This window comes from Seriola dumerili, unplaced genomic scaffold, assembly GCF_002260705.1.
Source record: "Seriola dumerili isolate Sdu_G_001 unplaced genomic scaffold, Sdu_1.0 BDQW01000160.1, whole genome shotgun sequence".
Lineage (NCBI taxonomy): Eukaryota > Metazoa > Chordata > Actinopteri > Carangiformes > Carangidae > Seriola > Seriola dumerili.
In genome coordinates, this window is record NW_019174415.1 from 577,525 (window position 1) to 648,295 (window position 70,771).

General features: G+C 40.6%; 4 protein-coding genes and 1 long non-coding RNA gene across 13 annotated transcripts; 3 read left to right on the forward strand and 2 right to left on the reverse strand.

The window, feature by feature from the left end:
- Positions 1-225: 225 nt before the first annotated feature.
- Positions 226-4,532, reverse strand: LOC111226457 (ADP-ribosylation factor-like protein 3). Of its 2 annotated transcripts, none has more exons than XM_022751623.1 (6): positions 4,271-4,532; positions 3,140-3,304; positions 1,867-1,983; positions 1,311-1,361; positions 949-1,134; positions 226-716 (listed from the first exon to the last, which is right to left on the reverse strand). In XM_022751623.1, the coding sequence occupies exons 1-6, from the start codon at positions 4,286-4,288 to the stop codon at positions 669-671; spliced, it is 585 nt and encodes a 194-aa protein (XP_022607344.1). In that variant the 5' UTR covers positions 4,289-4,532; the 3' UTR covers positions 226-668. The 2 variants fall into 2 exon arrangements, with proteins under 2 accessions (XP_022607344.1, XP_022607343.1); XM_022751622.1 differs by lacking the exon at positions 4,271-4,532 and adding an exon at positions 3,660-3,781.
- Positions 4,533-5,252: 720 nt separating this feature from the next.
- On the reverse strand, positions 5,253-9,775 carry LOC111226469. Of its 4 annotated transcripts, XM_022751643.1 has the most exons (9): positions 9,647-9,726; positions 7,962-8,211; positions 7,744-7,798; positions 7,572-7,637; positions 7,352-7,390; positions 7,026-7,064; positions 6,649-6,903; positions 6,293-6,391; positions 5,253-5,412 (listed from the first exon to the last, which is right to left on the reverse strand). In XM_022751643.1, exons 3-9 carry the CDS (start codon positions 7,793-7,795, stop codon positions 5,330-5,332), a joined length of 633 nt encoding a protein of 210 aa, XP_022607364.1. In that variant the 5' UTR covers positions 7,796-7,798; positions 7,962-8,211; positions 9,647-9,726; the 3' UTR covers positions 5,253-5,329. The 4 variants fall into 4 exon arrangements, 1 of the variants encoding a protein (XP_022607364.1); XR_002665306.1 differs by lacking the exon at positions 7,744-7,798; XR_002665308.1 differs by lacking the exons at positions 7,744-7,798; positions 7,962-8,211 and having other exon boundaries at positions 9,704-9,775.
- On the forward strand, positions 9,619-20,698 carry rgs14 (regulator of G protein signaling 14). 5 transcript variants are annotated; one of them, XM_022751641.1, is made up of 15 exons: positions 9,619-9,673; positions 13,583-13,604; positions 13,772-13,923; positions 14,060-14,152; positions 14,851-14,994; positions 15,088-15,264; positions 15,374-15,455; positions 15,570-15,673; positions 15,883-16,095; positions 16,382-16,458; positions 16,826-16,952; positions 17,413-17,494; positions 18,349-18,401; positions 18,804-18,903; positions 19,597-20,698. In XM_022751641.1, the coding sequence occupies exons 3-15, from the start codon at positions 13,780-13,782 to the stop codon at positions 19,878-19,880; spliced, it is 1,680 nt and encodes a 559-aa protein (XP_022607362.1). In that variant the 5' UTR covers positions 9,619-9,673; positions 13,583-13,604; positions 13,772-13,779; the 3' UTR covers positions 19,881-20,698. The 5 variants fall into 5 exon arrangements, with proteins under 5 accessions (XP_022607362.1, XP_022607359.1, XP_022607360.1 ...); XM_022751638.1 differs by lacking the exon at positions 9,619-9,673 and adding an exon at positions 9,738-9,907; XM_022751639.1 differs by lacking the exon at positions 9,619-9,673 and adding an exon at positions 9,738-9,907 and having other exon boundaries at positions 18,804-18,882.
- Positions 20,699-21,514: 816 nt separating this feature from the next.
- On the forward strand, positions 21,515-27,265 carry LOC111226488. The gene is made up of 5 exons (XR_002665309.1): positions 21,515-21,646; positions 26,333-26,438; positions 26,512-26,589; positions 26,688-26,741; positions 26,859-27,265. It is a non-coding gene; the product is annotated as an uncharacterized LOC111226488 (long non-coding RNA).
- Positions 27,266-30,010: 2,745 nt separating this feature from the next.
- LOC111226477 (sodium-dependent phosphate transport protein 2A-like) lies at positions 30,011-42,639 on the forward strand. Its single transcript, XM_022751652.1, has 13 exons — positions 30,011-30,074; positions 31,283-31,356; positions 31,452-31,604; positions 32,068-32,214; positions 32,522-32,665; positions 34,267-34,378; positions 34,898-35,093; positions 35,872-35,967; positions 36,151-36,217; positions 36,365-36,532; positions 36,741-36,857; positions 40,889-41,013; positions 41,402-42,639. Exons 1-13 carry the CDS (start codon positions 30,022-30,024, stop codon positions 41,993-41,995), a joined length of 2,046 nt encoding a protein of 681 aa, XP_022607373.1. The 5' UTR covers positions 30,011-30,021; the 3' UTR covers positions 41,996-42,639.
- The last annotated feature ends 28,132 nt before the right edge of the window (positions 42,640-70,771 follow it).

Consider the following 70,771-nt stretch of genomic DNA (forward strand, 5'->3'; position numbering starts at 1 on the left):
GGAAATAAAGCAAGATGATGGCTGAGCAGCGGCGGATCAGCTTGTTATTGTTATCCATGTCACTCATGGAAGGGCTGGTATTTACAGACATTTTCATGCATTTTTCGGTCTTTCAATGACAGTTTTCAAAACTATTATTCGACCATATATATATGTCTGCCCTTATTGCTTGCACGTGTATGTATGCATTCCCTGAGAATGTGATTACAAGAAAGCACAACAGCAGAATTTACTAATTATTTTACTGTCAAAAATCTCAAAACACATACTTTACACTCACACTGAACTGGTGTCTATGTGACTGACAAACTACAACAGTTCTACATGGCTACACACTCAGCTTGGTTTTCTTAGTGTTTAAGAAAGGACACAGATTCACCAGACAAGGATCCTTGGGATAAGAGGAACAAAAACATACATTTTTGGGGTAGAACAATGATTAATAATTCACTTATTATAGCTAAAATGTTACAATTCAATGAGCTACATTTGCAAAATTTTCATAAAAATGACACAATTTGTAAAAACAAAATTATCGTTCAAATCTGTGAGGGGAGCAGGATCTGTCATAGGTGAGGTGTGTTGATATTTAATCAAGTGGAATCTTTTTTTCAATCCCTTATGAGATGGTGGTTGTCAATTTGACTCTGGTCAGTGTAGTGACCGGTTCACTTCTTCTTGTTCACAATGTTGTTGCAAATCCAGTTCATGCCATCCTGGAGAAATTAAAAAAAAAAAAAAAAAAAAACTGTCTAAATTTGATATAAAATCAAGTTCAAACTGTTCAAACAAAACAAGTCAAAGACGTTGCTGATATAAACAAAGTCTCCATTTAAACACTTCAGACTGATCAGTACAATATTGTGCAGCAGGAAGGAAGAGAGCACTTTTGTAAGGTTAATTATGTTCCATCTGAAGGAAAAATCAATAAATCAACTTGGGTCTGACCTGAACTCCCTCTCCAGACACAGCTGAGCAGGCCTGAATCTGCCACTCACGGTCCCGGTATGTATGCAGGTTGAGTCCCTCAGCGATCTCACTGGCCGGTGACGCTGTGGCCAGATCCTGCTTGTTGGCAAAGATGAGCACTGGAACGCCTTTTAGATTCTCCTCGTCGATCAGCTCGGACAGCTCCTGCTCATACACACCAAAAAAGGTAATTGAAAAAAGTTTTTCAAAAAAAAAACAAAAAAAACCCAAAAAAAACAATGACTTTCATATATATCAATATATTTAATTCACTTAAATTTTTGGTATGGTTTTTGTCAGAATGTATTTGCATGCAGAAATGAGAACTGTATGAAGCTCACCAGTCCTGTCTCTTCAAACCGCTTCTTGTCTGCACTGTCAATAACATAAATCTGAAAGAGCAAATACAAAACAGTGAGATCATAATCCTATTAATTACAAGCAAACAAAAAAAAATCATATCTCAAGTATTTCATCTACATGCAGTGACTCTCTTGTTATAAAGCTGCCCCAGTGCAGTCCAGCAAGTCAGTTTTACTTGAGAATAAAACATACAGTTGTCACATCCTTTCAAAAAGCTCCCTTAAAATTACAGTTTTAGTATGGTTATAGTGCTCAACTTTATGTCATGTATGTATTTATGTGGTCTCCTGCCATGAGTAATTAAACTTCATGTATCAGCCCTTTATATTGTAAATAGTGTGACAATGTATTGTTTTATTATGCTTCAGTGACATGGCTTTTTATTGCCTCCATCATGTTTGTATTGTAGTGTATTTTCAGTAACTAGCAACAACATTGAGGAAGATAATGGAGATCCAAATAAAGGATGAACCAATGTCTCAGGGGACAGTTAAGTTTGAAATGACTTGAATGAAGTTTACAGTGGTCACTCACCAACAGGTCTGTGTTTTCCAGGTACTTTTTCCAGAAGGGCCTGATCTTCCTCTGTCCTCCAATGTCCCAAACGTTGAGTTTCATACCATGAGAGGCAACACTCTTTATGTTGAAGCCCTGAAGTGAAACACAAAGTGGGAGTCACTGTACTGCACTTCAGTGGCTTCAGCTGAACACAGTGCCAGCATGCAGCACCTGGAAAGCCTCGCAAGTGGTTATAAAGGAATTCATCAAGCGGCAATGGACTGGACCACAGGTGTGTGTATTTAATTAAGCACTGTTTGGTTACACTGTATTGCAATCTCATTACGTATCAGCGAGAGTGCAACACATGCTCTAGGTGTTTATAAGGAAATGGTCACTTTGTTAATCCGTAGTTGTTTTTCATAACGCAGCTCCTTTCTGTTTCAGTCGGTGAGGTTGTATAACAAGTTTATCCCAAAGGCCAGCTGAGGAGCAAATCTGAGGATAAGACTGGAAGGATCAAGTGCAGTGTATGTGTTTATGTGTCAAGTCTGATTTAGCTTTGTGGTGACTATTCACATGTCGTACTGAACTGCATCCTCTCTGACTGGTGTCTGACGAGCTGTCACAACCTTCCAGGAGCTGGCAGTACATCAGCTCTATGTCTTGTCTGTTTCAGACTAATGCAGTGGTATTAGATAATCATATTAGAGATTAGATCACATCTGAAGGGGGTGATAAAAAAAGGAACTCGCTGGGATCTTCTCAGAAATTGTCTTGAGAGCATGCAAATCAGGAAGGTCATTTAAGGCCACGGTTTATATCCTGATGGAAGGTTATTTAACATTTGGTATAACAGGATGATCTGACACCCTAACATTATTATTTTACTTATTAATGGTTAAAGCATGTGTACTGTAAGACCGATCGTTTCACAGAGTGTCAGAAAAGCAAAGGTCATCTGAATCTCATTACTTTGAGCGAGAGCGTGCGCTGTTCTCACAAGATTAGATGCAATCCCCCTGTCCCTTTCCAATGCTGGGTTATAGTACTATGAAAATACAAAATGTTGAGGGAAGATTTCTGGCAAATGAACCTCATTTATCTAAAAATACTCTTAATGATGAGCATCAGGTTATTATGTTATGAAGTGGCTCAGCTGTTCTTGGTAAGATGAATGAATGGAACCAAAAAACATCATCTTGAAGCGTCTCAGTCAATTTTGTGACATTTCTTGCTTAATGCCATGCTGTATCCTTAAGGTGATGATGTGTGGGTGTGAGCGTGTGAATGTATAACTTCTTCTCACCTGTGTGGGTGTGATGGTGTTCACGTCCTCAGAGGCGAGGCTCTTCAGCAGGGTGGTCTTGCCGGCGTTGTCCAGCCCCAGAAGCACTATCCTGACCTCCTGCTCTGTGGATCCCTTCAGTTTCTCAATGACAGAGAGCAAGCCCTGCATAGAGGTAGAGGAGGTCTGGTAGAGAATAGGGGAAAGAAAGCGCCATGAAGGCCATTCGTGTAGCATCCTTCAGTACTTGTAGAATGTACTTGTCTTCTGTGGAAATCAAGAAGCGTCATGACAGGTCATTTCTCATCGGATGTTTCAATTTTGTAATGTTTGGGTTTAGAATATGAAAATATGGGAGCGGTTCAGTAATATTAAAAATGTAACTACAGTGTTGATCAGAAGGACACCGTGCATTTGGAAAACCACAATATTACAATGACAATACAAAAAGAGCAAGATCTTTCCTTAAGGGTGCAATGTTTCTTATTATATCCAAAGGTAAATAAAGAGACACCTGAAAACTGATGAAAATCCCACTGACCTCCTTCCAGTTTGAGGTCAAAGCTCCCCTTACGCACGGCACGGTCGAGAGCACATGCGTGCCCATCTTGCTCCACCCACCCACCGACCAATATCCAGTCCTAATATCTGGAGCTACTGTATAGCTCCCACCCCCCATTCTGTAAGAAATAATCTGTTGCTTCATTTGGAAAAGCATCAGTGTTGATTAGAGCTTTATTCATATAATTATTCACCTTTTTATTGTGATTAATCTGACGCAAGGTTGCACAACAGCAGACTGCTGACATAAGACGCACTGAAGGTTTAAATATTTGATTCAAGGTGATAGTACCACAGTGTATGTGTGGTTAACTGTAAATCAAAGGTAATTAAAGGTTCCATTTGGATGTATAATCACAGTTTTTAAATTGTATCAACACAGTTTGACAAGTCAATGAATTTAGATTATCCAACCGTCCTGTCTGAGAGCTGCATCTACACAGAAATTCTGTAAAACACTTGATGATTCATACTTGATGGTTCATACTATCAAAGTCCTGACCACCCGTGAGAAATTCTTCTGTGTCAAACAAATACCAAAGGTTCACATTTGGTTTTATAAGTCCTGTGGCTCCAGATCAGGTCACTTACCTTTTGAGCTTCTCCCATGGTGGCGTGTTTCCCGTGGCTTGGCTGGAGGCTGCAGCTACATTCTTCAGTGAAGCTCACACAGGTGTGTTAGCTATCCAGGTCACCCAGGCTAGCTGTCCAGAAGAGGTACCAGCAGCCTTTTTCTTTTCCCTCTTCCTCCTCAGTAAACTTGGGTGGGTTAAGTGCTATGTGTGTATGTGATAGTAATGTCTACCTGGGCGTCAATTGCACAGTCGCCGTAGAGTTAGCAAGCAGGAAGAGGGGGAGGGTGGACAGGACTGGGATTAGGAGGCCAGAATTAGCCCTAGTCATCCATGCAAAGGCCACCCCATCCACCCTCCCCCCTTCCTCTGTCCAACCCTCCATCTCCACTTTGCAGTGGCTTTACCTGGATTATCCCTTAGCCACCTGCTATAGGAGGAAACTGAATAAACAGTCCTTCCTGACACACTCTCAAACACTCAGATATTATGGGCAGAAAAAAAAAAGGTTTAGCCATTTTGCCATATGGCTGGCGGAGGGAAAATGCTGCTAATACGGGAAAACAAAGACACTCAGGGCACCATGAAGACTGACAGTCTGCACAGATCTTAACACATAAACATCAAAGGATTATATCATGTTGTTAAACCAGGGAACTTTGTATTTCTGTGTTCATAAATCATCTCTCAAATCCCACACCCAGTCCAAAGCATTATCATCCCATATATCCATTACATGCCAGCCGCCATAAAGCTGCTCTGTGTAGTGTGCGTTCCTGTGAGTAGAGCATTCAGCGGGATTAGTTTGAGCACGCCTGTCCTGTGTCTGGATTAAAACATTTCTAGGCTCTTTTCCTCAACTGAACAGGCTTTCTGGTCAGTGGGCGTGGTTAACATGCTGTGTTACACAATTGATCCACCCTCGTCTAGAAATGGCCCCTACGTAAACTCGTAACCTCACCTGATCACACACACTGAGGCAAGGATTAAAGAGGTTTTATTTCTATATCATATACTACCACAGCAGTTTGTGAAACAATATCAGTATTGATACATTTTGAGAGTGACAGTTTCTTATTTAGGACTCCCTTGGCGTGAATGGTACTGGGCCGCCAGCCCTCCCATCCAGTGCCCTTTGCGCCATCCTTGCTTTGGTTTTAGCTGCAGGGAGAGACAAAAGGGGGCGTCACACTTGGTAATGTTCCTAAAGAGAATTCATGACCCTAACCCTAACCCAATATTCTAGGATTAGCAGTGTACAAACATTTACTGGACAGTTCAAAAATTTGGGAACTGCAGATAAATGAGACAACACTCTCGCGTCTGTACACTAAATAACTAGCTGGAGCCAGCAGCCTATTAGCTTAGCTTAGCACAAAGATAGATAACAAGGGGAAGCAGCTCCCCCGGCTCTTTCCAAACGTAACAAAATCCGCCCCTAAAGTTCACTTATTATCACATTTTATCTTGTTTTACAGATGTCATGTTCTTGATTATTTCTTGGATGGGCGTAGTGACAGCTAAGATAACTGACTTCTGGCTCCAACAAGTAATGAGAGTGGTATTGAAATTCTTACGTAGCTCAACTTTTGTCAAGAAAGCAAAGTGTGTTTTTCAAAATGTCAGACTGTTACTTACTTAATTATTTCTAATCCTAGAATTTTAAATTTGACTTATATATAGTCTACACAGAGCAAGACTTGCTGTTGTACTAAGATGAACTAACTGACTACATCCTTATATTTAATTCATATATCTCTCCATTAAATTTAGGACTACAGTCATAACAATCTTCTCATCTAGGTCTTTGCAAGAGAGTGAAAAAATATATCTCCCAAGATTATTATTATTCTATCAAATTATTACTTTGAAGTGTTAGAAATATATAATTGTACCAAGGAGAAATATAGACCTATCATCTATATCATCATCATGCATTTAAGATGATTTATTTGAGAATGAAGAAGGCACTCAAACTTTTTTCATTCTCTATTAGGCCACTATTGTTCAACAGCACAGACAGCCTGAACTGAGCTCTTACCGTTGTCTCTTTTCAGCTTGAACTTCATTACCAGACCCATAATCAGGACCAAGACCAAAGCTGCGATGCCACAGATCACCAGGGTGAACACATTGTTGTCTGTATGAGGACACACACAGAGTTACAGAAGCAGAAACACAGACAGCTAGGACACAGGCTGCCATGGGTCAATGAGGTGTTCAAGTATTTCATTATTCCTATGTTAAAAACCATGAAAGGTTCCTGTTTTTTTATTATATTACTTAGAACTTGTAAAATGCACTAAATTCAGGCGTGTGGTTAATGGCTTAAATTTACAATCTACATTTTAAAGATAAAGGTAACTGTGTTAAGTAAGCAGGGAGATATCTTCTTACTTTTTACACTGACTTCGTCTGGAGAAGACTCGTAATTGCCACATGAACTATTCACATAGCAGATGTACTGGCCTTCACTAGAAAGCACGTGATCAAGAACCAGGTTGCTCATGTTTTTGCTTTTCTTGATTTCCTCCCCGTCTTTCGTCCACCCAATTGTCAGATTCAAATTGGGAACGTTATGGACACAAGTTAGAGTGATGTCATCACCCTCTTCGGCTTCGGATCCAGTGCTGTTGATAGAAACCTGAAAGGCTGATAGGCAGAATAAATATTTAAGCAGAGGAAAACAACAGTGACACTGTTAAGTAATCACCCACAAGGCACTTTATGTGTTTCAGTGCACTGTCACAGACAGGGATATTGGTACAGGTTACCTTTTTTGCAGTTTGATGAATTATTTGCATAAAATGTCTCTGCATACATAAAGAGAATAGTCAACATGGAAAGAAATGAACACAGACATCAATTAGAACATGAATGTACCTACTCTTATCAACTTATTTTACTCAACAAAAACTTCAGTAATACACAAACTACGGAGAATGATCAAATTTATGAGAATTTAGTCATGCTTGTTTTGTTTGAGTCAACCTCATTCTGCTACCACACCCCACTGTCAATTACTACATCTACTGTACGGAGTGTAGAATTCACTGGATTTATCTTGAAGCAAACAAATGAGAAGAAAGACGCTACCAACCATTAATGCACTTAGTATCTAGGCAGAGCTGGCAAGAATCTATAGGGAAAACAGAGATGGAGAGTATGCCATTACATACATTTTCCTTTTGCATCTTGCCTCGCAATTACTTAATGGCAGGCAGTGCTCAGGTACATTAGCTGCTACATAACATTTACAGATGCAGTCTATAAATAGAGTAAGAAAAGGTTTTGTTTGATTTTTAAATTTTTTTTTTTACCTGCAGTCTCTTCTGCCGTGTTACATCTCAGACAATGAACAGAGACACAGTTGGAGGCAACGCCAACTAAAATAATAGAATGAAGAGGTAATATACAGATTTAATGTACAGAGCTTAACAGGTATATATATTCATAGAAAAAATATACACAAACACATTATAGGCTCCTTACCAATGATGAGGTGACCAAGCAAAATATAAAGGGATATCTCTCTCATAATCATTCTCTGTTAGAGAAGATTTGGGTTTAGAATAAGCTTAAGAATTGAATGAGACAAATATTTTAAAAGTAAGAGCCAACAGCATTTAAACAAATTAGGAGTAGTGACTGATTATATATCACTATAAAACAAAAAAATAATATCGTCATGTTTTTCTTTTTCATTTTACCTGTGGTGGTGGTGTTGTGTCCTCACACAGAGCTGAATAATGACCTGCTCTGCTGTGCCTCACCTAATGGTCTTTGCATTGGAAAAGGTACGGCCGAACTGATCGTAAACACTGATATGGATGCAAATAAAGTTTTTTCTGGAAGTTCGTGGCGCAAACAGTACTGCTGTTTGTGTGTTTGTTGGTGAGAGAGTTGGCAACGATAACAGTCGGGCTGTTGCTGATGTTTCCCGCGTGTTGTTGAGTGACACTGAGGTTAAAAATGATAGGATTTTTACTCTTGTTACAGATAAAAAGAGAAATAGACAGACACAAGTGAGGCAGAGGGAGAAGCAAAAAGACGGACAGGTGTCCTGAAGTATAGCCTGATATCAGAAAAACAGAGGTTTACTTATGCAAACTATCCACAGCCTTTGCACTTATTATATAGTGTGAAATATTAAGGGTAACTTTGCTCAGAATTGTTTGACTGACTGACTTTGAAGAACTGAAGCTAGGGAATACATTATCATCTTTTACAGAAGTTATGCTTGGCCTTTGTACACAGTATATATTCACACAGTGGCCAGTAGAGAGTGCTGCTGATCAGCCATCCTTTTTCTCAGCTTTTATCGATTTAATTTATAAAGTTCTATTGAGCCAAACCTTCATGTGTTTAGACTTTGGGAATCAAGCAACCGGCACAGACACGAGATGAACATGCAAAGTCCATACAGAAATAAAGCAAACTGTTTTTTCTGGATTCAAATGGGCTGTCAGCCACCTTACCACTCTTTCATCAAACTGACTTGTCATGAAAATCAGGCCAAGGTTGTCCCCTCATTGATTTGTGTTTCCTGGTATCTTAACTTCAACCAAGCCGTAACTTCATTCCAACCAGTTATTCAAGCAGTGCCTAACCCTAACCTGGCCGAAACTCTTACCCCAACAATGGACAGCATGTGACAGCACTATTCATAAGCTCTGAGCTATTCTATCTGCCTGTAAACACACCGTTGTTCTTACGGGATTCATATTTATTGACCCTAGTGATTCACATTGTGGGAAATTAAAACACAAACACTGAACGTTTCACTCAGGAAAGTTCTCTCTCAACTTTACAGAAGTGTCATTTAGGACAGGATGGTGTCAGAGACCTACACGTGTAACAGTATCACACAATGCTAAAATTGCTGCAGAACAAAGTGCTGCTATTTGGATGTTAATTTAGGCAACAGGTTGACACTTCTTCTTCTGACACCACTCTATTTTTGTTTTCATTTTCTGTGTCGAACAGTCTGTCCATACAGGCCCGTTGACTGTTAGTCAGGCTGATTTCTTTGCACTTACATTTTGTCTGTACATTGTGTCATTTTAACATTGAATTGGGAGGGTTCACAGTGTCAAGGGTGAAATAAATTAAATAAGTCCACAAGTATTTGTAGCCTATACTTCTTTGCTTGTCAAGAATGATATTGGTCTGACCTCTTGAAAGTTCAAAAACAATGTTGCCATTATGCCTTTGCTGAATATGCTCAGCCACTTTGCATAATAGCTCTGATATCCAGGCAAAAGCAGACAGGAAAGTTGCTGACACTTGACACCTCAAACTGACAGTGTATTAGCTGTGAAACCAACATTTTCTCCAAGGGGGGGTGAAAAAAAGAAAAGAAAAGCGCACCCTTAATTAAAAAGTCGTGCTTCACCTGGCTCGTTGGGTCGTGCGCAGTCAGGTAAGATCAAAGCTGGTAATTAACTCTGACCTGAAGGCTTTCAAGCTCTTTGCTGGAGTTTTTTTTTTCCGCAGCTCTCTCGGCTTGACCCGCAGCGTGTTTTCCGGGAAGATGGTCACTTTCACAGGACTTTATCACAGGTTCTACCGCCTGGCAAAATTTGCAGCACAAAAGCAAAGCAGGAAATATGACAAACGGTGCACCATAACCGGTGGCATCACGCTGCATAATAAGGTATGACAATCGTTTCACAAGAGCTAATCGGAGAGTGCATGCCTAGTTCACAGTGTTTGGCAATTTACCAGTTTAAGGGGAAGGCTACTTAAAGTTGTCAGCCTTGATTTTTGGAAACATATGTTTTAATTTGGAATCGATCTACAGTCATTTATTCTACAGAATAATGCTCATATACTGATGAACACCATGAAAGTCTGCTCACAAGTTTTGTTTTGAAATGATCCTGAAAAGTGTAGAATGAGATATTGAATTTATGTTTTGAAAAAGAAAGCAAATATTATGTAAAGTTGAAAGCACTCGTACATCAGAAGTTTAGTGATGTTTGGAGGATTTGACTTAATCCTGGTTTTCATTAAACCAAAGGATTATTAAATGAATCCAAAGGAAACATGGTCTTTTTTTTGTACTTTTCTGTCTAAATTTCATAGATGTAGCCTTAGATGTAGCTCTGTAGCTGCAAATTTGCCACCTAGAGTGTAAAATGGCATGAAGCTGTGTCAAGTGACTTTTATAGTGACTGAACATCAAAAGCAGAATGAGTACATCTGTCCTGTCTGTGTTCCCACATCACAGCATTTCTCAAGATGTAGGTTGAGAACAGTTTGATCATAGTAGGCCTATACTTCCTCTTTTGTGGCTTGTTGCTATGGCAAGACTTCCCTTCCAGGCAGGAAGTGACAAGAAAACCCAAGTGATGAATTTTTGTGTGTGTGTCTGTGTGTCTGTGTGTGTATGTGAATGTGTGTCTGTGTGTGTATGAAGAGTGTGCATCATTTTTGGGTGGAGCACTTTACTGTGTCCCCTGACAGTGTGCACATCGTATAAGGCTTCAGCTTGTAGTCTGGTGTCTGGGCCACCATGGCGAAGAACTGCAATGCTCTAGGGATTCCTGTTGGCCACATGGTGAGTTGGCACCAGCCTTCTTAGGTTTTGGTTTGGTTCTGCAGCCGTCCATGGATCCAGTGGTTTGTTAATCAGTTTATGATGTGTAAAGGAGAAAGTTTTATCAGCCCTTACATAGTGGAAGTACAAGATTGGGAATGTGCTAATGTTTAAGAGGAATGAGTTGGAGTTGAGTGTGTTGAACACTTGTAAGTTGTTGCCATGTAATGATTTGTAATGAGCAGGAATCTCTTTGAAGTTTTGGACTACTTTCTCAGTCTGCTTTTTTTTTTTTTTTTCTTTTTTTAACCATGCTGATACTATTGAGCTGACATCCAGGTCGGAGTACTGAGAGTACAGCAGTGCAGTTTTCTTGTGGTGGCTTGTATTATCCGTCTCCACTCCTCAGCTGTGCCAGAACCAATCAGGCTGTGTGTTGGTTGCTATTGAAAACAGACTGGGCTTGCTTGAGTCAGAAGCGGAAATGGAGCCATGCCTGTTTGCCAATCTGTCATGTGTAGGCTGAGCTGGCTTTTGGTCTACTCTGTGCGAGACCATTATGTTTCTTGAATTAGTTTAACCCTGCTAAAGGTGTGAAAGTGTATGTAAAGATGTATTTTGCAGAGGCAGAGAAGGGATGGATGTTGCTCTGGTTTTAAAAGACTCTGCTTTGCATTTTGTGTGATTAGAAATGTTCCTATAATTGGTGCTGCATCAAACTCTTCCCTCACAAAAAATATGTTTAAATATCTTCACTCTCCTTCAAAGGATTCACAGAGAATCCTAATACTTAGATATTATTTTCTGCTGCAGTGAATGAGAACGAAAGGTGCACAAGTAAGATGATGATGAAAGTTGGGGTTTCATTATGGAGAACTGTGTATGAAGTGTGTGTCGGTGTGTGAGTTTTAGCAGTTGAGAAAAAAAAAAAAAAGTATAGTGGTGGAGTCACAGCAGGGCTAACACCTGCAGAAACAGCCAGCCCATGTCAACCTGATCAAAGTTCACAAAGAGCAGTTGTCTTTGAACTGTTGCCTAAAATTCACACATATACAATGTGTCTTTTCAGTGTGTCTTGCAATTTGCTTAAGAAAAAACTTGTGTCGTTGTTGCGTAGTTATTTCTGTTAAGAAGTTAGGGTCTTGGCCTCTCATCCTATATTGAGCTGAAACGACTGTCAAATTGTCTCTCCCATGAAATCTGTCACTTTTAAAAACCAGAGCTAGTTTTAGCCTCTCAGTATTTACTTGGATTTTTTTGTGTCACATGAGCGGATGCTGAGACAAACGTTTTCTCACTCACAATATTTTTCGGTATGACGCAGCAGTTGACACTTCTGATGTGGGTTGTTCCAGAAATTAGGTGAAGATAAAGTGGACTTTCTGTGAAAATTTTGACTTCAGTTGACCTTCAGAGGTGACTCATATTTAAGGTATTTCAGAGAACTGACAGAGCCAGAATGATCGGGCAAATTCAAATCCGCTTTACACAAGCTGCACGGGCATGAATGAGACAGGCAGGATGTCCAGCACTGATCAGTTCACAATGAAGAAGTTGTTAATATGAGGTATGGAGAATGAAAATGAAAGAAAGATTTAAAGAAGAATAGATATGATTAAACAAGTTATTGGTAATTTTTCATTATGAGCACCCGGATTGTGTCAAATGGCACTGGGAATATAATGACCGTTAGTGGTGACGATGTCACTTTCAAGTTTACTTTTATAAACTTTTACACCATTTATTCTCCGACCAGGACAAACCTACACAGACAAACACAGTTTTAGAATTGGAACCCACATGTCTGTGGACTGTGGGAGGAAACCAGAGCACCCAGAGGAAACCCAGAGGGGCAAACAAACTCCAGAAAGGCCTTTGTATTAAAACCAAGGGCCTTTGTTCTGTGAGCCAGTCTTCACCTCTTTAAATACAATTTCAGTGTTACATGACTCTTGAGCAGGACCTTTACTGTGTGTGTGTGTGTGTGTGTGTGTGTGTGTGTGTGTGTGTGTGTGTGTGTGTGTGTGTGTGTGTGTGTGTGTGTCTGAGCATCCAGGATTTCACTCAGTTACTTAAAACAGATTCAGTTAACCTGCTGATCTTATTTTCTAAAATACCCTCAGTGCGGTTTGATCAATATGCAATTGTCAGCACAGGCGTGTGAGCAAAGAGGTTGCAGAATTCAGTTCATAACTGTGAACGTGCTTGAATAGAAACGAAAAGAACCTTTTACAAGATGTGGATGTGGATTCTGTGAGCTCTGAAAGCTGAATGAGAGCTATTGTCATCAGTGTCACAACCACTTCCTCTGAAACAGCCTTGGCTGATTGCACTTTTACATCGAGGAGAAAAAACAAAAAGCAAAAAAAAAAAACCATGCAGTTTGTTTTCACATTTCACTTCCTAAATGTATGTATGCCTATGTGCCCTGAATACACGTGTCTAACGGGATATAATTTCAAATACATTGTACAGCTTTGAGTGTAATATTTTGTTGTACTAATTATTTTTCACACTCTTAGTTCTGTGGTTTAGTTGTGCAGTTTACCATCTTAGGCAATGAGAATGAATTTACATACAGTTACTTTGTTTTTATGATTTTCTGTTTAAGACAAGTGACTGTTGAACTGATAGCTGATTTTATTAAGTACGATAGGAATTTACCCAGAAATACTGTATACAGCTCGTCCATAATGACCTCAGTGAGGTGTATTTCATCTTGTCAGATGATTTGTTTAATTTTAGTCTGTTTACTGCTGTTGTAAAGTTATCTGCTCTCTCTTTCCACAGATCCAGGCAGTGTCAGATGGAGGTAAGCGTGAACAGTCAACGTACACTCTGACAATCCTGTACATGTCACATTTCTACAATGTGAACATGTCTGAGCACGACGGAAGAAAATATCTGATTCAGTCTCATTCTCGGTCATGATTTTCTGTGCTGATAAATGGGTGTGTTTGTGTCTGGATGTGTTTGTAGAGTTGAACATGTCTGCACGGGGCTGTGGAGGCAGCAGCTCCAGCCTTCCAGGGACTCCAGGTGGAGAGGCTGGCCCCGCCAACAGCGTACTGAGCTGGGCCGTTTCATTTGAGAAGCTGTTGGAGGACCCCTCTGGGGTCTGTTACTTTACGGTGAGTCACACTCTACACACATACTAGCGTTATGCTGTAATTTTCAACAAGTTAGAGAATAATTGAAGTGTTGATGTTTTCTAATGATCCTCGTGTGTGTGTGTGTGTGTGTGTATGTGTGTGTGTTTCTCAACAGGCCTTCTTGAAGTCTGAGGTGAGTGCGGAGAACATTTTATTCTGGCAAGCTTGTGAAAAGTTCAGGAGGATTCCAGCCACCTCATTGGACGAGGTATGATGGCACCATTTTACCTCTTTACATGGTGACTTAGCTTAATGTGATTCATTATGCTGTTGTGTGTTTAGAAATACTCTCATTGTAATTTCCCTTAAATGTGTTTTTTTTCACTGTAGACAAGAAGTTGAATGTGGGAGGTCAACTCGGTAGCTATGTTGCTATAATTGTATCTGTGTAGTGATCTGATTCAGTGATGTGTGTGTGTGTGTGTGTTTTTTTAAGTCAGTTAACAAGCTTTATATAGTAAACAAAAACATTTCCTGTTGACTTCAGCGATGTATGATGTTTTTGGTTTTTTTTTTTAGATATTTGCACTCTGCTACACTAATCTTTCATATAAAAGTGGCCAGCTGGGAAACTTTAACAGCTAACATCATGAATAGACTTTTAGCGACTTATTGATTGTATGACTGGCAGTGTGGATGCTTGGAAACGGTCGATTTGATTCTTGGTACAGGAAGTGCCCAACACTCAAGGAGAGAACACGGAGCCAGTGAAAAGATAAACGCACTGAGTGGCTTTGAAGGTTGCCATTGAAAGCTAAACACTCAAAAGAAAACTGGTACAATGTGTCAGTTGGGATTTATTCCTGTTGATGTGTCACTGGCTCAAAAACAATGAATAGGAAACAAGGTTGAGGTAATAAGTAATCATCAGGGTGATTCAGTCTGAGGAAGGTGTTGCTTTTCCAGCTAAAAGCAGTGGCTCGCTCCATCTACAACACCTACCTGTCTGACAGCGCTCCCTACTCAGTCAACATCGATGACACCGCCAAGACAGAGGAGAAGGACCTGGAGCAGCCAACACCTGACATGTTTAACAAGGCTCAAGCACAGGTCTGTTTAGAGTCCTGACTCTCATATTAACTCAGTAACACAGTGTTGGCGCCATGGCTGACTTTGTGTACCGTTGCTCCTGCTTTGCATCAGATATTCAAGCTGATGAAGATGGACAGCTACAGGCGGTTTGTGCGCTCTCCTCTTTACCAGAATTGCACCTTGGCAAGTGTAGAAGGAAAACTTCTGCCTCAGCTCTCTAATGAGCCGGTTCGCATGGGATCCTGGGAGGACGTGGCCAGCAGCAGCCCCTCGCTCAGTGACAGGAAGGTATATAGCCTAGGAGAAAATATACTGACGGACAGGGAGGGGAAAATGTGAAGGATTCTTGTTTTGATTGTGCTGTGTTGGCTTTATTTCATTTCACTGTCTCAAACAGAACAAGAAGTCAGACTCTAACAGTTTGCCAGGTGGCAAGAGTGCCTCAGAGAAACTGCGACAGAAAAGAGGATCCTGGGGAGGTAGTGCCTGTCAGATGGCAGATCTTGTGCTTCCGTGTTAATGTACTTACTGTGACTTTATTTGACACTTCCTCCCTGGCTCTCTTCTTGTTCTTCTCTTTCCATCGATAACAGAAGATACACCTAACACCCAGAGTGTAGTCTCCCGCAAAGAGTCCCATATGTCGGTGAAGTCGACCAGCAGTGTGGAGCTTGGCTCCCTCTACAGGCAGATGGAGGTCAGTGTGTTTGTGGCAAAAAGGGTTTGTACTGTAGCTGCAGCCGGTTGATCAGAAATCAATTATTGTTCAATGACAATGAAGCACACATGAATGACTAAATGTAGTCTATGAATTCAGAGGAGAATCTGACATAAAATGAATAAAATAATTTTGTAGTATATTTTTTACTCTTAAATCCTTTGCTCTCTTCTCCATCTGTGGTGCAGAATGGCAAATCAATTCCCCGGTCTCCAGATCAGGGAGGTGGGAGCAGGATAGAGGTGGAGGGGGGTTACTGCTGTGTCTACCTACCTGACGGCAGTGCCTCTCTGGCCCCTACACGCAATGGCCAACCCATCAAAGACATGCTGGCTAGCCTGTGTGAAAAGAGAGGCTTCCCGCTGAAAGATATCATTATCTACCTTCACGGGAAGGACAAGGTGAGCGCTTGGCTGCTGTGTGTCCTCCCACCAGCCACAGCTTTACATCAAGTAGCTCTTCAAACCGTTCTACTGTATGGCACTGCAAAGTTGTTTTGCAACAGGCAGTATGAGAAAGAAGACTGCCATGTTCCTGTTCCAACATCCTCTCACTGCCTCATCCTACTCCCTCTCTTCACGTCTGAAACCTTGCGAAACCTATTTGAAAGTGTCCCCATTTGAAGCTCACATCTCTGAAAATCGCTTTAATTTCTCTCTGTCTGATACACTGTTGCTCTCTCTACAGCAGCCCTTATCGCTGGACCAGGACTGCTCCGTACTGAGAGATCAGCAGGTCTCTCTAGAGCTCAGGGTGACGTTTGCGTGAGTCAACTGTCACTTCCTTTGGTTCCTTTTTTTTTTTTTTTTTTTCTGTCTTTGACACCCTAGCAGGTTTTCACACCTCCGTCCCCACTACAGAATGTCGCTCTTCACCATATTAGAGGAAAGTCCTTGTGTTACCACCAGTAATAGTCTGGTTTTCTGGGTAGAAATCATTTTAGTCATCATTTGCACTGACTGTGTAATTACACAAGTTGCTATATTAAAATCACACTTGGATTTCCTGTTCAGATACCATTGTGTGGGAAATTTCTCTGTGACTACAGGCTTTGCATGACTAGATTTAAGTGATGCTATTTTGCTGTTCCACTTGGTTCAGGGGAGTTATTGAATTTCATGTGTGTTTCAGGCTGGAGATTGCCTTCACTGGTAAGACTGTGGGGATCATGGTGAAGTCTAGTAAGACGCTGCAGGACGCCCTCTCTGCTGTGATGCAGAAGCACCACCTCAAGCTGCAAGAGGCCCTGGTCACCATGGTGAGTGAGTGTATGCATGTATGAATGAGACGGTAGCCTGAGCTTGAGTAGTTACTCAGATAATGACTTTCTGGCTAGTCAAATAAATTCACTTTAATGATAAGCTGCCTTGTCTGGCATTTTTAAATATATTCATTTTTTAAAATTCTGCCCATCTCTCCTGTCAGTCTCATCTGCCTCTCCTGCCTCCAGCAGCCGTTGCTAGGCAGCAGTTTACGCGTCAGTGTGCATGTTAATATTAATATCAAATCTGTAATTTTAATGTGGTTACTGAAACCTGAAGGTGTTACACTATTTTGTTAGTGGAATAAGAAATGAGATTACACCGTCTTACTAATGTGTTAATGTGTTTTCCCTGTGTTATGCACCAAGATCTGTGGGGTCTTGATAGTTCATCATTGTGTGTCAGCATCTGCCCGACTGGAATGATTCATGTTTTTCATCTGCCTGTTTGTTTAAGGTTGGAAGTGACGAGCCTGTGAACATGAGCGGCACCGTGTTCAGATTGGCCAATAAGACGCTACGACTTGACAAAACCAAAGGTGAATGCACTGACCCAGTGTTTTTACTTTAATGTGAACCAGAAAGAATTCAGTTGATGTCACTTTTACATAATTTAATCATGACTGCACTGCTCCCCCAAAAGCACAATCAGCCACAAGATAAAAAGAAACCTACTTGGCCAACAAGTGAATGAACTGAGTTGAATAAAATCTGATAAAGGCACACACTACGTTTCTATGCACTGTTAGTTGTAGATGATGTGGGTGACATATTAGTGATGCTTTCTGTGATCTCTTCTGAATTCTGCCTGACCCCTGCCTGCGCCTTCTTTTTCATTTAACTGATTCTTTAGTCGGTTTTAGAAAGTGTTTCTGCATTTCTTGGCTCTCGCTCACTTTTAGCTGGCGGGGAAGAGAAAGTCCTCTCGCTGTCCATTTTACTGCCCTGGTTTTTCTGCGTCACTGTCTGCATGTTCCTCTTTTTTCCTATTCTGATTTCTCTGTGTGTGCCTCTCTCTCAGTCTCCATTCTTTTCTATGGGTTGACATGTCAGACTCCATTTGGTTTGTTGAGTGCTGTGTCACTTTGAGTTCACTCACCTCATTTCCCGACTGCTGAGAAACCAGAACCAACTTCACTTTGGATCAGTGCTCCCCGCCTCAGCTCCACTCACTGCATTTAGGAGGAGGGAAATAGATTTGATTAGAGTGGCTCTGTCCCAGGAGGACCAGTTTAATTCTTGTCAGGAATATTTTATCTGGCTGATGTCAGTGTTTAACACAATGGGGAAGTTAAGTTGTGTAGCATCACCAGCGGTCCACTGACTACTTTTTTTGTATTGGAGGTGGAAGTGCTGCTAGAAACTAACATGCAGCTTTGTGTGCTTTGAACAGGAAGAGACCAGGCCAACATTTCCAGAGGCAGTGGTTCTGCTGCAGCCTCACAGGTGAGACAGTGTTAATAAACTGACTTGAGAAAAAGGGTGAGCTGCTGAGATGCTTTCGGTTATTATTATCTAAATAAGAATATAATGAGGGTTATCATTTGAAGGGCAAGGCTACACTCGAACGAGGAATAAAAACCTTCATTATATTCCGTTGTGGGATTTTCTTAGTGCACTAAATATATATACTAAATATAGCGCTCTACAGAGTAAAATGAGGAGCGATTTTGTACATAGCCCACGGCTTCTGGACACCACCAAAATCTTATCAACACGTATGTCTCTGATGAGAAGTTTAATCCTTGTGTGATCTATAGGACTGATAGTTTATAACCTTACTGAGATTTGAAACCTGTCAAACGATATTTAATATATTGATAAAGCCGGAATCTATTTTGCTCCCAGGCTGGAGCAGCGAGTGGAGGTGGCGTGGAGGCCCGAGCATCGCCGAAGTCAGACAGAGGAAAGACTCAGCCCAAGCCCAGTAAGAACCCCGACATGGATGGTAGGAGACCTCAGCAGTATCTAGGAGGGTTGGGCAATATGGCAACTTATACTGTAAGATGATAAAAAAATTGACAACCGTCAATAAGGAATCCGTGACAATACAGAAGTTTTTTGTTTTTCTTTCCATTTGAACTTGAGGGCTTGTTCTTGGCCTTTGAAACAATGTGTGGACATTGTGTTAGAATCTTCTTTAGTGACGTTTCTCATTTGCTGACGAAACAATCTCTCCATTAAGTGCATTTTAATCATATCACACAATTTTTCTCAGCAGATGTAATAACAAAAAAACGCAGTAAATAAAACTGCATTTCCATGTTCAAGATCGAACGCTCCAGAAAAGCTACTAAATGGACCAAGCAGTGAAACTGTTTTACCAGCCGCTGTTTTTAAGGTTAAATCTCAAGTTTCTCAGCTGAATTTCCAGGAAATGTAGAATATTACCACATACATCAATACTTCAGTATTGCAATATAAACTTGCTTCATAAATGATTGTATCCATATCACCCAACCCTAATATCCAGCCAGGACAGAGGTTTGATGAGGAGTAAAGTCTTTTTTTTATGGCACATTTTTTTTATGACTTTCTGTCTCTTTAAATTTTTATTGATCAAGAATGAAATAACACTGTATTATTTATTCATTTGTTTGAAATAAATGCCAAATGAACTTGATATTTTTCTCTGCATCAGGGTTTCTGGACATGCTGACGAGAGCTCAGTGCTGCAGGGTGGACGACCAGCGAGGCCTTCTGACCAAAGAGCAGCTCGAGATCCCTGACTTCCTGCAGGTGTCCGCAGACCAGGGGCAGGACACGGAGCCAGAGGGGCCCAGTACAAGCAGCTCCTCCATTGCAGAATCCAAAGAGAAATTGGAGGACAAGACCTCATTACCTTCAAGCTCAGCTGGGGCAGCGGGGGGAACCCCTGACTCTGCTGGATCAGAATCCAAAGACTTAAGAGAAACAGCAGTTTGAAAGCTGTTCATGTGTGGGACGGACAAAGACATGATCCAAAAACATCTTGCAACATGATTTTGCCAATCATGTCAAAAGACTCATTTTAGTCCAAAATGGAAAAGCACTTTTTATGATTGTTTACATATAAGCTCTGAGACAGCAGGGTGCCACCATCTCTGCTACTGATGATATGGAGAGAAGAGATATCATGGCAAGCATTTATAGTGTCATCTCAAAACACTACACGTCCTTATGGGAAAATGTTTGCTATGAATTGTTTAATGCACCCAAAAATGTATGAAAAGAAGTTTTAGCTCAACAATTCACCCTGAACCTAGCTTTTCCCTGATGTTTGTTTAACGCTTTACAGTTTGAGTTGCAGTTCACACTCCTTTTTTATTTCTCTCAATCTAACATTGCGCTCTTGCTTTTCTTTGAACTCTAAGCCTGAACATGTCTATGCACAGGAACTAGTCATTGTCCAGAACGGGTTTTTGAAGTGTATTACATGATTGTGTCTTCTTTGTTTCTATTAAGATTATTGAATATTTTTTACACAGATTCATTTTTAATATTTTAAATGACTATTTTCATTTTGTGTGCTTACTTGCGGTTTTGAAATGTATGTTTGCAGTACTTAAATGCATTTGCTGTGTTTGCTGTGATGGCACTTTGTGAAGCCCTGGCCAGGTCCTGTTTTCCTGTCACTTTAGACTATATACATGGGTCCACATCAGTCATCAGAAATGTGGTATTACTAGGAGGGAATCAGTCGCTTTGATCATCAAAAATATCCCACAGGGTGTATGAAAAGAATTAAAGTGTTTTATGATGAAGTGTGATCCTTTCTGTCTGCATTTATTGTCGGAGGGGAAAAAACATCAGGTTTCAGCTCTCACCCCTCAGACAGGATTTTTTGGATGAATCACTAAGGTCAGTTTCTGGCTTGACAAATGCTACGTGATGTGGTTCTCTATGTAGCTCAGCCAGGCCCCGCTGCCCCAGTGGACTGGCTGTATGAGTCATGCAGTGTAAAGCAGGTCTGATCTGTATCTTGTCCGTGTAGGTGTCAATTGTGACTAGCTTTGATTACATTATGCATTCATGTGTCTGGTAGAGACACCTCCGTCCTGAAGTGCCATCATGTAATGATGTCATTTTTGTGCAGTGACGATGATCGTTGGAGTTCTGTGATTGGCTGTTTGTGATGAGTTCGTAGCCAATGACTTGCTTCATCTGTTTACAGACTTGTTGCTGGAAGGTGTTTTCCAGTTGAGGAGCTTAGGACTATTATGGGGTGTATTTGGCTATTGTATTGGTTACAAAACAAATTAGATGAGTCATAGATGAATTCATCCACACAGATGGTGTCAGCAGCATACATATTTCAGAGTATGAGACAGCATGAGGTTCGGGAAGCGTCTCATTCGCCCACCTTGCCTGTATCATCACTTTTTTATAGATGTAATTGTCACTGAAGTAATTAACCCAAGACATGAGCAGAGCTGTGCAGTATACAATACCTGTTTGTCACACCCACAGCTTCCGACTGCCGGGCAGGACACATTAGCATACACAGCCATGATAACACCTGGTGGTATATGTGTGTATGTATGTGTGTGTCCATAAATGTATGAGTGATGCGTCGGCGGTGCTATGAATGGGCAGAGAGGGGTGTGCTCTCACAGACACAATCGCAGCAGTGAGATGAGGAGTGCCATCTACCCCGCTGCACGTCTGCCGAACTGAGAGAAGAGGAGAAAGGGAAGACGGGAGGAAAGGAGGTGAGTGTCTGAATTTCCCTCAGCCATTTTATTAATCTCATTTTTTTTGGGAGGGGGGGTGGGTGATCGCTGTGCTTGTTCAGTCAGTAGATGTGTCTGCGTGTCCTTTCTCCCTCTGTCACTCCCATCATTCATTCTCTCCTCCTGTCTGTCACTCAGTGTGTTTCTGTGCTTGATTAAATGTCTTATGCTTTCTCAAGATAAACCTCCTCATCTCATTCATAGAAAAGCCCACATTTTCATTGAGACCGAGTGCCAATGCTTTCTCCTATCTTTGTTTTGTTATTTACCACTTTCAGTTTGCGCTTAGCTTCAAAATTTAGTCTAGTATACATTGGGGAAAACGACAAACATGTTTGGAATATCTTGGAAGTGTTTCTTGTCTGAACTCAATCCTCTTACTGGTTCTCACTGTGTCTTTGAGAGTCCTACAGAGGAATACATAAATGGTGTAAAACAAAACCCATCCATCAGATCAATGCTTGCACATCACATGTGCATTGAAAGATTCTGCTCAGCCAGTGAAGGAGAGAGTCTGTGCTCAGTGTTTTTATCAGCACTGACTCAGTTATCAGGTGAGATACACATGGCTGAGCTGCGATTCTGGCTGGGAGCAGCTGTGTCGGGCGATTCCTGACTAAATTCATCCAGATGGGGGGAGTTAGACTATGTGTGTGTGAGTGTGTGTGTGTGTGACACCTAAATATGGCAGAACAGACAGCCCATCATCATCAATTACAGGACATTATGTCCTTGTCAGTGTGAGCCGTCTTAATGTGCTCTCTATCCGGATGCCGATGCAGTCACTGCCCACATGCTCACCTTGGTGCTCGAACCACCTCTGTGTGTATGTGTGTGTTATTACAGCCTCTATAAATACACACATCATGAGCATGTGAGTTTCTGTGATTAGCATGCTCACCAGCACAGATGTGGTGAGGTGATAGTGTCAGACTAAGGCTTCAATTTCACCTCCTGCACTGGAAGTACAGTGATTAGCTGACCCATAAGAGGAGAAACTATCTCCAAGGTATTCATCACTAAACTCACGGCTGAAGGGATATTTCCTGTCATAGTCATTGCTGCTGGATGAATGAATGAACATTGATGATCTCCAGGTCATTTGACCGATGGGCAGATCTTTTCATGGTTAAGTGCAAGAACACAACAGATCCACAGTAGGTCCGACTTGATTGTTCTTATCTGTTCTTGTGCAGCTCATTCACACACACTTAAGTTAAGCTCAAGAAGTTCCTGTTGTGTTTTGCTCCTCAGCTGTGGAGTTAATTAGTCCTGACCCAACTCTCAAAGCTTGGTCAATCTTGGACCTTGAATCCGGTGGATTCGAATCAAAGGAGCAGATTTACTGCTTATGTAATGCAGATATTCACATCATCATTTCATTTAGGATCATAAAGGCTAAATACTCTGTTATTAAACTTTTCCACCTCAGATTTATCATTTTCTTCTTCTAGCGTCTCAGTCAGAGTGATGATGGGAGGAGGAAAAGGGTTGAAAAGACGGGCAGCCAAAATATTCTATTTGACCATCCTTGAAGAAAGAGTTCTTGAGTAGCTTTTAAGGCGAAAGTCTTTGTGTTGCTCTTGTGTAGTGTGCCCGCGTAATAATGTATGAGCAATTTGTGCACTTGTGCGTGTTCACGTTTCATTGTGCTTACCACAAAGAGGTGTAGTGTTTTTGGACGTGTCACTTTGGCTGCTTTTGGCCTGCTCATGTGGATTAATCGATGGAGAAGTGTTTCTCAAAGCAGCTACAGTGCCTTTCCACCCGCTTTGGTTTACCCTACACGGTCCTCACCATCCCTTTGCCTTGTCTACGAAGGTGGGGTTCCTCATCTTCCCAAACACGGGCAGACAGACAGTGACAGAGAAAAGCAGGGGGAGAGACAGGTTGAGGCAAGCAGGCAAATGGTTCTCATGTAGGTCATTTCCCTTAGTGATCTGGCCAGAGAGAGCACTCAGGACTCAATGAATGCATCAAGGCCTAGATTATCCTCCTCTGTCCCTCAAAGGGCTGTAATGCACATTTTAGAGTAAGTGCATGGAGTACAACAGCCTTGTATACCCCTGGGTGTGCCAACTGAACCATCATGTATGTGGTAATAGGCCCTGTATGAAAGAAGTCCTCTAGTCCCTACGGCACAGGCCATTGTGTTAGCAAATGCTGGCTGGCAGGTAGGGTCTTGTTGAATATCACACATATTCCAGTCCAACTGGGACTTTCTAATGGACTTCCCTGCAGCACCAAATGTGGTGCTTCCATGGCGGCTGACGTCAACCGTCACAGTAGGTGAGTGAGTTCCTGTCAGTCAGCTCCCATTCATTCTTTATGAGCCCTAAGCTGAATGCTTCCCGTAGAGCAGCAGGCTAATCTGGAGATCAGGGTGGTAGACAATTCACTGTCATCTCAGTCAGATCTGCAAGTGACTTTCCTTGTCAGAATTGTAAACATATACACCTTGGGAAGAAATCATTTCTTCATCAGTAAAAAAAAACCCCACAGAATTACTCAATGATTACTTTCTTCAAAAGTACATTTTCTCATTGGGATCCATATTCCACAACACACACATTTCCATCTAAGTTAGAACAGTTCTGGTTATTTCAGCTGAAAGATGTCTATATTTCTGTTTTTCTTTGTGCTCCTCTTACTCTTCTGAAGTGGGCGGGGCGCAGTAAGACAAAGGTTTACATTTAAAAGGACCAGTGTGTAGAATTTAGGGGATCTATTGGCAGAAAGGGAATATAATATCCATAATCATGTTTTCATTAGTGTAAAATCAATAAGTATCATATTTTAGTTAGCTTAGAGTGAGCCATTCATATCTACATAAAGCAGTTTCTCTTCCATGTTGCACCGTCATATTTATACAGTAGCCCAGAACAGAGACATGATAGTTTGTGGGTCATTTTGACCTGTAAGGTTTTATTTTATTTTTTATTTTTTGTAATTGTCCTATATTTTTACGAAGATAAACAAATTAAGTAACTTTTACTTAAACATTTAATGAACAAGTGTCTTTTTCCATATAAGCCATTATTCATGGTTCTGTGATGTTTACATGAGGAGTTATTAAGCATTAAATAGAGGAATGTAAAATCAGGTGGAAATGGGCCAAAAACAGCTATGGCAGAAAAAAGGATAAATCTGATCAAATGACACCCACACAGACACAGATTAACAGAGTGTTTTTGAGTGCTTTAATTGTGGCTTATTTATTCATGATTATTGAGTGTTAAAGAGAAATACTTACATATTTAATATATTATATATACAATACTATGAAGCCAAGCTCTCATGAGGTAACTTCTAGCTGCGGCACAAGGTACACTCACAGTGCTTCAGTTTCTTAAGCTTTCAACTACGTCCTGCGGCCTCTCTCAGCAGAACAGTAGAGCTCGGTTATCACGTGGTTGAGGAAGGCCATGAGATGTAGCCGAAAGCTTTGAAAACATTAAGCAAGTGCACTTTGTGATGAGATGTTTTGACAAAACTGCTGTTCAAAATTAATGCTGCAGCTCAACTTTACTTTTATTCAGAATAACCTAACACATATTCTGTTTTATGATGAGCAACATGTTTGAACCACATCTTCCAAATTCCCTGATGTCTTTCTGTGATTAGAATCCCATCTGTGTCTCCTCCATTTAAAGGCCTCACAGAATAGGACACCAATAAACCACCTGTTCATGCTGAGATGCCAGTGTTTTGATCTGATGGAAGTGGTCAGACGTCAGACAGAGGCAGATATCCACAGGCAGCGCTGAGATCTTTGGACTATAAAAATCAGTCTGATGCAAACTGACCCAGACCCAGAGGTGTTTTGTCTCCGGCCACCAGGGCCCCAGACACCAGCTGTGGATGTGGCTGTGACTGTTGGCTGGTGTTCATTGTGGTCTTTCAGCTGTGCAGGAAGCGTTTCTGTCCTCCTTTCTTTCCGGCTCTATCCTCTTTTGTCTCAATTTGAAAGATTCTTGTTTTTTATTCTTTCATAAAATATTTTTTAGTTTAACAGCATTTTTATTCCTCACATTTACGTCTTGTTTTAATTTTTTTTCTTGGGTCTAAAACATAATAGCTGGCAGACTGTGGAGCATCTCTACCAGTAGGACTCACTGTCTTTTATTTTATAACATTCAGCCACTGAACAGGCAAAGCCATCTTCTGGCAGTGTCTATTTCCATGGTAATAACATAGAACTTTGAGTCAAGTTAACCTGCGCTCAGGTGAATCAGTTTTTCAAACCAAAATGAGAAACAATAATGGGAGCAGCAGTTTGTACATCCTAGTGAGACAGTTATAGAACCAAACACCAGGGTAAACCCAGTGAAAAAAATCACACAACAAAACATTCAGATCGAGGAAGTGAGTCTGAGTCTGAGTCACAGTCGCCATCTAGTGAAAAAAGACCGTAACTGCAGACTCCTCAGCTTGCCTGTGGTGTCTCATTGAGTGGTATTCACCAGGCCTGTCAGGATGGGAATCAGTAAAGCCTTGCATTTATATTTAACTGGAAATACAAAGTAAACCTGGTCAGTTGCTTTGTAGCAGTGCTACCACTCAGCGAAGCTACAGACTTAAAAAGGTCTTGCATTTAAGCACTGTTGTTGCATGAAACCAAATGGCTAAAAAAGTTTCTCACTTTTCTCTCTCCTGTCTTTCCAGCCACACAATCAGCGTTTTCCAGAGGATATCATCCATCTTAATCCTCCATCAGCACTGAACGTCTCCTGAGAACAAACAGCCAGCCATGGAGCAGAAGACAAATGAGGTGTGTAAAAGCCTGATATGCAAAACATTTGAATTATTCTGGCCGTGTCTAACACGAGGCTCCGTCTCTCCAGAGTCCCACCACCACCTCTCCCCAGAAGCACATGAAGAACAGGTCCAAGTCCACAGAGGAGATGCAACAGTCGAAGAAGGTGAGCAGCAGCCTGACATTCATACCTCCCAGTATTTCTTCTCCCTCTCACTCTGTCAGTAATCCAATCTATCATGACGGCTCTGTTTTATCTCACAGGCCTTTTCCTCACAAAAATCACTCCCAGGCAGACCAGAACTGGACAGAGTGAAGGTGAAGAGTGCATCTGGAATAGTATTTAAGTGCTGTAATATTGCTATACTTAACGTACTCATACTTGCACTTACACTTGTATCTATACTCAATTTTTCTGTCTCTCTTTGTTTGCAGGAGTGTCCCGACGGCTCTGACATGCCCTCGCCCTCCACTGAAGAACTAAAGTGACTGAAAAATTAAAGGATCAATAGGACAATAGAGCTGCCATCAAGCGACAACATCATCATACATACATAAAACATGTTACACACATAAAAATGTACATATGTACACAGGGAAACATGCAAAAATATTTAGGATAATAGTGAACTAGATTAGAACATATGCAAGCAATGATGTGATCGGTTGAAGGAAACTGTATAAAAATTGGTAAATTGAACACACACACAAACTCATGCAGTCTGAGACAATTGCATGTAAACACAAGGACACCCATGATGATGCTGTTTCATTGTACTGTGAGTGTCATATACATACCAAACTGAATGTGTATTGACAATTAATGTGTATTGACAATAAAGTGATGCTGTTGAATGAATCCATTGCTCATCTCTTCTCACTCACATCTGCAAAATTCATCTCCGTCGACTAATTTCTCTCTTTGATATATTGATGCAAAGTCTGTAAATCTGTAAAACTGATGATTCATGAATAATTATTGATAGTTATATAATATTCAAGACACTACATGAGGGCAGAAAATGCAGACTCTTCATTTAATAGAGACTCTGGCTTTGACCAAAAAATCTCTATTCGGGGTACAAGATTATGGAGTCTAAGTAGCCATACACTGGGCCTTGTGGTGGCAGGGTGGTGGAGAGTGGGAGACAAATCAGATTAGATCATTTAAATGCCCTTTAACTGAAATGATGGTCCACAAAGTCCAGTGAATTCATTGAATAATACATTAATTGTTATTGTATCATTTCATTGGCAGACCCTGATGAAAACATCATGACTTTATTGTCCACCAGAGTGGGAAATTGTCTTTAGGTCACCAAAACATAAAAGTAGCATAAAAAACATAGAACATACCAAAGAAATATGATAACAAGGTGAGCATAACATGAGATGCTGTGGAGCAAAATGAGAGACTCTGTTCTCTGTTCCTCCCAGAGGCTGCAGTCTCTGACTGAGGAAATAAAGGATGAGAAATGTGTGTCAGGATTCTTATGGATTAACTTTTGTCCTGACAGTTTACAGCTCACTGAGCTTTACCTGGGGTTTCACAACAGTTTTGCTGATCATGCCAACTGCTGTACACTGGTAAGCTGCAGTTCAGGAGCTCAGCAGTGTTGGAACATTCAATCATAGTTTTCTAGACTTGTATTTCTAAGACTGACAGACTGTTGAGTCTCCTGGAGGATGAAGCAGTTGTTTGTATTTCTCATGCTGTTGATACTGTTGAGACGCTCGCAAGGTGGTCCAGAATAGCAAAACTTTCATGTATACTTGGTCCTTTTAGTGAAAATCTGCTTGGCACAAGAATGATTTCTTAAGTCTTATCAGTATTTATGTATATTTATATTTTCCACCAAACACAAAGAACTTGAGTTTGGGCAAAAAGATGGAGCTTCTTTTTAGGCTGTGTTTTCTGAAGAAGTCTTATTAAGGTCGTGTTGTTTGCATGTTAAATACTCAAAGCCCCCCAAAACGTGACTAATTGTTTTCCTGCTTGTACTAAAAATGTCATAATGTCTAGGTAACAGCAGTACGTCACCTTGCCACAACAGTGATGATAACAAAAACAATAAATAGAAAAGACAAAATAGAAATCAAGAAATAGAAATCAGACACCTACACCACATGGATGTACATGCATCAACTGCCATATGTCCAGAGATAATTAACTGACATGTTTCTGTGATCCCCTTCTCTTGAATTACAGACCGAGAGCTTAATGAAGGCATCATCTGGCATTCCTCAGTGTAAGATTAACGCAGGATAACACAGCGTGCCGAGGGGCAGAACAGGACTATAACGCTGTGCACCTACAGCACATTTACCAGCAGGTGTTTTGAGTGGCAGGATGGTATGTCGACCTGGTGGCTTCTGTTTGGCTTATCCCCGGGCTGTGTGGTGGCTACAACCTCCCTATGACTTGCACATCTGGAGAGGAGATTAGCAGCAGCATGGAGGGTTTTTTTTTTTTTTTACCAAAGAGCTCTGGAACTATGCCAGAGATTTAGGCGTAACCATGTGTGTGTGTGTGTGTGTGTGTGTGTGTATTTAAGTGACTGCATGTGTGTGTCCATATGTCTGTGAACATCTCTGCCCCCCCCCCCCACTGCTTAATGCTGCTCCAAATCTCAAGGATTTCTCTCTCCGGCACCACTGACAGCAGCAGCCTCGGCTCCGGTCCAGCTGCCTGCACAACAACAGAGCTGTTATCTCTCTCTCTCTCTGGCTCCCAGCTCTCATAATAGTTTGGAAAGTAACAACTCAGTTTAGGGGGTTATTAAGTTCTGCTCCTCTGAGTTCATGGGTCTAAATGTGAGGTCAGCAGGTTTGGCAGATTTGCTTGAGAGCACTGCTGATATGACAGAACTGTAGCTGGTCTAATTATTAACAATTACTCAGACCATCACGGCGCTCTCCCATGGTGAGGAGGACATTGCCTCTGGGTAGTGGGGTGTGCGAGTAAATGTGCGTGTACATGTGTGTCAAGAGGATCTCAGAAAATCTCCCTGATAGTTCATTTCCAATCACAACATGCTTGATCTTGAGTACTGGCAAAGAACCTAAGTACCTGAACATCCTGCACAAGTCAAGCAGATTACACTGTACGTGTTTGAAATACTCCCACTGACTTATCTCGTGGAAGAAATGATAATTTAATACCCTGGCTTCAATCTTTGCCAGGCTACAGTACGTGATGAAAAGAGTCGTGTGAGAATATGAGTGGACTTGAGAGGCAATGTCTTTGGAACGTCCTTCCAACATTCACCACTAGATGCCAGCTTTCTCCTGCTCTTGCGTGTGAAACTGTGAGCCTCAAACAACAAGGGTCATTAATCACATCAAAACAGTCCACTTCATCTTGGGAGCTTTATCTGGCCCCATATCAGGTGAAAAATAGCTGGTTGCGCAAACATCATTCTTCACCTAATACACAACGTGCTCCCTCAATTTATGCATCATTAAGTTGAGTCTTTGTGTTATTGATTAACAATGAGGTCTGTGATGTTGGAGCAAGTTAATCGACACGGGATGAGGTGTTCCTCCTGACACCTCCAGACCTGGCAGCTTATTTAAAGATGATTTACTCTTCAGTTTGATGCTTTCCTTTCCAGGGGGTCATACACAACACCTAAGACTGTTTCAGACAAGGTAAGATAAACCTACACTGCATATGTCAATATCAGATATTCATGATCAATAACATCTTTGTGTTAATATCATCTATTCAAAGCCATGACCATCAGTATTGAAGCTTTACTGTAAATCAAATTCTCTCTTCTGGCACCCACATCTCGTACACCCTACAGAAACTGTTGGTAAATCAGCTGCCACTCACTGACAACAGCGGCTAGATGTTTTATTAATCTTTTCATTTCACCACTTCAAGTAAAACTCAATGTCCATCATTTTGGTTATGCATCAAACGGAATAGACATATAAATGAGTCATGATGACAGACTAAAGGCAACTTACAAATGGACCAGAACCAGACAGAAAGAGAGAGAGAGTGGCAGACGGCAAACAGACGAGTATAGGGCAGCTGGATTAGAGGATAACATTCAGTACACACACACACACACACACACACACACACACACACACACACACACAAAGTATGCACAAGTACATTCAGAGTTTATTCAGCTGCAATCTATGGAATTTGGCAGATATGTTCCCACATATAGACGGGTACATATGCTAACAGGACTTCTGTGCGCCTCGGAACCTGCAGGGAGGATGCCACACAGAATGAGAATGATTCAGTAACTGTAATCACTGTAATTTCGCCTGCTGTAATTACTCAACCCACTTCCATCCTCTTTGCTTTTAAGAGTCACATTTGTACTCACTCCTCCACTGGAGGCCCCAAAATATGGCAAAGTGGCTGACATGAAAAAGAGGGAAAAACGGCCTTTTTAAAGCAACAATGTGAAAACCTTTGAAGGGAGCTGCTGCTCTGTAAACAGCGGAAAGTCCCTTTAAGAGGCGACTTGCAGGAAACAGAGGATGAGGCAAGTTACATGGATACTGATGTTTACCCTTATTGTTTGTGACGAGACATTCATTTGTTTAGAGGTGAGATGATGCGTCGTGGTGTATGTTGTTTAACTGTGCGAGCTGACCTCAAATCAAGGACAGCTGCCAATTACAAACAGCGTGGGCCGCTTTTGTTCTCTTTTAATTGCTTGTCTGCTGATCTCAGTGGCATGGTGAGAGATAGGCTCATACACACAAGTTGGTATCCATTGGTTTCTTTTTACTGTGGCAGGTGGTTGATAAACACATTCATACTCACATTTGCTCGCTCTACAATAGTGTCATCCTGTGATTTTAATTGACTCCATGTCTCCACACAGTGTTCAGAGCACCATGTCCTCTCGATCCATAACCATAGTTTCCTCTGGAAGGAGCACAGGACTCGACCACAATGGTAATTTATAAATTTCAATTCCCACCATATGTCTTTGAAATGCTTCGGAGCTGATCTTCCACACCTGAGCGTGTACTCTTCTTCTTTGTTATCAGGGATGAGGATGCATGGCAAACTCCCATTGGAGGAGGACAGGGAGTCCGGCATCGGCTCCACCCTTGACCTCAGCAGCAGCTACAACCAACATACCAGTCAACATGCCAACAAACCTTCAATCAGGGAAGCAAACAGCCTCCCCACAGAGAAAGGTACAAGAGTGGCATAAAGAGGGGGATCACACACTCATCTACTGGGATGCCAGCGGGTCTGATCTCTTTTATAAGGCAAAGAACAAGGGCAGAATCCTAAGCCACATGCTCATTAGATAAGGACATGCTCAAAAGACACAGAGCCAGTGGGACCGTGCCGTCTGGGCAATAAAGGCAAAGTCCTGCTGCCACTCAGCAGTATTTGGCTGCATATGGGTAATGTAGTATGTCAGATGGTTTTGCTCTCTACATGTGAGATTGCTTACTGAGGCTATCTCCCTCATCCAGAAAACACAACTCACAAGAATGAGGGGGGGAAAGGGGGAGTGTGATGTGGCCAGAAAAAAACGACAATTTTGTGTTATCTGTGATACGTTTATTGAGAATGGGTTGACTTTGCTGTCCAGATTTAGGACACATAGCGAGGCTAACTATCCCCCACGGTTGTTCTTGTTTTGAACAGATTGCTCTCCTCAGACCACGACTGTGACTCCAAACAAGATCAGGCAGCTTCTTATCAATCTATCCAAGATCCCTCTCCTCTTCATCCTGCTCTTCTTTTTTGTTTGCTCCTTGGACACTCTGAGCTCTGCCTTCCAGTTAGCAGGAGGTAAGTACTCTAACCCTCACTGCCCCCCTCAGTGGGTTGATAGTGACTCAGCCAGTTGATGTTTGATAAATAAGTGAGTTACTACAGAACAGTTCACACTGTCCTCCTGGGGCTCTGCTGTATAATTTAGTGCATAGCTTCATCTAGTGACCTTTTTGGATTGGGGGAAACAAGCACTTTGAATCTTGTTTAACATTGCTCATGGCATCCTTGTCCTTCCTGAGTCCACAGTATGTGTGTGTGTGTGTGTGTGTGTGTGTGTGTGTGTGTGTTTCTGTGTGTGTGTGTGGGTGGCATATTTAACCAGGGAAAGTGGCAGGGGACATTTTCCAGGACAATGCGGTACTGTCTAACCCTGTGGCGGGACTAGTGGTGGGGATCTTGGTTACAGTGCTGGTTCAGAGCTCATCAACCTCCACCTCTATTGTCGTCAGTCTGGTGGCCTCGGGACGTGAGTAGGCTCATTAAAGTGTGTGTAAATGTGTAAGCGTCAGCATACTGTAACATGAGCGCTTTAAAGTTTTAAACAAGACTCTGACCCAGAAAGATGTCCAGGCCGGCCTCATTTAGTCTGAGATGTATGTTATATAGCCTCTGCAGGCTATTTAAGATATCACAGTAAACACAGAAACAGTAACATAGCAATGAAAACAGAAAAGACAGGAAACTCCCATGGTGCATCTGTGGCAATAACAAATGGATCTAATTAATTTGTGGTTTATGGTTATAATCTCACGTTACTGGCTCTCAGCCAAGTCACATGCTGTGCTCCCTTTGGAGGATACAGTAAATTATTCTACTTGATTTGCTGTTTGGTATTAAGGAACAAAATTAGTGAGTATAGTTTATATTTAATACATCAATATAAGTAAATGAATAAGACAGTTGAAGATTTAGCTCTGTATATTTACACTTACTTACACATACTCACTCTACTCCGGCAGTCAAGGGTAAACTAGGAAATGAAGATCAGCAGTTGACAAAGTTTTTGTAAAATACCATTTTTTATTAGTATTATTATTATATTAATCAGTGGAATTATTGCAAACACTGAAAATGCTCAAAAATAATAAAAAGCAGTATAACAACCTTGTCCTGTTGTGTAACCTTTTTTTCTGTCACAACAAAGGAGGTTTCAGCCTTTGGTATTGGTTATTGACCCTTCTATTCCTAGCTAACTTCTCATTAGTAAGACACTAATGAGACACTTTTATGTAGTTTAACATGCAGTTTTTAGTTTAAACAAAATATAATTTAGGCAGCATTTCAACACTATCATTGGTATATTTGAACTTCTGAGACAAAAACTTAGCATGTGCACCTGCCATGGGCTTCACAAGGGGCTTCAGTGACATGATCTTAAATGGGGTTCCTCAGCTAAATAAAGTTGTCCGTGGAACTGCCTGATTTAAAATCATTATGATGTCACACAGGAGGACATGGTTTTCAGTGACAAAGAGGAAAGTTCGGATACTCATAGATATATGGATTAAAAGTCAAAGTCATTTGTAAACACAGTCACTCTAGCTTGTCATGCCTCATAAGACCAATACACAGTAAGGTTACGACCTGTCTGTGCGGGTTCTGATGTCTCGCTTTTCTATGTGGTTAAAACGAATCAGTATGCTGGAGGAGACTCTCTGCTTCCAAAGCTTTTCAGTAAGAGAGCTAGGAAGAAGATTATAGGTAATTATCAAAGAGATAAAGAGATGCAGAGGCATGGATGTGTGTCTATATAAGTGTGTTCACATGTGCATGTGTCTTTGAGGTCATCATTATTAGAAACATCTTCAACAATAAACCCCTCTGCAGAATGTGAAGACTAAGCTGCCTCCACTCAACCTCAAATTACAGTCACCTTTCATCTCCATTAAAACTCATGTTGCATTCGGAACTGTGGAAGGTTATGTGAAGTAATTATTTGCACAATAACACTCTTCACAATGAAGACAGCCATTTGCACATCTACAATGCTTTTGTTTAACACCGCAGTTTTTAGTCAAAGATGTCTTTCAAGTAAAATCTATCTTTCTGTGTGGTCTCATCTCACAGTGTTAGAAGTGAGGTTGGCTGTTCCAGTCATTATGGGGTCCAATATTGGGACTTCAGTCACAAACACCATAGTGGCCATGATGCAAGCTGCAGAGAGGACGGAGTTTCAACGGTAAGTGAAGAAAGTTGGCAAGGCCGAGGATGTGTGGAGGAGAGGCAGAAGATCAGGGAAGAAGAAATAGAAATGGAAAAATGAAGAGGATAAGTGCAGAGCTGGGGGAAAGATGGATAACAGTGTTAAAAGTGCAGGTAGAAAGCAGAGGAAGGCGAAGAGAAAGCATTAACAGGTGTTCGCTGCCTCTGCTTCAACCTACATTTGAGTGTAATTTTTATAACAGTGACCATAATGGCACCAATCCACATTGATCCCACACCAGTAACCCTTTGGAATGAAAAGATACAGCACTGAACAGATGGCATGTTACTTTATCTGTGTCTGGTAAAATAAACATAATTTATTAATTCTTTCATAATAGTCTCACACACATTGAGTCAAAACCAAAATACCCGTTACATCACACACATCCCAAAAAGTTAAGCCATGAAAAGCAGATTAACAAGCAATCATTCAGAGTAGCTGATGATGCTGATGGCTGACCTTAACACAGAAAATTATTGTGACCCACTGCAGCGCCTTTGCCGGGGCAACAATCCATGACTGCTTCAACTGGCTGTCGGTCCTGGTCCTGCTGCCGCTGGAGGTGGTGAGCGGCCTCATGGCCCGGCTGTCCCACCTGCTGGTCACCAGCTTCAAGCTCCAGCCTGGGGAGGATGCACCTGAGCTGCTCAAGGTCATCACCGAGCCAGTCACCAAGCTTATCATTCAGGTAAAAGCCAATCACCGTTTTTGTAACGGACTTTTGATAAACCCCTCTATCAAATAGTGATTCTTCAATCATATGCTAAGAAATAGTAAAAATGCACAAAGGGTCTGACAATCACTGGTTATGTTAAAAAACAATTAGCTCATCCACTTGTAGATGTGTAGAATATTTCCCCACTGGTTAGAATTTGATAATGGATGCTAGACTTGAGGCTAGTGTTAGCAGCTTTGTCCTCCTCTTTATTTACATTCCAACAACCCCGTCCGAAGTTACCTGAGTCAGTGTTGTGTTTGTCAAACACACTTGTTAGTACTCTTCCTAAAGCCTTTTGCATGGGACTTGCAGCTTTAGCCTCTGTGCCAGTTTGACGTAAAGTCAACCAGAGGCAGAGTTTTTTTCAACCAAATCAATGCTGGCTACAGCAGGTTAAGTCGACAGCTGTCATTTCAGCTGGTAAATGTGAAGGTCACTGGTTTAGAATAAGAAGCCTGCTTTTGTCTACCTCTGTCTCACTCAAGAGCCCAATGTTTCAACAAGTGAAAAGAATTTCAAGTAGCAAAGCTGTGAGAACAGAGAACTTGACACACAGCAGACAGTAGGTAAGTGGGGTGGAGCTTAGTGAACACTTAGTTAGCACCTTGAGACACAGCAGGTTCACTGTGAGGTGAGGGAGTTGAACCCTGGGCTTCTGGTTAAAGAAGCAAAGAAGGTTGTTTTAGTCATTTAACGTTGCACTCCTGTAGTTTGAAATCTGAAGAATATTTTTTCCTTTCACCCTCAGCTTGACAAGTGTGTGATCACAGGGATTGCCATGGGAAATGAGGACATGAGGAACAGGAGCCTGGTGAAAGAATGGTGCCAGACTGACCTTGTTATGGTAATGGCTCGTCTCCACCGCTGTCTCCTGCACATTCAGACACATTGTGTCACAAACTGGCGCCAAACAGAGCCTGTCACTGCTGCCAGTGAAAACTGTTTAAAATGTTTCTTTTCATCGTAGCTGCTTCTTTCTTTCTTTCTTTCTTTCTTTCTTTCTTTCTTTCTTTCTTTCTATCTACAGTCCACAGACAATGTGAGCATTGAAAACTGTGGCTTCAGTCATGTCTTGTCCCAGACATCAGTGAAGTGTGAGTTCTAACTCAATTATATCTGTAACCCACCCACTTCATTATCATTATGCATTTCTTCTATGCATTTTCTTTTCAGTAGTGGTCATGTTAAAATTGAATTTGTGGGGTAATATCCTGATGATTGCTGTTTCTGTCACTCTACAGGTAGGCATTTATTTGTTTCCACCGTGCTGTCAGACCTCAGCGTGGGGCTGATTCTCCTGGCAGCCTCCCTGGCTGTCCTCTGCACTTGTCTGTTGCTCCTGGTCAAGCTGCTCAACTCACTCCTTAAAGGCCAAGTAGCAAAGGTCATCCATAAAGTCATCAACACAGGTGGGCATGCCTTGACCTTCTGGAGCTTTTACTCAGTGTATCTGCATGTAGCAGATGAATATACAGAATCCAGTATGCAAGAAACTAGGAAAACATTTAAAAGCTGCTTTGGATGCAAATTAAATGAAAGAGATTGTGTAGAAGATAGAAGCAGCACTGTGTTTATACATGTGGGTAATTTCCATCTCTCCTCCCTATGTCTCAACAGACCTGCCATATCCATTTGGGTGGCTGTCAGGATACGTGGCCATGCTTGTGGGTGCAGGAGTGACATTTGTGGTTCAGAGTAGCTCTGTCTTTACTTCAGCTATGACTCCCCTGGTAGGTGAGTGATTAAATGCCATTGCACCTCTAAAAACTACAAGAGCCTCACAATACTAGAGCTGTTCGAAATGATACAGTACAAGGAAAAAGTTCATTAATGTAAGGAGTAGGCCACAGAAAAGACAATTAATTGTAATTAAAAGAGAAAAGCCATAAGTCCAACATATGAACCATGACTGAAAGCATTCATCTCATATATGTTCAATATAAAAAGCAGTTAAATAACTGAATGCTGAAATATGCTAATAATCCCACCAAGAGGTCTAGATAGAGACATGCATGTACAAAACTTTTCTCTTTTATATTTGATTTTTTTTTTTTTTAACTTTCTTTCATTAAAATCTTATGAATTTGTTATTTTTCTGTATTAGACTTCCATCCACCAACACAATACTGTGACTGGTATTCTGCAATAACTGCTCTAACACGGTGGACTGGTGCTGCTGCAGATCTGTCAGTTAGGGTTAGAAGTGAAATAAGATTATGACATAATTACTTTGGTGTTGCCTTTGCGGCACCAAAGTTTGTGACCCTATTCAATAAGTGGCTTTTAATAGCAGACAGTGTGGACACAGAATAAGCAGAGACCTTGCAACTTGGCTTAGTTTTATTCTCATGGAAATATACTGTCTTGTCTACCACCCACCTCAGTGACCTCAGGAGGCCGAACCAGTCAGCATTTAAAAACAATTTTAGCCATTAAAATACAGAATAATAAAGCAGAACAATTTGGATCATTCATATTCATACCTCACACACACACACACACACACACACACACACACACTTACACAGTGGGAGACTGACAAAGTAAAAACAATACCATGGCTGGTAATTAATCAGAGCCTCAGCAGTACTTTGTTTTTAGTGCTAATTAGCTAACATTAGCTTGCTAACATGCTAAAACTAAGTTGGTGAACCTGGTAAACATTATACCTCCTTAGCATCAGAATTTTAGCATTGTTATTGTGAGCATGTTATCATGCCGATGTTAGCATTTAGCTCAAAGCTCCACTGTGTTTAAGTACAACCTTACAGGACTGCAAGCATGGCTGTAGACTTTGAGTCTCGTGTTTTTTAATTTTAAAATGTAAGAAATACAAGTCTTTAAACTCCATCCTGCTCAGGGATAAGTTCAAGATACATTATTATATGAATGCCAATGACCACAAAACAGGTTATTCGTCATTTTTTATATATTATTATGTATTATATAAATATGACCAATGAGACTAAAATGCTGTAGACAGCATGCTAATATTCTGACACATCATAGGTCCAAACTGAATCCTTACAACAAAACTGAGAAAATTTGAAGTAATTACAAATCCTGCCCATTTAACATTTATAGTTTTATTTGTTTTAAGCCCAAGAGGAATGAAAACATTTAATTTAAAAAAAATGAAAGTTTGGCCGATTAAACTATAATGAAATGTCCATATTAAAGAAACAACTGCAACAATAGTCAGTGTTCATAATTTGTGAGATTCCATGTTAGGGCACACAAACTTGCATTCATAATGCCATCTGTTATCTCCCCTACACCTATTGTAGCCTCATGAAGCCCTATATCAGCACACTCCCACCTCCATGTTTCACAGTCAGCACTTTGCAGTCAGTGGTAGTCCTGGCCAGGTCCATGCCAAACATGCTGGACCTCTTCTGATCCAAAACAATGTATTTTGGATTCATCTGACCAAAGAATGTGCTGCCAATATTCATCACGCTTCTTTTCGTGTTCTTTAGCAAAGTTAAATCTTACAGTTTTTTGTTGTTTTGTCAGCAATGGTTTTCCTCTTGGACACCGTCCATCAAGGTTGATACTGAAAGTTACTGCAGTTACTGAAACACCAGTTTAAACAGATGACCCATGTGCAAAGTCAGAAACAGTTACCCGTCCATTTTGTTTTTTATGTATCTTTTTTTACAACCATGTTCATGCAATTAGCTTTAACTGGAAATGACAGGTGAAATGATTTTTGTTGCAGTGGTCGCAGGTCTGCTCCATTTTGTTGCATTGAAGTTTTTCGTTAGAGCCCGTATTTTCAAAGTCATCTATCTAACCTGTTTGTTTTTAATTATAGATAAGATCAAATACCCTGCACATCAAATCACTTAAAAATAACACACTTTGTGAAACGTGATATTTACTGCACAGGGGTGACCTCAGTTTTATTGTGTACTGTAGATCATGTTCTCATAACACAAACAAATATTCTCAGGGGTGATCAACAAAGTAAGCTTTTCTTAAGTTGAATCCCTTCTTCACTTTTGCAAACACCACACCCACTGTCTCTCACAGTCCTACTTAACTTTGCAGCTCAGTTTTTCTGCAGTTTGTGTTCGCATGATCTCGAGAAAGTCCTGTTTATATTCAGGGAGTGATCCCAGCATCTGTCCAGCTAGATGGTTGGACTGATGTGAAGTCTCTTTTCATCTTGAACCTACAGTTATGACTCTGTTTCATTTGGTACAGGCCTTCAGGGAGATTGTCTCCTGTAATGTCTTATTAAGCTAGAACCAAACTGTGCAGAGTATCAGATCTTATGCTTGAGTGGGCCATCACTGTCCTGAGGTGGTTATCAGTCAAATTACTTGTGTGTACTCTGCATCTGGCAATTGAGGTTTGAAATCACAGCCATTGCACATATGTACTTAGATTGTCTCATTTAATGTTATTCATGTGATCACTTTTTTGTACATTGTTAACATGTGGCAGAGAGAAAGAATGGCTGAAAACAACAGCACAGTTTTTTTCTGTCAAGCAAACTGGTTTATGAATTCAAACACCAAAACCTATAAACAGACGTTTACTGCTACAGTAATAAACTAACAGTACACTGACCAAAGGTTTACTTGATTGCTTTAGTCATATATTTAATGGCTAATTAATATCCTTGTGTTCTCAAACTAAAGAGAAAATTCCTCAAATTTCTTTGTTGACTAATAGCTCGTTTACCAGCTTGATGGGTCCAAATAAGGACATAAGCATGCTGATTTCCACTGATCGAGTCTTGTGAAGTTTATAAGAACAGGTTGCATAACCGGCACTGTATGCCACTGGCTAAATGAAGCATGTAAAATCAGCAATGACTGAGTCATCAGCCTGCTATACAGTGATAAATGTGAGGTGGGAATAATTTCTCTTTTTAAACACGAATAATTAACTGGTTTAAGAGGCTTTATACATAGAGCATGATTTACAATCCACAGATATACTTAATGTAATTAAGCATTTGTTTATTTTACTTTAGATTTTTGCTTTATTTTTCCCCTTCATGTCTTTGTATCATGTATTGAAAACAAACTAGCAACAAACAGACAGAGAGCAAACATTTTCACACTATTTCAGTAGATGCTGTTGCAGAATTGCCCTACTTTGGTTGTGAGTTGCTGTCAAGCAGCCACTCATTTCACAGTAATTAGTCATCTTCTGGCAAAGTAATTTTTCAGCCTCAGTAATTGCACTGATGCTTTTTTAAATATTGGCTTTTGTCCATCTTAAACATCAAGTACAAATGGTTTCATGTTATGTCTATTTATCTGAGATGTAATTAGAGTCAAATAGTTTGAATAATTGAAACAGTTCTTTTCAAAACCTATTGGAGAGTAGCTTCCATGATTTCCACCATGGCTCTCAGCACATTTTCTTTTATTGTTGCTGATTCTTATCCTTGTAAAAACAGTGAATTCAGATTTTATCAGCTGCTAACAAATGGTATCCCGATCAAAGATTTCCACTTTTTACAAGATAGATTAATGAGGTTTAACTTTGACAAATGTACTGCATAATTTCTGAGAGAGATAGTTTATCATTGCTGACACTTTGTATCTGTCACAACTTTTAATCTTGAGAGCAGATGATTGTAGCGCACTTAACACCAAAGTGGTGTCAAGTGCATCAGAAAGTAGTTAGTGCTCTGCAGATATTTCATCAGGAAGAGGACCGGAGCTATTACATTTCCTGGTTAACTATCATTATTTGATCACCTTGTTTCCCTTGACACAGCACGTTCCTGTTGTCTGCCTCAGGTATTGGTGTGATCAGTCTGGAGCGGGCCTATCCCCTCACCCTCGGTTCCAACATTGGCACGACTGCCACGGCCCTGCTCGCAGCTCTGGCCAGTCCCGGAAACAAGCTAGCAGCGGCCATACAGGTATCAGCTGGATGTCTTATCAGACACAACAGCCATTTTAAAACTGCAGGAAAATGAGAAAAGGAAAATTCATGAATATATTTTCCAATGATGAGCCTCTGGATGAACACAGACAGTGATACAACAATAAGGGAGTCTATACAAATAGGGGGAGTTAAAGATGGTGGATCATAATAATGTTTAAATGTATATTTCTGAACATCGATTTATGCATATATGTGTGAGCAGGAACTTTGGATGCAACTAAGTAGACGATCTAGGGAAAACTGTTGTGTATTAGTCTTGTTTTGTTTATGGTACGAATGTTACATGACAACGCTTTGAGTGTGATCGATTATGTCCCTTTGCACTTATTTACTGTATCTATTTATCTTATATTTGTACGTAGATTGCTCTGTGTCATTTGTTCTTCAACGTCTTTGGGATTCTGCTGTGGTATCCTCTTCCCTTCATGCGTCTGCCGATAAGGATGGCTCGTGTCCTGGGTGAGCGCACTGCCAAATACCGCTGGTTTGCAGTCTTGTACCTTCTGCTTTGCTTCTTACTCCTTCCCTCGCTGGTGCTGGGCCTCTCACTGGCCGGCTGGCGGGTAATGGCTGGCGTTGGGGCTCCTTTCCTAGGCGTGACCATCTTCATCGCCATGGTAAACATTTTGCAGGCCCGCAGCCCCCGTCACTTGCCGGCTAAGCTCCAGAGTTGGGAGTTCCTGCCCAAGTGGATGCACTCTCTCAAACCACTTGACCGCCTGATCACCAAGGCAACTGTCTGCTGCAGCTCAGCAAGTGAGGAGGGGAAGGGAGAGGGGGAAGAGGAGAACACCTCGACACAGACGAACTCTGTCGACCCAAAGACAGAGTCCGCCCAGAGGAAGGCAAAGCTGGCGTATGACAACCCAGTCCTGGACTACCTGGATGAGAGCAGACCTGGTGTACGGGTTTTTAAACTAAAAGGGTTAGAGAGGTGCAACAGCACTCCACTGTAGTTGGACTGAGAACAGAAGCTATTTTATATTCTATCATGTCAATATCATGGGAAGTGTAGGATTCAGAAAAGTCATTTCATAATTCTTTGGAAATAAACCCAATTATAATTATTGATTGACTGGTCATTAGAGATATCCTCCCAAAGCCATCATGAGCTCCGTATGAGACTTTAGTGTCAGAAAACATCAGCTGGGAATCAATAGAGCTCTGCAGCTGGAAGCCAGGCCAAACAGTCATCATTGGGCAGTGGTCTCAAAACACATGATGAAGATAACAAAACAATCTCACCTCAAGGTTCATTAAGTAATTGTTCTGGGGCTTTCCATCATACGACATGATCTTCATCACAGACAGTTTGCCCAGTTGTCATGGTGATGTAAATGATGACATTTAAATTTTTACAGAGCACTTTAAGAACTTCCTTGTTTAACATTCATGTAACTGGGTAAACTCCACCTGCTGATGAAGCTCATATGATCAAAAGCTCCAGAGAAGATGCTAAATGGACCTTATAGTGGTTTTATTTTTTGTCAACTGTTGTTCTCAAGGTCAATAATGAACTTGATGTAACACAAACAGTGCAGTGAAGCGTGAATCTGTAACTGGAAACTGTATTAAAGGCGTCCTGTGGAGCTCTTGGCCACTAGTAGCACAATGGAGCAGTGTTTTATGAGTGGGTCCCCATGTTGCTTGGATGTTTGTATGTGCATTAGGACACACACACACACACACACACACACACACACACACACACACACACACACACACACACACAATTCATATCGTAGCCTTCAACTTTGCAGATGTTTCGCGAGGAAGGAAACACATTTAGGCCTCTAGGATACACACAATGCATTTGGGTGAGAAACATTAAACGTTTTCCTTGTTTGTGAAAAGGAAACTCCTTGGGGCAGCTTTAGCTAGCAGCCAATATATCTTGCAGCAAATGTATTCACAAACCAGTTTCAGTGGATAATTTAGAAGAAATTTGACAACATTTCCAGAGCAGCCAACATGTTCCAGTTTGAACGTCTTTCGCAAAGGCCAGTGATCAGCAGTGGGAGCAAGTCACACATGTGCAAGTCAAAAGTCAAGTAAAGTCATTGCTCAGGTCAAGCAAGTCACAAGCATAGACTGTACATAAAGATGGGTGTAGCCTTGGTCACCTGCAACCGTTGTGGCAAGCATGTGCTTAATTTAAAGTTTAAACAGGCCAATTATATAAAAATTCACCCCCCTGTTCCCATGAAAAGCTCAAGACCTTTTTTTCTTCTTTTTTTTGTACCAGGCTGTAAACATGTTTATTCCTGCTGTAAAGTTGGGCATTTTAACATGGGAGTCTACGGGGATTAACTCGCTTTTGGAGCCAGCCTCAAGTGGCCATTTGAGGAACTGCAGTTTTTGGCACTTCCTTGTTGTCTTCATTTTTCAGCCCTGGGGGTTTCTGCTTGGTCACAATTCAAGTCATAAAATTCTGATAATCTATCCCAGTTTCCAAATTTAAATCAGTAAAATACAGTGGTCATGAAAAGAGTTTTATTTTCAACATTAATGAAAATTGTTGCCGCCTGCTTACACCTTATAAATTTTACTGATGTTTCTGGCAATTCATCTTAGAGAGTTCATCAGTTTGTTGTTTGCTGTTACTGTCATGAGCACAGAGAAAGAAAAGGAGACCAGCCCTGCTGTCAGCCCAAAGTCTAATGATAAAACAATCTCATTACCATGTTGATAAATGTTTGATTATTATGTTAAGACCACGTCATCACTTGTTATATAAGTGTTAGTGGGAGACTGGATACACACAGACACTACAAAGCATTCAAAGAATCATCACATGAGCTACTTGATGTTATCTACAAAGGAGTGTATGAATGTGCTGTAGCTAGTGCATGTGTGTTGGTGTGTGTATGCTTGCCTAAGTATGTACACTCGGGAGGAGTCATTGAACGGATAAATATGTGCTGTTTTTTCTTTTTTCATTGTGACAATTGCTCATGCATTTAAGAAATATTGACTCTGCATTCTGTTGATGTAATGAGAGACAAAGGAAAGACACTTTGAACAGCACATTGCAAACAGGATGAATGTGCACACAACACAAATAACAAAACACTTTATGTCTCGGGGTAAAATTACCACTTGATGTTCAGAACTGTCAAAAAGAGAGACTTCATTCATTCTCGTGTGTCTTACATGAAAGCACTTTGCAATAGGAAGCTTTTTTTGTTGTGCATGTTCAAAGACCTTGCTAATCTGCAAACTTACACCCCAGACATTTTTTGTTTCAACAAAAGCAGCTTCCTCTCATCATACTCCTCTGATCCTGTCATGCCCTTTAATGTTCTAGTGTTTTCAATGAGATGCGGCCATCTCCACCAGCAGACATGGCAGTCTGGACGAGGTTTGCATCACCCTATCCTGCTGAATCTAATGTGAACCTTGGAGGCATTTGAGAACAGAGAAAAAAGGGGAGGAGAGCCACGAACAAGAATCTACCATGACACTCACTCCTGCATGCACTCACAAAAACACACCCAGTGCGCGACTCTATTCTCTGAGTGAGAGATGATCTGAGCCCTGATTATCACTTGTGTGGGTGCAGTTTGGATCAGTGCTAGAGTCCAGCAGGGTCAGGTCGCGGTCCTGCCAAACTCTCATGTCCAGGAAATCACAGTGAAGACCTGGAGCTGCCAAGGCGCTCTGCTGGAATCATTAGTGTTCAGACTACATTATTAGATCAAAAAGTAGCGCATTTTATTAACGCTGATTTACACTTATTCACTCCTAACACCCTTTTTTCTTCACTTATCTAGAATCAGTAGTCTTTCATTCCTTTGTCTACTGTTTCCATTTTTGCTCCAATGTCATTATTGTTATCCCATTAAGTTATGGAGTTGTGGGTGTTTTGGTGGGGTGTGTTTTGTGTGCACAAAGAAGAAAATCTTGTAGTCCCTTAAGAGACCAAAAAGTAACTTATTTCTGGTATTCAAGCACTACTTGGTTCCTGCAGGGTTACGGTCACACCTCATTCTTCAATAGCTAATTTCATGAACCTTTTCAACCCTCACACCCTCAGAATTTGCTTCCAAAGCATTTTGTTTCACCAAGTGGATGATGCAGCAATAAGTATTTCACAAAGGGATTGCAATGCAATATACTTAATCAAAATGGTCATCCAGAGACATCATTACTGCTGAAACAACAGAAGAGTTTGGTGGTAAAAGGCTGTAGCCTCTGCACAAGTACTAACATGAAAATCTGCAGTATTGTCCCGGAGGATTTCCTGTTAGGTTGTCATGTTTCCATAAAAAAGTTTTGACTCCATCTCTTCCAGCAATAATGAACGCTTTTAATAGTGTTAGTCATTAGATTACTGTCTAATAACACTTAATGATTGAGATTAATGCCAAGCTCACTTATGCAATATCATTACAAGGCAAATGAAGCTAGATTGCTTGCTGAACCAAAATTCACACCACATATAAGGAGAATTACAATTGATAAAGGAGCTGTTTAGCCAACGCTAGAATTAACAGCTGTTTACTTATCGGTCTAGGAGAAATGTTCTGAGTTCAGCATCGAACTTCATTCCTTTCCTCACCAAGAATGGTCTCCAGCTGTGGAAAGCAAGGCCAATGTTAACTCTTGTTTCTATCATGTTATTTCTATTATATGAAATGGCTTAGGATTCACACATCAACTTTTGCTTCCCGATCCACTCATTAAGAGGAACAGATTCATGCAAAATCACTCAAAGATAATTTTATTAAAGCTTTTAGGACGAAGCTATAGTTACCTACCCTCTGTTTCTAAAATATTAACCACAGTAACAGAACTGAAAATGATCCACTGTTATTCAGCCTCTCATATGAATACAAACTGTTCTTTCATTGCCAGTGGCTGTTGTTAAGTCAGCAGTGTGTGGGCCTGTTGGTATAACGTGCTCACCCAAACCTGCAGAAGCCACTCCGCTCATACTTGAGTTTCACTCAGTTTAGTCTTATCCACAGGGCTAAATTTAGTCTCATTTTACTTCTTCTAATAACTAAGGTATTGCCATGCTTAATGGAACCGTGAAGATGCATTTGAACCTTTGTTTCTAGTGCAGTAGATCTGCATACCTGTACATCATTACATGGACTTACGCCTTGATGGCTACGGCAGAATGAGTCTAAATGTATTAAAGTATGGTGAAGTGTAATATCTAAAACCCCTTTGTGATTTAACAGCGATCATTAGCAGATGTATTTCAGCCACAGCTGGTAAGGTAGCTTGTTAAACAGTAATAGAGGAGAAAAAGGTGAAGGCAGAGAGTGCTGTTCAGGTCACCTCTCACTGCTACAACAGCTGGAAATAATGTTAACTGATCACAATTTATTCCACTCACACACACAAAATTAATTACGACTGAAACTTTCCCTCACCATTTAATTTGAAGCGTTAAACGACGGCAGTATCACAAGAACTGCTCTATTTTTTAGCTGCACAGTTTGCATGCAGACCGAAAAGTGTGGGAAAGTTAACTTGGGGGGACAAAATAAGGGTTCCAGTATTCAAGCCAAAAACACGATATCAAAAATTATTCATGAATTTTGAAAAGTTCTCATCACTTAATTCATTTCAAAAAGTGTATAGATGTTTTGAAAAGTTCTCATCATAAAAAAAATGATTGCTGTCAGAATGTATGCAAAGTATGCTTTTCACAGAATTGATGTAAATCAACCAGAGAAGAGTTTTTATGAGTTTTGAGCAGTTCTCTATCTGTGCTGCACACACACATAATTACCTCCATTTGTACTGAATGCAAATGAAATAGAGGAGAAAGAGAGATAGAGAACGAGAGAGGTTTGGGGGAAAAACAGGCTCTTCCTGCAGGGTGAAGGTGGGTGGTTGATTTGAAATATGTTTGTATATGCGCATTAATGCTTTCTGTGTTGATGCTGTTCTTGTGTGCAGGCTGGTAGTGAGGGTGGTTTTTGCAGCATGTTTGGTACTGAATGTTGGCTAATGCAGTCATACTTCATTTGAGTTACTGACTCCACAGAATGTGTCATTTATTCTTTTTTAAACAGGAAGTTGAACAGCGTTATTATCCTTATTTAGAGCCATTTGTGACCATTATTTTAAATGATGCATCATCATGTTAATGTGTAAAATTTCTAAACTGTTTTGATAAATCGGTTTGTTACTATGATGAAACACGGAATCACAAATGCACCAAGGGAAGAATACAATAACAACTGTGTGTATGTGTTCGTGGTGGGAATGTGCTAACCTCTGCGCTGTACACAATTTGTGCCGTGTCTCTGTGAAGCTTCAGATTCACAATAAATCTTGCGTAATGTGTTGATACATTCCATTAATTCCAATATTTGTTTGGTCAGTGTTTACATATGCCAACATAATGAAACATGAGCATTGTAGCACTGTGAACAATCACAATCAAACAGAGAACATATTTTTCTATTTGTACAACATGACACAGTAAAAGCAGCATTTGTAAAAGTCTGAATAAAGTAAAGGGCAAAGTGAAGTTGGCGAGAAAAGAATCTTGACACAATCTTTATTGAATCTAAAGTCTACATAACAAATTGGTTTCTAATTTTAAAACTCTGCCACTTGTTGCTTGTTCATCATGACTCGACAGAAGATAAACAAGCTGGAACATAAATAGCACGACTGGAGGGAAAGTAGAGAACAACATCAGACTGGCAGCCTGATTTGCAGACAAGACAAGAACATTTGGCTTCCTGTATCCTCAACATTTATTTTTGTAGATCTAAACTTTTATATGTTGTTTTGTTTGCTCTATATGCCACTTCTCAACACAGCTTTTACATTTTTAATCAAACCTCAAACTGCAGATTATATATTTTTTGAGTTTCATTGTATACATTGGAACAGTACATACTATTTAAATTTTTTATACTTTTCATTCATTTGGTCACTTAAAAACCTGATATGATGTAAATTCACTTCATTCCAATGGGAATCATTAAAGACTAATCTATTCTAATCTAATCTAATTTAATCTAATCCAATCCAATCTAATCCATTATTATATAATATAATCTAGTACATATTATATTTTATTGTCATCCTGTGAACTGAACAAGAGAAAATACATATAGTACATGACACAAACAATTTAACTGTAATTAAATACATCACATTATCTACATGTATGGGATCTGAGATGAAGTGCCAGTTTCAGTCTCAAAGTTTAAGATGTGCCATGAACTCATCGACCCAGAACTCGTGAGATGGTTGGGTGGTGGCTCACCAGCTGAAAATCATTAACCCCTTTATTAAAGACTTCTGCCAGATAACATTAAATCTGTCCCTCCTGCCCCAGATACGACCGACCATAAACTGCTCAGCTTTGAAGATGGCTGGAGCTTATTGGGCCACATTAAAACTTCAGAAAATCTTACTGGACGGACTTTAATTAAACTGACCAAAACCAAAACTGCTGTTGATTGCTCTTTACAGTGGGGAGGCAATAACATGAGCACTAGAGAAATCAATTTGAATTGAACTGTCTAAATCAAAGTGAAAAAAAAGGCAACTACTATCATGGGTCATTTTAAATGGAAATATTTACAATCTCAAACATTTTCCCTTTTCGCTATGAATCAAAACACACTTATTCCTAAAATTTCTCCATCATATACATATTCATTATTTATTAAGTGCAATAGCTTCAAACAGTAACAGTTAGTATTAGTAATTGATTTTAAAGAATTTAATCATGGGTTGCCTCATAAGGGGACTTAATAATTAAGATTATTTGATGACATTTGGACATGGTTTACAGCGTTTTTAGTGGGTTATTAATGTAAAAAGACCCAGAAGGTCCATAATCCATTAAAAGAGCCAAGATGATGACCTTAAATCGGATTGTTTTAATTATTTTTTTATTTATTCTTCTTTAATACCAATGACCATCAGCCCTTAATGAAATGTTCATTAGGAATCTCTCATTTTACTAGAGTAAGCAATCAAAAATGGAGCTGCTGTTGACATTTGTCTTATGAGACAAGATAAAACTGAAGTGATCTCTAATGGATTAATGAAGCAGAAATGAATATTAATGTGAGTTTTTTTGGGGGGTTTGTCTGTTAGCACAACACTAACATATAGTGTCAGTAGTCTGCTATCACCGTCAGATCCCTCCAGTGACACTGATGATGACTTCAGGAAAAACTAGAGTTAGGTCAGTGTGTGGTAATCTTGGTCGGACACACAGATGGGGATATTTAGTGTATATGAGCCAGAACAGTTTCAGCAGAAGAAAAACAATCCAGCAGTCAGTAAACCACAGCAGGTCGGTTTATTGTTTTGTATTCTGACAAACAGTGGCATCTGACTTAGCTAGTATTATGATAAAGTCTTAGCTGGTGGGAGCCTACACATACTAACCAAGCAGAGCTGATCCAGCAGACCTGTGCTGCTGTGAGTTTCAGTGTGTGCTGTTTATTTCTGTTTGGTTTTATTTACCATGGCAGGCTGGAAACCGTCTCTAAAGATAAACAGAGAGAATCCACCAGTGCCGACAGTCTTTAAATCCGTGCATCAACGTCAGAAAGTCCGACAACAACAGTAAGTGATGTGTGTTTTCAATGTAACATGAAGCAGCGGAGTTACAAAGACACTTAATCACTGATTTAAAATTCAAGGTACATCAGCCATAAAATATGAGATATAGCGAAATTCTTGTCCTTGGAATGCTGAAATGTCTACATTCTTCGTAAAGTATCTTTGACTTGGTTGCTATAAGAACACAAATAAAGAGCAGGGTTACGGTTTTGTTTATAGTACAGATATTGTTGCGGCCATGACCTTTTCAACCCGACTCAGTTCAACAGTGTATGAATGAATGAATTGCAGCTTGTAGTAGTACTGGTGATATTTAGGCAGCGCTTGTCCTCCCTTCTGTCTGCCTCTCCAGATATGCCTTTCTGTTCTGGGGAGTATGAATGTACCTCTTTTTGTTCACTTCTGTCAAAGTAAAAAGGACTGTGATATAATAATGGGCATCATCTGCAGAAAGACATGAATTTTCACGTCAGTCGGTCTTGTAAGCACATCATAAAAAAAAACATCAACAAGTGTCAGGTCTTTTCACGCTTTTTAAGGGACCGCTGTAAAATAACTATCATAACTCTTTGATGCCATGAAGTAATGTAATGTCTGGTATTTGACAGCGGTGAGTCAGAAGAAAGATCTCCTTTTTGTAAACAGGTTCCTGTAATCCCACGAAGCCCTCAGCTGTGTGAACTGGACTCCTTCCCTCGTACCTTCATTTAATGTCGTGACCAGGAGTCATGGATGAGTTTGGCTGAGCTCATTTGTTTTTGTGGCCAGCCCTCTAATCACATGCACGTGCACAGAATCAAGCATACCCAAACATGGAAACACACACAGAGACACATACACACACACACACACACACACACACACACACACACACACACACACACATACACAACACAGACCAAATGATCCATCAAATTACTGAGAGAGAAGCAGGACAATGTGTTTGTTTATCCCCAGGATCTGAAACAGAAATAAATGGCCACTTTATCACAAGCCATCCTGAAACATACACATCCAGTGATTCTTTTTGCTGAAAGACACGCAAACACAAACACATGGATAAAAATGTTTTCTCTGTAGTAATAGTCAAATTCCAGGAGGCACAATAAATCATTAGTGCTGCATGTTTAATTCCACCACAGTATTAAGAGTCTTGAGAGCAAAACAACATTTCTCCCCGATGGGGCAAAGCCAGTGGTTGATCTGAGTGATATGATGCTTTTATCAGTGCGTTCTGTAATTGTAAAGTAATAACTACAAGCTAAGGTTGAGAGTTACTGGCTGATTAAAAAATTCCAGCCGGTGGTATAATTTTACCAAAGGAACATGTATCACTTTTATTCATTTTTATGAGCTCAGGTTGTTTATTTGTTGAGGAGTGCTAATTCAGGATAGCGCTCTTCACTGAAAGCTAGGAAGACCTTTGGCACTAGTGATGATGTGATTTTACTTCTGACACATTAAGACAGAGGCCTTTTTATTTCTGCCTTGGATTGGTTCTTCCCCAACGTACAAAAATGAACTTGTCTTAATAATAACTGTCATGGTTTGCCATGGCAGACATTTTATGTTTGACTTTGTTTTGGATTTTGTCACTTCCTGTTTTATTTTGTATTTGTTTTCCTTGTGAGTCTCAATGTGTTTACTTCCTGTCTTGGTCCTGTTTCTCTGTTTGGTGATTGTCTGCCCCACCCTAATGTGTTTCACCTGTGTTCAATCACCCTTGCCTCCCTTGTGTCTATATAGTCTCTGTGCTCCCGTTCGTCTGTTTGTGTCGGCTTTTATCTTTCCCGTGAGTTACCCGTTAAGTCCTTGTCTTCCTTGTGCTTCTAGTTCCTGTGTTTCCATGTGGTTCACCAGTTTTGTAAGTTTTTCCGTTAATAAACATTTCTTTCCACCAAACTCCCTTTTGTTTTTGGCTGAATTTGGGTCCTGCTTCCCACAAACCCTGACAATAACATTGGTCATCGTAACATCACCTCATGTCACCGATGGGCTGTTGATGTGTAGATATACATCTAAATGCAACCCAGTGGCCTCAGAAAGCTGGCCACGCTACACAGCTGCATGCTTATCATAAGAGAGAATATCTTATGAAAGGCAATTTGAAAGGCCTAAAAATCGCTCCATACAAATACAGACATTTCTTGGTATTCTTTCCTCTAATATTACTTTATTTCTTTCTTTACTTCTTTTGGCCATGGAGGCAACAGAAGACAAATTGTGAACACCACATTGACATATCATCACATTTTAAGTTGATACAACAAACGTGTTAACAAAAAGCTGCTTATTTACACTCCCAGCAGTAACAATGAAACTGTATCCGGTGAATGTAGGTCTAGTATTAACTCTTTTAGCTCTGATAAATACTCCACTGTGTTCACCAGCTAGTTGCCATCTGTGTCTATCTGCCGTTTGGTGCTGAGCAGTTGGTGTACATTTGGCTTTCTAGAGCTTAAAACAACCCACCCACTTTTCTAACTCTTTCTTAGTCTTGACATTATTTGAAATACTGTAATGTCATGCTCAGCTTTCATCACGTAGCCTACACTTCTTCCTCCTTCTGCTTTTCCCACATTACTTCAGTTTTTTTTTTTTTTTTTACAGAGCTTTATATGGCCTGGAGCCAGATTATATTAATGAACCGTTAACTCCCCGCTATTCTCAGTGGCCTCTCAGGTCCACCAGGTCTTTGGCTGTTTACTCTTGAAATTAAAGAAACAAACTGCTGTGTAAAACTGTACTGGTGCCTTGGTTCTCAAACAGTTTTCTCTTCAGTATTACATCGACCTCCAGGCATCGTGTCAGCTTTTAAATCTTCCTGATCAATTGCTGACCAATTAATAGATGCCTGTTACAGTATTTACATGTTAGTGCTTTGACAATATCATTTACAACTTTATTAAACCCTGTTATTTTATAATCAGACCCGCTGGTGTCTCATTTTGAAATAATATTTCTCATAGTTTGTAAGTGAGCACTGGCCCCCATGTTTTACTGTTGTGCTATTATTTTTATGTTCTACTGTGTGTCCTCATTATAGTCTCCATCTTTTCAGCAAAAAGTCAGAAAATCCTGCATTAGATTGCATTAGTGTGCCCCAATTTGAATGATCGAGCGCTGAAAAGTAATGGAATTATTATTGACAATTTAAGTACTCTAACTCTTTGGCCCTTCACGGCTTTCTACTGGCTTAAGTGTTGTTTTTCCCAGTACCGTGTAAAGTGCTGTTATATCATCCAGTGTCTGTCAGCAGCTCCACAAGTAGAGTGCTCTTCATTCAAATGGATCAGAGGTTAGACCTCATGTTTTTGATCTTTAAAAGTCAAGTGGCTCTGTCTGCTTACCTCCCTCACTTCATCTGGATTGAAAGAAAACTGTAGAAAGGTTTTGAGACAGTGGTAGAAAAGGGTGAGATGAAATAATCAAATGCAGTAATTATAATGACACAGACAGACCATTTAATAATTTGTGGGCATAATTTGCTTAAATTTGCTTTATCTTAAAACAATGATAGAGAAAATCCTTGTCAATGACATCCATGTTGCGGTTCCGCCTCCACTTAATTTCCATGTAGATTTGCAGACATACAGATGGAGAGAGACGGGAGATCTCCTCAGTCCAAACATGTTGCTTTTTTGGGCCTCTCTCTCCCTGTTGTTGACAGTTTGTTGGCGACTCCGGTTAGATGGGGAATTTAATTAATTTAGCCAAAAAAGAGTGACCCAGATGTCACAGGAGGAAGTTTTCCAGTGGGACCTGGTGTTGTATGATCTGCCTAAAATGAATTACATCCCCTATTGATGGAAAATGCTTTTTATACTCACCTCAAAAATATCTCGCACAGCATAGTTTAAAATACATTCAAAAAACATTTGTTTGACAACTTGGACATTTAATTTGTTAACATTAGTCTGGAGGATCGTGAAGAGCAATTAGGAATAAAACTACCGTGTCTGTGTATGACCGTGACTGAATTATTAATGAGCCCTGACAAAAACATTGTTGGGTTTATGTTGGCTAAAACTGTCCAATTATATTATATTATATTATATATAAATATATAAATTTTTATATACATATATATAAAAAATTCATTCTGTTTCAAAACATAAAGTAAACATCCAAATTTAAGGATTATATGTCTCAGTAAATGTAATTCAAGAGCATAACTCTTCATAGCGTACTGATATCCTTATTTACTGGACCAGCTCAAACTAATAGTGCTATCAATCCACTCGAGCAGTTTGCAGATTTGAGGGGAGCAGAGCAGTGCTGCACTCAGGCCAAATGCAGTTTTCTCTACCTCCAGAACATCATGTCCTGCCGTGCAGCTCTCTGCTTTTTCCCTCTCTGCCCCCTGCTGAGAAAAGAGAGAAGAAATTGTATCATTCGTGTCCTGCTCATGCTTTTTTTTTTTTTTAAGGCATGTGAATTCTTGTGTTGTTTGTGTCAGTGTGTATGTGCTTGATCAGCGCCCCACTTCCAACCAGCACAGCGATGTGCCCTGGAGTGCTTTAACCTTCATCTCACCGGTGTGTGGAGACCTAGAGTGGTGTCCTGCTCCCATATGACTGTGTACAGCTTGTTTTAAATGTAATTTTCACAAAATAATATTAATTCAACGAAGGAATCAGGTGCAAAAATTAGTTGTGGCCTTTTTTTGATCCCTTTTGCTCTCACTATATTTTGTTTTGGCTCCTGTCACCGGCATCGCAGTGCAGGTTGAAACCAAACAGTATCGCTATGATGAAATACATTATCGTCATACCACTGATGTGTGTCAGTTAGTTTTTGGTAATCAAATTAAACGGAAAATTGTTTACATATTTAAAAGCTGCCAATGCTGCCAAAATTACAGTTAATCAACTTATGACAAACTTACTGAACATGGGGCCAAATGTGTCTGCTTGATAACCCAAAACTTGCATATTAGTGTCACAGAGGAGGTGCAAGTGTAAACACTTCTTGCCCCTAAAGTTTAAGAGTTTAAAACTAAAAGCACCAAAAACATGTATTATAATAAAACTGTCTGCCCAGGAAAAAAGGCCCAAAATGACATAAATCAAATGACCAGACTTGGGACTGTGACTGTCCGTGTGCTCTTCCTCTATGGCCCCTGTCTCCAGATGTTGCTCACTTTCTTTTATCTCCATGTTCTGCCCGTCAGACCTGCCATTCTCCTTTTGCCCACAAGATGTCCCTGGACTTTCCCCCTGCTCCACTTGCTCACCTGTTTTCTATTGTAAATCACCTACGTTTTCCTGCCACCTCACACACCTGATCCCAGTTTTCTCATCATTCACTCTCACTCGCTCTCCCTCTCCCTCTCTCTCTCTATATATATATACATATATATACTTGCATTTGTCACTTGTCCTTTGTCTGCTAGTGCTCCTGTGTTTGAGCCTTGGTGTGGGCCGCTGCTTGCTACCTGTGTTTATTTCCTTGTTGTCTCCACCTGGATACGTGCCTGCCATCTTGTCAACCCTTCTGAATGTAAGCCTGTTTTCAATTATTTAAAGCTACTACACTGAATCAGCCTGCTTGTGTGTCTGCGTTTGGTCGTCCGCCTGTGATGTTATCAGCAAAACCCTGACGGGGACTGGAGATAGCTGTCAGCTTCTCTTCCTACCAACAGTCTCCGCTGTTTTGTTTTTTGTTTTTTTTGTTTTTTTCTTTAAGCATAACCTGGTGATCATTAATGTAGCCATGATTATTATTGGTCCCCTGAGCCAAATGCCATTTTTAAACCAAAGCCATAAGTTGTTTTTGTGCCTAAAGCTTACCAAACTTTAAACATCATAACAGATGTATTATTCAACAGTGATTTATGGGGCACAGCATGGTCTCAAGCTAATTACAGGTGTTGTTCACACAGACCAGGAGCCGGTCATCAGCAGAGAGCCACATACTGTTGGTGCATGTAGCATCACTCATATAAGATCATTACTGTGCAAAAAAATCTGTTTGTTTTGGCTGAGTAAATCCATCAGACGCCTCCCCCTGCGATCATAGATCTCAGATTACTTGTTGTGTATCCTGCATTTAGGCATATTGGGATTCTTAAGAGGCAAGCTACTGTTGATGAGACTGAGGCATGTCCATGGTAACCTGCGGGTTTCAGCAACCTGCAGTTGTTTCCAAATATAATCTAAAAGATAACAGAATTAAATATAGAAGGCTAAATATTAAACATTTACAGATGTTTTTTCTGGTCAAAAATGTCTAAAGGGCCTAAGCGGTATGTTTGTGGAACTTGGACTCATGACCTCAGTACTCTTGAAATCCTGCTAACCCTCTGAATGCAGACAACAGCTAAGACAGATGTGACAGGTTGAGCAAACACTCCGTTAAAGTAAGGGGACATCAAAAGTGTTCAGAATAGACCAAACACCAGAGATGGACCTGACGAGAGCGTGTAGGTGAGAAGGGATTTTCATTCATTTTTAAGTACATGGGTGATAACTGGAGGTAGATAAGACCCAATCATTAAAATCCTCCAACCTCAATCACAGCACACATGACTTGCTTTTACATCCTGTTCCACTCCCGTTCATTTCCGTGTACACTTAGCTAGTCTTATTGGGAAATCAAAGTGCTTTACAATGGAAGCCATGTTCATACATACATTCTCACAGCGCTTCTCTCAACCATACCGTGCGGACTGGAGGAGCCAAGAATCAAACCACCGACCTTCAGATTACTCCTGAGCTACAGCTGCCCTGTGTGGGTGGCAGGCAAGTTCCCAACATCTCACTCTTCTCACAATTTACACCATTACATCCAATTGTGCTTAAAAGCCTCCATGAGTCTTATCAAGACATTTTTCTTTCATTCATGTGTGCAGGCAGAGAGAGGGAGAGAGGGAGAGAGAGGGAGAGAGAGAGAGAGAGAGAGAGAGGGAGACTGTCTCTCACAGTGAAGGGCCAATAATAAAGAGTCCTGAAAATGTTGGTGTATGCACCGGGTGAGAAACTTTCATTGAAATTAATGAGCCGCCCTCTTGGTGCTAACATTACATTACGAAAGAAGGTTATCTGTCGGTGGATGGCGGGAGGGGGTCATAGGTTGCCATAACAACCACCGATGAGAGTCATTTCCAGATGGCCGTCAACCCTAAACGGTAACACTGAATATGTGTGAAACTCCACAACAGATATTAAAAACAGCCTCGCTGGTGCATGCATACACTCTGTGGTGGGTCTGTGTTTTGGTGAATAACTGATCGTTTTCACTCGTACTTGTGATGAGATCCTGTGAAAATGCTCTCCACTCTTCACCTAACCCTCCTTGCCCTCTCTCCCCCTCTTTTCTGGGTTGAAGTAGGTGCACAATGATCAGAATTAATCCATTTTAATTGACAGGTTCCTGTTGCACTGTGGCCTGGCTATGCGCAATGAGTAATGCATGAGGGACCTACCTGGTTTGGTTTCCAATGAGGAATGACACTGTCAGGCGCTAATGGAGTGAGTGTTACATGTGCGTGTGTGTTTGTACGCACATGCATATGCTCACCTTACCTGGCTTCAAATGAGCACTGGCAGAGCCAAATGTCCATCAGATGACAGCTTGCATGTCAGTGTCTGTTTATGGACTCATTTGGCTTTGATTGTGCGCTTCAGTGGGCAGGAGTCATGAACAACATTGCATACGGAAACACAACGCTTTGTTTGTGGAAATCGTCAGTTTCCACATTATGGTTAATCAGTGGAAAATAAAGTGCCGATAACACATAAGCACACATTTAAGTGAGCAATTCATCTGAAGTCGAATGGCAAGTGACTCATAATAAAGTCCTTGTTGCCGGTTTCAATGAAATGGGGAATGAAAAGAAAGATTAAGATAAGGAGGGGGAATAGAGTGAACACAATGACACTATTTAAAGGAATCAAATTGATGGAGGTAACGGTAACTGGCTGAGCACCATTTTTGTCTTCAAGTGTACTGCTGGTCCAGACTCATGTAAAAATGAATTCTCTGTCAAAGGCTTAGATCTCTACAACACATTGCACCACTGGGTTGTGCCTTGGAGTAAAGGCAGAGATAAAGAGGAGGATTTGCATAAACCAAAGGCATGAAAGATTCATGTGATAAAGGAGGCTGACAGGCAGAAAGGAATCAGACAACACTGTGGAAGCCGCCTGAAAAACGCCGCTCATCTCGTGAGCCATTTTGTGGTTTTCTGTGATCGATTTTCTATTTTGTTTTTGAGTTCAAGCAGATTTGAGCTTTCATAAGTCACTGCTGAAACAAACAGTGATGTTGCACTGCCTCACAGCTCTTTACCTGACTGCATGCTCACCGATGACACTCAGCATCTCAGAGTGACTGTACCAGCAAAAAAAAAAAAAAAAAAAAAAAAACATAAGCTGAGTTTGTTTTTTTTTACGTTGTGTGTTTTGTGCTCGCGGCACGCTGCTGATAGAGACATTGTACAACATCGAGGTTAGAAGTGCACTGGCGGAGGAAGCAACACATTTATTTTATTTGTCACTTGAGACATATTCAAAGACAAACAAACCTCTAATAGGAAAGGAAATAACTTGTTTATATTTGTCCAGAGCTGTGTGTGTGTGTGTGTGTGTGTGATTTGTGTCGAGTTCAGAGGTGGATTTATTTGGCTGTCGTCGTTATTCACACACGGTGAATTTATCTACTTAATAAAGCAGATCTCTCATATGAAATAAACTAATCAAATTACAGGATCTCTGCATCAGGTTTGGTTCTACCTGTTGCTTTCATCACATGGCTGTCTTAAGTCACATTTTTTTTTGTGTGCACTTACCTCTGAGAGTTTCATAGTCAGAGCTGGAGTCCACAAAAGTGACACATGTGAGATATGAGACATGTGAAGGTTAGGCAGGGGCGCCGTAAAGGGGGGAAAAGTTAGGACGATTCTAAGGGCCCATGACTGACAGGGGGCCTCCCAAAAAAATAAAAAAAATTATTTTTTTTATTTACCTTCGGTGAGGGGGCCCAATGTGATATTTTTTCATGGGGCCCAAAATCCCTGGCAGCGCCCCTGAGGTTAGGCAAGCCTTTTAGACTTTGTGAGAAATAACTTTTTTTTTTTTTTGCCATCTTGTGTCGTAGGTGAAGGAAACCTGCCTGTTCTGTTGGAAGATAAGTGGAATATTTGGGGAAAAAGCGAAACTGTGAATTCGCTCCTTTCATTTCAAGTTCCATAAAAGCTGCCAACTTCCACAGAAGCAGAGAAATCTCAAACCATTTTGACCTGATCTACTGCAAATGAGACTGAGTGTTTATGTGTGGTGGGGGACTGTTAGTTTTACTCCTGGGACTGACAGAGGTATAAATGACAAACGCTTCCCAGCAATGAATGTCAAGCAGTGAAAATCGTGTAGAAAATGATTCTTTGTCAGTGTCATCTGGAACAGAAAGAAATGTTATCAGCACAGGCCTAACACCTGACTCTCAGTCTCTGAATATGACACAGGTACTGTATGTATGTGTGTACGCATGCACACACACACACACACACACACACACACACACACACACACACACACACACACACACACACACACACACACACACACACACACACACACACACACACACAATGTTTTGTTCTTCTCTTTCCTACCTCCTCTGCCAACCAGCTCTCCCAGGGGCAGCAGTCATCAGTGTTCCAGCACGTCTGCCTCTGTAGGACGTGCACCATGGCCTCCACTTCAACATGATGTGATCATTTTGACCTTTTCTGCTTCATGGGACAGAGACCAAGCTTTGGCAATCAGGCCTTCTCCCTTGGGGGAGGGAGCTAAAGATTCGAAGGATGTGACTATATTACACCTCTTATTTCCATTGCAGATGACACACAATGCACACCTGAGGGGAAGATACCGGTTTCAGTGAAAGTTATAAGATAAACAACTGTCTTATCTATTTCCATTTTATGTGCACTTGCAGATATAGTGAGTTGCTTTTCAAATAACTAGCTCCAAGCTGTAATGTAATTACCTCTGCCAAGGATGTTATGTTTTCATCTGTGTCTGTGTGTTTGCTTGGTTTGTTTCTCAGCAGGATAATGCAAAAAAAGTGCTGAACTGTTTTGCACAAAACTGGGGCTGGGGCATGGGCCAGAGAAAAACCCATAAAATTTTGGTTCAGATCCAAGAATTTTTTTCATAGCTTTCCTTAACAAAATATCAGACATATTTATGGTGTTGAGATCTATGAATTTGTATAATTATCTCACAGATGTGTGTAGGATTGTTTGGCCTTGACGGATAATGAGTGCCATTCAAGTTTGATTTTTTTTTCTATTGAAAAAATGTTAACACCAAATTCCCTTTCAGCCATTACTCGAGCAATTATGACCATTTCATTCAAATGGTTAATATTAATCTGGCTGAACAGGGCTGTAACCTGAATTTAGTTTGAGTAGTGGAGGCATACAACTGCGAGGTGGTAATTCTAGTTTTTTTTTAATCTTTTAATATTTCTCGAACAAAATTTAAATCAAATTAGAACAAACCAGCTGATGAGAAGCTACCCTGGAGCCCTGGTCCCTGGTAATTCCAGGCGATCCTTTACCCTTGCCCGAGGCTTTGCCCTTGCAAAGTGGTGATCCAGCCTTGCCTTGAACCTCAGAGGAAACCAAGAGGCTATAATTTATATTTTTTCCAATGACATGCACACACAAAACACCAGACACTGGACGGTAGCCCACAGGTGGAAGCAGCATTAGCATATCCATGCGGGAGTGCTGTTAGTTTGAGGACGAGACCTGTACCCTGATCTAAGCCCCTCTCTGCTCCATCTACTCTCCTCCACCTGCTGCTTTGTGTCTCCACTCACTTCCACTTCTGTCACCAGCAAGAAGAGTGAGGACTGATATACATGTCTCGCCGTGAGACTGAGATGCAAACAGACTCAGTTGTATGTGAGTTAATATGTTTCTATGCAGACATAACCTTTTCAAATAATATAAATAATATTACTTATAATAGTACTTTTTACCACTACTACTATATGTAGTATGTACTACAGGTCAATGTCAGTGCAGCCTGTTTGGTATGTGTCCCATCCAGCGGTGTCATTTCTCCGCAGGTATGACGTATCACTCAGTTACATTTTATCATGTGAAAACAAACAAAGCTAACACTTCTGCAGACACAATGGCGAGAAGGTAACTCGGGCTGATCCAAAACTAATGAAAATGAGAATTTACAGTGGCTGAAGCTTGAGTCAGGGAGCAGGTGCATGCTTAGTTGGAGTGCTGTGGAAAAACAGGCAGCTTGGCCAACATCACCAACAACTAAGTGCCAAAGGGCTAGACATTTGTGACACTTAGGCCCATATATAGCATTAGACAGGATAATTCACATAGAGCAACATCTGGAGATACTTTTGGTCTGACGAGGATTCCTGTTTGAGGGCCAGTTAAGCATCCCATCAATGAGCAGAGGAGAGGCCAAAGGCGAGGCTACCCATATTCAGAGAGCCACATGATGTTCTTGCCGAAGATGTCCACTTGGAGCAACATATCGTATTATGCTAACTCAATTCAACACTCCCCTCAACTGTGACACGACCGCACGTAGACGTCATTAACCATGACAGAGACAAAGCAGGTTGCGTCTTTTAGATTAAAGCGCCCTCTCACAGCAGAGACATGCTTGAAGACAGATGTGCTGCAGACGTTCGGCTATTGTTGAACTTTGGAGTCTGTGATACATGCAGTTGCCACTGAAAGCTTCCTGCTAATTGAATGCAGATGTCTCAGCGGAGTGGTATTGTGTATGTGGAAGAGGTGCATGAGAAAGTAGACAGAGAGAGAGAGAAACCTTTGTGTGTGTTTCTGTGTGTTCACGCAAGGCCTCAGGTTTAGAACTAATTAAATAATAACATGCTTGAATCATCTTTCACTGTTTCGTGTTTCTTTTTTACAAGTCAAGTCTAAATGCAAATGATCCCCCTGAATATTATTATTATTGTTGTATTATTCTTTTACACAGGCGGTGTAGGAATCTGAACAGAGCTGTATATATTGTTTATTATAGAGTATTTGCAGAATACACAATAACAATAAATAGATAATAAGTATAGGCTAAATATAAATATATTATAAAGAAATATACAATGTATGGCTTCAAACAGTTTCAGTCACTGCTGCAAGACCACACACTGCAGTTATTAAGGAACTATTAATTAGAAAATGTAAGAAGAGTATCTTGAAAGAATCCTTTTTGTTGGGTTTATGTGTCTCTCGTCACTTACATTGAATTTGCATTAGGATGTGATCAGTGTGAACAGAAGGAATAATTGCTGCCAAAGACAAAACTGTTTCAATATATCTGATTGCTGTTTTAAGACAGACATGAAAAATGATGAACTTTTCCTTTGAGGATTTTGCTCTTTAATCTGTCACTCTTTTTTCCAGCTCTCTCCTGCGTCACAGCCACTTCCAGCCCTACAGCTGGTTTTTGAGCAGCTTTGAATGATAATTGTGGGCTGAGCGCTTTACTCTATCACAGTATTTTTTTTTTTTTAAGCCAAACAGAATTCATGGTTTCCTTCCAACCAAATGTTACAGCAGCTGACTCCATTAATTAAACTCCATCCGCTCACTGTTTAATGCTGTGCTAATCAGTGTAATCAGGTGTGTTAGTGTTCAGTTGGAACGAAAGCTGCAGGATACATTGACGCGTTGACGGGGGAGAAAACTTGTTCATGCTCACTTATTTATGTATTCACCTTCTCCACTTTTCTCACCCAGTTTGTTTATTTTTATTTATTTTTATGTTAGAGAGGCAGTGATGTTATTGGACAGAACCCCTGCATCTAATGATTCAGAATTATTGTAGCATTGACATCAACCAGTACTCTGTGTCTCACTAACCCTCTCTGTATGCATCACAACACTGTGTGTATCCCACAACAGAGTCTTTTTAGATAGTCAAATGAGAATTTCTTTTTTGATGGGTTTATGTCAAACAATAGGACGGCATACGTTTCAGCTTCCCCTACCTCTTTTTTTTCCCGGTAGTTTTCATCATCTACATCTGCAGGAAAACCACATTCACTCTGGGTGAGCTCCTCAAGCTCTAACAGAACCCCAGTCAGAGGATTTTGAAATCCGGGCACCGGGGATAAAATGCTATGAATTTCTACACTGCTGTCATTGTCAGGAATTGTAGTGTAAGCCACCTGAATATTGCATAATTCATAGGTAGACCACAGGGACCCATCACTGTAATAAGCCAGTGTGACACGAATCCTCACCTCAACACCAGCAAAAGAACAGGATGATATGTAAAAATCAACTCACTGAAGAGTCTGGTGTGCTGTAGATGGTCGTGGTGAGTGTAAACGAACAGAAGCATATCCATATAAATATTTCATATGTAGTTTCTTTCACTCAAAACTAGATCTGTCCAGCTTTGGTCTGGTTGGAAATACACATACAAATCCACACAACTACTGAATGTAGTGAAAAGTTCATGGTCCCCCGAGGATGAAGCTTACTGACTTTGGTGAACGTTTCTTATAGCGCCACCGTGTGTTTGACATTCTTCATTTTCACTGAAAAGTTAACAAATATTGAATGGAGCGCAATCAGAAAACCGTACTCAAACAATTCTGGCTGAAAAAATTTAAGAGGACACAACTTGAATAAAAGAATTATAAAGAAGGAAAACAGTAGTTGGCCCAGTGGGGGCATTATAATTAAATGTCAGAATTCCTAACTGATGTTTGACAAACATTATACCACCACCACCACCAACCTTGATGCACACATTCAGCTTCCTATTCAAATCAGATCAGTCTAATGAGGGCACATTAAATAAAGGTCACATTTTTAAACTCAACATGATACCAAAGACTCCACAAGTGAGATTTTGACAAAATAGGATGGGATGATATACTTTGTCACTGATGTCTTTTTTTTAAGTACTGTTGGAAATGTGAAAATTAGAGGTCAGATGTTTAATAGATGAAACACACTGTTTGTGCCAAACTAATAATTCACTAACAATTCGAGAACACACTGATAAGATGGATTCTTCCAAGTTCCATAACATTTCATCCATTTTTACATTGTCTGTGTGTGAGGCCGGCATTTCATTCCCATAAGTTTAAATAACTGTTATTATCGGCATCTGTCATTTGGTGCAGGTCCCAACACAATCATATTGATATGGATAAAGAATAAATATCTATGACTGCACTGTCTCAAATAACTCAAACTACAGACCATCTTGCGATGGGATCACGCAGCCGAAACGCCCGTCAACCTGTTGACATTCTGACCTATGAGTACTCAGTAGTCAGGAGGTGGCCACACCCATCTTCAAACCTGGCCTTCATTTTGATCTCAATCAGACACCTGTAAAGTTTAGTGACTGTATCTTGCACGGTTGTGATGCTAACATAGTGACAAAATCTGTTCCCATACTGCAAAAGTACCAAAAACAACCACTGTGTTAGTTTCTGCTATACAGTAGGTGTCTTCAAGACCACATTTTGCCATGGTGACACACACAGACACAGACACACACACACACACACACACACACACACACACACACACACACACACACACACCACACACCACACACACACTGGGACTCAGCCCTGCTGTCGTGGCTTGTAAAAATGAGTTCACTGAAGTCTGTCTTTTCTCTCTCATATCCATCCATTACCTGGTTGTTGGGGCATCTATTTTTTTACTATGACACATCCTCTCTCCTCCTCTGCTACTCTTACGTGTTTACCTGTCTGGGCGTTTGAGAGTGTTGGCAAGCTCTGCCTCATTCTCTCTATATTTCTGTGCCTCCTCCTCCTCTTTTCGCCATCCTCTCGCTGTTCTGAGATGAACTGTATTCCACCCGCTGCCTGCTAATCGGAGCGCGCAGGCTGTCCCCTCCCCGCACCTGTTCCCCCTTCATGGAGCTCGGTTCACAGCAGCGGCAGAGATACAGCACTGCCTACTCATTTAGCTAGCAGTCTGTAGCAGCACCTTGATCACGTTGCAACAATATAACAAGGTTATTATCACCCACGTCTGTACCCCATGCAGGAGAGAATCTCTTCCTAATGCGATTGCATATACAACACTCTTGACAACACTTTAAAAGTCCATCTTCTAGTATCTTACTCATGAGGGCAGATCACCTGAGGTTTTACACACTGACAATTGTTCACAAAAGGAGGTCAGAAAGATTCCAATATTGTGATCTGGCCAGCCATATTCTCTTTGTGCATCTATATGTGCTGTCCATGGGTTCATAATAATGATATATGGCTTTGTCTAAGTCCTGAGGCTATGTTTACAGGTAGTTTGTCTTAATTAACTGACAAGGACAACATTATGCTCCCTTGGGAGGCAATACGAAGAACATCCCACATGGTAATAACCAAAGTTGGATCCTTCAGTTGTCCATCCACTTTTGTGCATCCACGTGCATCTAAGCATGAACGCACATGTACATCTGTGGCTACAAGAATATGCACAAGGTTCATGACTCCTTCATATTGTATACACATGAGTCATGGGAATGTACTTAAAGTTTATCCCTACTAACTTACATGAATAAATATGTCACTTTTCACCTTTACTTCCTGTCTCCTCCCACACATGAACAGGGGGGAACAAAACCTTGCCCAGGGACCAAATAACAGACACTGGGGAGTTAATTTGGTTCACTCTTTTATGTAAGCACATGTGACATATATGAACACACGTGTATAACACGCATAACCACATGTGTTCAGGGACACACATGCTGACGGATGAGCCACATGTTCTTCTAAGTTTCCCCCTGTGTAAAGTGGGGGGGGGGGCACATCTCATGACCCCAATTGGTCCATAGGGTATTCATCACTGTTGCCCTCTGACATAAGCCTGAACCGTAATTGCTCATTAGTGATGTACATCCAATATGGTCAATCTAGAATAACAGTCCTAAGCCCATTAGCAACTCAGTGTTAAGCAACATAAGCCCCTGTGGGATTTTGTTGCAAGCCGGACCTCCTTCACTACACACAAACTTTGTCTAAAATCTTTAGACTTAAACCAAAAACGCAGCCCTGACGGACCACTGAAATCATTACAGGTCCGAACAGGATTAAAAAGCAGAGTCCTCAGACATTACATGGGTGGACACCAGTACCTGCTCGCTTACTAACCAGTTGGGGTTAGCTATCACAAACATTAGCGAATGGGACAAAACCAGACCTTTTGGTTCTGAAACAGCAAAACCAATCTTACCCATCTGTCAAGCAGAAACCAAACTTTTGCATCTGTCTTCATGCCTTTCAACTCTCTGGGCTCTCTCCACTATAGTCAACTGGCCATCCTACTGCCACAGCAGTGGGCCGGTGGACCGTCAAGTGGGCCACTGCATTGGTTGGCCAGTAGACTGTGAAAACATTCATAAAGTTTTCACCAGCCCCATCTGTCTCTCTGTGTGTGCCTGTCAGTTTCTGTTTGGGCCGGTCCCAGCAGATATGTACAGAGCTAAATTTCTTCACCAGTCCGACTGTGCAGTCTCCACCATTGGAAATCCACACATGTTCTTTTTCAATTTTTGTTCTTCTCACCTCTCCTCTTTGGCTGTTTCTCAGCCATCTCTCCTTCATGACGATGAGATTACCTTGTGGAGTATACATCACTGTCACGTCTCCACCAGTAGACATTTCTTCCATGCACTCGCCTCTTCTGGTTCCTACAGTCCCAATCAATCCCATTCAAAACTCCACATGGTACTGGCGAAGGAAGGGTGACTGCTCTTTCTCTTTCACTGGTAATCCTCAAATTGCTATCTTTCCTTAGCATGTGCCAGATTTACCGTCTCTCGCTTCAAGTACATTATAACAAGTATGTAGTACAGCACTGGAACAAAACCCTAGACATGTTACACAACCTGATAAACAACAGAGATAAACTGCCTACCTGGACAGGTGATCAGCAGGAGGAGGAAAACTTGACGATGACATCTAGTGACCAGTTGAAGCACTGGCAGAACAGATAGCGAGTACACACAAATCACATGGTGTGTGCCAAATTAAGGGCTGGAGTCCTCTGAAGTCCTCATTTTTAGACTGGTCAGAAGGCCTGTCCCATTTCTCTGGCTGAGAAATGCAGCCTTCTTTTGACCAGTGTTGGGGGACACACAGAATGCAGTGGTACAAATTTACCAGCTATTTGCATTATTGAATATTTTGTAATTAAAGCCTTTACAAGCTGTGAATATCAACCAAATGTTTACTCTATATGTTTAGGTTTAATTTCTAGATTCCAAACTAATTCTAATCTAAATTCTAAGTCTAAACACACAGGAGTTTATCTACACTGCATCACAAATCTTTGTTGGCCCTCAATACTGGTTTATACTTCTGTCAACTAGAAATTAAATGATAATGGAGTGCCTTCACTTGCCCTTACACTGGATCTTTTGTGTATGCTCACACTGAAATGTTCATGCTGAAATGACAATGATTTCTCACCATTCATGTTATTGTTAGTGTGACCGACTGGCGATGGCTGTCATTGCTGAGAGGCTGAGGTCTGCGTCAAAATGTTCTGAGATACTGAAAGCAGAAGTTTGTGCTTTTTTTTAACTATTTAACCTACAGTGAGCCTGTTAGTAAAATGGTACAACAAAAGCAGCATTAATCAAAGATCATGTTGATGAGTCCGATCTGATTCAAAAAGACAAGTCAAGCAGAACATTATAATAGCATGCAAGCTCAGCATATAATCGAAAGAGGTGAGGTGTGACCTTGTAATGAGATGAAAAAGTTTTTCTTTTTTCTTTTTGTTTTGCATTGACACAGCACTTGGACCAGGCACAACAAACAGTCAATACAAAGTACTTCAGCTTTCAATGCTCTCTTCCTCCACTAGATACCCAGGATCTCCTCTGGACCAGAGAGACTGATGTGCTGTCAAACCATCCTCCACAGAAAGATAAACAAAAAAAACAAACTATACAATACTTGTTCTGCATTCCACAGTCACAAGCAACACCTGAAAATACCTTCTTTAAATATCTTACCTAAAGTCTATTAATGAGCTGTTATTCATCTGACCCCCTGATATCCTACCAGATTTCTATCAGCTAAAAGTTTAATACATGAATTAGAGTGGTTGCTTCAGCAGAAGATAAATTTCCTCTCAGAGAGCTTGCCAAGTGCAAGGTGATAAATCTTATCATCTACACCCTGATGAATGTGTAGTCTGGGTCAGAGTTTAAATTCTATTAATGGCTGGTTATTCAGTATTGTATTACTTCTGTAATGAATTAACTTGGTATGCACTGGGCCTTTTGAAACAGAGTTTCTCTTTTGATGACGAAAGTTAGATCAGAGCACGTTCCTTGAATGTTGCCTGAGAAGATACTATTGTAAAATAAAGTGGAGTGTAAAATGCAGACATGGTTAACTGTATTTTCTTCTGATCTCGCACATTTAAACTGTCCGTTCTTCACAATAAATTCCTCAAATGATCCTGAAAAAGAAATGCCTGGAATGTAATTCTGGCAAAATACTCACCACAAACTCTATTTCGTAAAGAGCATTGCTGAAGAGGGATAAGCAAAAAAGATGCAGTAGAAAGAGGGGAAAAGTCATGAAAATAAACATTCCCCTTGTTTGGAATAGTTTGTGTTGTTCTCTCTGCAAGGCCTCAGCCTATTTCCTTAGGGTGTCGTCAGCTAATGTTTCATTACTTCTGTGCTTTCCTTCTTGTTTTGTTTGATGCCACGGTGGAATCCATTACATATGAGGGGCCACTATTTTGCACAGCTGTTCTCTCATCAGCAATTGCCTTCAATCAACCCCTTGCTTTGATTTATTACTTCCTGTTGTCCTTGGGATTCCTGAATTTCACTACACGCTGTCTATGTATCTGCAGTTTGAAACTCCTGCTACGCTGGTGCTTGGGAGCGCTGACCGCAAGGCCTAGCTGTGGGGTCCAAAATAGTTTGGAGTCAGGGGAGGAGATAAAAGGGATGATGGGATGGAAAACTAAATGACTCTCCTTCCTAGGCTTAGCTGGTTATGGGCAGGTTACAGGCCTGTGAGAATGTACCATTGCAAGATGAAGGTTGTCTACGGGTGACTTTTGGCCCCTCAGGGAGTGGTGAGTGGGGGCAATACTTGAGTAATTGTTCCACAGTCTTGTATCTGGATTAGCATGGTTAAAATAGCACATAACCTCCTCATCAGACTCGTCTGTCCACACACAATGACAAATGAGTGTATGAAGCACTTAGATAAGAGCTAATCTTTGTTGGGTGATTGTCTTGGTGGGGCGAGTGTCAGGTCTCATTAGTGTCACATTCAGCTCAGGGTCACTGAGACGGAGGTCAGAGCCGGGGGAACCCTCCTCCACCCTTCCCACATCTTTCTCCATTTCCTGTCCCACCAGCTGGCTCGTCCTAATCCTCTCAACGTGATAATTTATCATTTCACAGTATTTAATTTAGATGGAAGGTCTGTATGTGGAAAATATCTATTGTGAGCGTACATTGGTAGTTTGTTTTAAAACAAAAATAAATAAAAAAAGATGTTCTTTGTGTCAAACAGCACCACTGAACTTGAATGTTTATCTAAAAAAAGCTGTATGTTGCTATTAATGAACACCATCTTTTTCAATATTAGTGATTTTAATTCTTTTAATTAGTTTGTGGGCTTATTTTCAGGGTGATACGGATGTTGGTGGCCCTTGGAACTCAATGCACTGCAACTTAGGAAAATACATGCAAATAGACAAAACACAAATAAATTCAGAAAACATCTCCATCAATTACATTTGCAGCAAATTCTCACAACACAACGGAAGTGTTTCCAGCGGACACTAAAAAGTGATGAACATGGCTGGGAGATGCACTTGTTGTTCATTGCCTCGTGATTTTTGAAGTTAAAAGCATTGAATAACAAGTGTGTCCCAGCCGGGTTGATCCCTTTTTCTTTTTTTTTTATTAATTGCCCTAAATCTAAATATACTCCAATATTCTGAATTCTGTAGTCCTAACCGCTGCAGTCCGCTGCAGCGGTTAGGACTCCGCCTTCATGGTACACACACTACCAGGGCGCCCCCTCATCACTTTTTTGTGTCCACTGGAAACACTTCCGTTGTGTTGTGAGTATTTGCAGCGCATGTGTTGTCAAATTGATGAAGATGGTTTCTGAATTTGTTTGTATTCTGTCTATTGTATTCTGTATTGCATGTGTTTTCTTAAGTTGCAGTGCGTTGAACTCTCAGGGCCATTATAGGATATGTGTCCTGAATGTATATCATTATGTGTGTTCTGCTATTGATTGCCATTGCCTCTGCATCAACTAGACCAAACACAAATTCTTTTACACCTTCATTAAATTTTTTTTGGCTCCTTGGGGGCAGCCCAACAAGATGTAAACACAACTAATATTATGGCCATATAAAACCGATATGGCGAATGTGTTTGCAGTTACCTCTTGAGAGGTCTAGCAGATTGGGAGTAACCTGCTTCCTGGTCTGTTGTGGCATTACCTCCTTCGGGAAATATCTGCCTCTTTAGCTGATAAATAGCTACTGCACTATATGTGTCTGGCTGCCTATTGGTGTTGGGGTGGTGGGTGGTTATACAGTGGGTATTTATGTACAACTTTTTGCTGAAAACAGTTGCCTGCTTCAGCTGGAAGAAAGGTTGATTACAATGCACTTTTCTAAAAAACCAAAACAATAAGCTGAAAGATGCTAAAATGCTTCGCTGAAGGGAACTGCGGAGTTGTGATAATTCTCAGTGAGTTCATCACTTTGTGTGACCCTTTCATATTACGCATTATCCTTCTCAATGTAAAAATATGATGAGCGCAGCTTTAAAGCTTTGAAAGATTTACACGTACATGCGTAAATTGCAGTTTTGTTTTATTTCACAAAAAGTACACCCACTTCTTCTGCATTCTCACTTTTAATCCCTTAAATGTCTGCAGAGTACAAAATTGTCCCAACTACCTACAAATTTTCAGAGTAATGTGAATTTGATCCTACTATTAGGGACAGGAGTAAAAGCATGTTATCCTCATTTTGCTGTATCTTTTTTAAAAGAAAACAAAAATCCTATCTCTTCCAGGATTGGGGGAGCTGAAGTGTATTAATAGTTTCTAACTGATGGCAACAAGGCAATCACATACACTTTTTGGAAAGCTTA

What these genes read in the sequence shown, in the direction of transcription:
- LOC111226457 (XM_022751622.1), bottom strand. Translation starts at nt 3,725, where the DNA reads ATGGGCACGCATGTGCTCTCGACCGTGCCGTGCGTAAGGGGAGCTTTG. An exon ending in TGACCTCAAACTGGAAGGAG is followed by an intron (nt 3,305 to 3,659) that starts GTCAGTGGGATT and finishes ATTCTCTACCAG; the next exon opens with ACCTCCTCTACCTCTATGCA. An exon ending in TGGAAAACACAGACCTGTTG is followed by an intron (nt 1,362 to 1,866) that starts GTGAGTGACCAC and finishes TTGCTCTTTCAG; the next exon opens with ATTTATGTTATTGACAGTGC.
- LOC111226469 (XM_022751643.1), bottom strand. Translation starts at nt 7,795, where the DNA reads ATGATTATGAGAGAGATATCCCTTTATATTTTGCTTGGTCACCTCATC. An exon ending in CACGGCAGAAGAGACTGCAG is followed by an intron (nt 7,391 to 7,571) that starts GTAAAAAAAAAA and finishes TTTTCCCTATAG; the next exon opens with ATTCTTGCCAGCTCTGCCTA. An exon ending in TTCATCAAACTGCAAAAAAG is followed by an intron (nt 6,904 to 7,025) that starts GTAACCTGTACC and finishes TCTGCCTATCAG; the next exon opens with CCTTTCAGGTTTCTATCAAC.
- rgs14 (XM_022751638.1), top strand. Translation starts at nt 9,785, where the DNA reads ATGGTCACTTTCACAGGACTTTATCACAGGTTCTACCGCCTGGCAAAA. An exon ending in ACCTTCACGGGAAGGACAAG is followed by an intron (nt 16,096 to 16,381) that starts GTGAGCGCTTGG and finishes CTCTCTCTACAG; the next exon opens with CAGCCCTTATCGCTGGACCA. An exon ending in GAGCTCAGGGTGACGTTTGC is followed by an intron (nt 16,459 to 16,825) that starts GTGAGTCAACTG and finishes TGTGTGTTTCAG; the next exon opens with GCTGGAGATTGCCTTCACTG.
- LOC111226477 (XM_022751652.1), top strand. Translation starts at nt 30,022, where the DNA reads ATGCTTTCCTTTCCAGGGGGTCATACACAACACCTAAGACTGTTTCAG. An exon ending in CACAGGACTCGACCACAATG is followed by an intron (nt 31,357 to 31,451) that starts GTAATTTATAAA and finishes CTTTGTTATCAG; the next exon opens with GGATGAGGATGCATGGCAAA. An exon ending in CCATAAAGTCATCAACACAG is followed by an intron (nt 36,533 to 36,740) that starts GTGGGCATGCCT and finishes ATGTCTCAACAG; the next exon opens with ACCTGCCATATCCATTTGGG.